Source organism: Rutidosis leptorrhynchoides, chromosome 8 (assembly GCF_046630445.1).
Source record: "Rutidosis leptorrhynchoides isolate AG116_Rl617_1_P2 chromosome 8, CSIRO_AGI_Rlap_v1, whole genome shotgun sequence".
NCBI classification, from domain to species: domain Eukaryota; kingdom Viridiplantae; phylum Streptophyta; class Magnoliopsida; order Asterales; family Asteraceae; genus Rutidosis; species Rutidosis leptorrhynchoides.
The window spans coordinates 37,426,375-37,498,463 of record NC_092340.1 but is presented as its reverse complement, the minus strand read 5'-3'; the positions used below and the strand labels follow the sequence as shown (position 1 = coordinate 37,498,463).

Sequence of the window (72,089 nt, the reverse complement as noted above, 5' to 3'; positions counted from 1 at the left end):
CGATACTGGAGGTTCAGGAGCATCATCATCTAGACGACCAGCACCAGCACCAGAACCAGAACCAGAAATGCAACACGAACAAGAACCACAACAGGAACAACAACAGCCTGATCAGCACATACCTTATTATGATCCGGTACAATTTGTTGATGAATTCATAGTATTCCCAATGAGGCCGCCAGTAGAATTCCCAACGATTCCTGAGCACACTCTACATCCTAATCTGAGATTTGATAGAAGATGGAGAGATTACGAGACATATCAAAGGAACAAATTCAAATTGGTAACAAAAAATGTAGAGGTGCCAAGGGTAATTGATTGGTCCCCTTTAGAAACGGTCCATCTAGCTGACCGTGTTAGACAGCTTTTAGTTCAAAGGTATGACAGTTCTTCTTTTACAGATTGGGAACGTCTTTTCACCATTCGTAGACCTGTATATAAGGAATGGTGTGTTGAGTTGATGAGTACTGTATCACTTGATACAAATATAGTTAGAATATATGATAGAAGATTTCTTAGGTTTATCCTTGGCGGTAGGATGTACAGAATGTCCATGCTGGACATGGCCAGGGCCTTACAGATATATACTCCTGGTGAGTTGCTATTACCCGATTGTACAAACTTGATTCATTATGGTGAACGGGTAGATAGTAACTTTGACGCTGACGCCATTTGGAGGCGTATGTCACATTTTGATGTTTTTACACGAGCAGGAGGACACTCCTATACACATATTGACAGAGCCGAGCTTCGTATTATTCATAGATTTTTGGCTAACTCGATTACACAAAGAGGTCATAATAAAGAAAAAATTACCTTATATGATTTATTCTACCTAAAGTGTATTCGGGATCCTAGAAGCTTTGTCAATATCCCTTACTGTGTTGCTTTTTATTTATCTAAAATGGTAGAGGGATTGCAGGACGGGAGTATAATTGGAGGAGGTATTTTTGTTACTCTCATTGGAGAGTATTTAGGTGTTGATAGGAACCAAGGGGGTCCATTACAGATTTGTAGAGAACAGGTTGAGCCCTTAGGATTGAAAGTTTATGTGGGTGCTAAGGTATTGAAAAGTAGACGTAACCAGGCAGTACCCTATGAGGGATCTCATCCTCAGGTAGAGAGAGGCTCAGACGAGGAAATGGAGGAGGCGGAAGACATTAGGGATGTCTTTCGAGATGCTATTCTTGACGTCCACGTTCGTATAGATGAGGAAGCAATGACGAACGCGGCAAGACATAGTATGTATGAGCAGTGGAACTCCGAGCGAGTATACGAGGATTATAGGCGATGCCAACATGATAGCTGGTTAGTTCATCAGCACCAAATCATGAGCCAGCTATCATATCAGGTACCAAATAACTATGTACCTACTCGACCTGCTCATTTTCCGCCACATAGCCCCGATATCCGACCACCCTTTAACCGGTATGACTATGACCAAGCCTATCAGAATACCTATAACCAACAATGGAACCCACCCGATGAGATGAACTGGAACCCCTATCCAGACTGATTTAGTTCCATTTGGTTATTTTTATAATTTTTATGTTTTTATCTTTTGACTTTTTCATGTTTAAACTTATGTTATTGGATATATTTGTGTAATTTTTATTATTTTTATTACTATTGTGTACTAATATTTCATATTTAGAATTTGAAAGTGGGATATTAAGTCCCATTTCAAATTGCCATGCATGATTATATTTGTATGTATGTATATTGTCGATTGTACAAAACAGGGTAAAACAGCGCATTTTCAAAGACTGGCATTAATTTCAGCAAAAGCTACTAATTTTGACGACAAGATGACAAATAAATGTGATGTAACAACAGACGAAATGAACAAATGATATGCACCGTTTATCATTCAGCAAACAAACGCCAATATGTTTGGAAACTTTGGTAAAATTTAATCATTTCTACGCTAATCACCCTCAATAATTTAAATTGTACTGATTTCTTGCAAATGAGGGCATTGCAAGATCTTAAGTGTGGGAAGGGGTTAAATTCTTTCGGATTTTAAAATTTTTATCATAAACACTTGGTTACCATTAAAAATACTAGTAAAGTAGTAGTTGTATTAGAATCTAATGCTCTCTGATAATAAAGAACAGCCCTAGTCTTATATACTGACTACCCAATTCTAGTAAAATTTTTAAAAAATTTTCAATTAAATGAACTCAAAATCATGTTTATACATATTTATGAACGATAAAACTAGGTTTTAACACCGAAATTATTGTTACCTCAGAAAGGACATAAATTGAGAAACAAACCAAAATGTTAAAATTCATTTAAAATGGAATAGAGGACGATAAAAAGGAAAATAAAAGCCAAGTGTGGGAAAATTTATCAAGTTATCTTAAACATATGTCACATATATCTGTAACAAATAACTGAAAATACTTTTGCTTTGGACTAAACTAAACCATTTTACCCGATGAAAGAAAAGAAGAGATGGATCTACACGATGAATCAATTCCATCATTAAAAGGAAGTAAAGTCTTCTGAAAAAGACACGCGCTTCTTGATTTAGGTCAAGAAGTTGTCGTCTAGACCAGCTGTAGGTTGACGAAAAATCTAGAAAAGTCATCTCTAAAATCAGCAGGAAATCCACGGACCTCAGCATCAAACAGGGTCGCCAAGTGGTCAGATTTATCCTAACCATGAGAAGGATTTATCTCGTACAATGGGGGGGGCACCATGCAAATTAGCTTGATAAGACTAATGAATCAGATCCCCAGAAAGGATAATCTCCTTAAAAGATCAAAAATCAGCTTTTAAGCCTGATATTACTCAATCCTTGAGATTGACCTTAAAGATTGAGAATTACAAACTCATGGAATTCAATGATATCTAAACTCGAGCTTGAACGAGAAAATATTTTGATCAAAATTACAAACCGAATTGTTTTCTGAAAACCCTATTTTCAATGCGTTCATTACCATTGAACGTAAAATCCTAGGAATTCACCTGGAATTCATTAGGTCACCTGAACTAAATCGGGTGTCAACCGTAAGAACGGTGGTTGCATAGTGGTCAAAGACAGGACCTTGTGCCAGACCGAAAAATCATAAGGGTGAGCTTTACTATTGCTCCTACCAAGGATAGTAATTGCGTCCGACACGTTATAGACCATAATTAAAAGCATGTCAGGGGACATTGCCTTAACAGTTGCTTGTTCAACGCTTTCCTTTACAACCGGACGGTAGTTTACCGAAAGGTAATATACGGAGCAAGTAAACTGGACGTGTTGCTTCCCAAATACAAGGTTAGCAAGTGGGTGACACAAAACCGCAAGTTTTGAGCTAAAATTTTTAAATCTGAAACCCACTAAACCCACAAAAATATTTTGCAAACACCGGTAAAGGGTTATTCCGGAAAACTTATCTAGGGTAAAAACTAGATTTAATTTTCAAAAGATCAAATGTTTTCATAAAGATCCAATTTCCTTAATGGATCTAAATTTTTATAAGTCATGTGGGACTGTAAACCATATCGTTACTACCATTGTTTATACCGCCGTATAGAAATCACTGATGTACAAAGTGTGAAGAATAAAGAAGTGATTCTAGTATTTCAAGACGATATTGCTTGAGGACAAGCAACGCTCAAGTGTGGGAATATTTGATAATGCTAAAAACGAACATATATTTCATAGCATTATTCCTCAAGAAAGACAAGCTTTTAGTTGCAATTGTTCTATTTACAAGTGATATTCGTTTAAATAATAAAAGGTGAAGACAAAAGACAGATTCGACGAATTGAAGACGCAAACGACCAAAAAGCTCAAAAGTACAAAATACAATCAAAGAGGTTCCAATTATTGATAAGAAACGTCTCGAAATTACAAGAGTACAAGATTCAAAACGCAAAGTACAAGATATTAAATATACGCAAGGACGTTCGAAAATCCGGAACCGGGACCAGAGTCAACTCTCAACGCTCGACGCAACGGACTAAAAATTACAAGTCAACTATGCACATAAATATAATATAATATTTAAATAATTCTTATAATTATTTAATATATTATATTATTTATAAAACCGTCGGCAGAAGAAAACAACCAAAAATGAGCCTCCCCAGCTGGCCATGCGATCGCATGGCCTGGAAGGCATAAATCCATGCGATCGCATGAGCCCCAGTTCCAGCCCACATGCCTATAAAAATCGAGCTTTGGTGCACCACAAATCAATCTATCTTTCTTTCTCTCCATTCATACGATATATTTATATTTATAATTTATATTTTAATTTTAATTTTAATTATAATTCTAATAATAAGGGTATGTTAGCAAATGTTGTAAGGGTGTAAGTCGAAATTCTGTCCGTGTAACGCTACGCTATTTTTAATCATTGTAAGTTATGTTCAACCTTTTTACATTAATGTCTTGTAGCTAAGTTATTATTATGCTTATTTAAAACGAAGTAATCATGATGTTGGGCTAATTACTAAAATTGGGTAATTGGGCTTTGTACCATAATTGGGGTTTGGACAAAAGAACGACACTTGTGGAAATTAGACTATGAGCTATTAATGGGCTTTATATTTGCTTAACTAAATGATAGTTTGTTAATGTTAATATAAAGATTTACAATTGGGCGTCCCTATAAATTACCATATACACTCAATCGGACACGATGGGCGGGGTATTTATATGTACGAATAATCGTTTATTTAACCGGACACGGGAATGGATTAATAGCCACTAGAATAATTAAAACAGGGGTGAAATTATGTACAAGGACACTTGGTATAATTGATAACAAAATATTAAAACCTTGGGTTACACTCAGTCGACATCCTGGTGTAATTATTAAACAAAGTATTAAAATCTTGTTACAGTTTAAGTCCCCAATTAGTTGGAATATTTAACTTCGGGTATAAGGATAATTTGACGAGGACACTCGCACTTTATATTTATGACTGATGGACTGTTATGGACAAAAACCAGACGGACATATTAAATAATCCAGGACAAAGGACAATTAACCCATGGGCATAAAACTAAAATCAACACGTCAAACATCATGATTACGGAAGTTTAAATAAGCATAATTCTTTTATTTCATATTTAATTTCCTTTATTTTATATTTAATTGCACTTCTAATTATCGCATTTTTATTGTTATTTTATTTAATTGCACTTTTAATTATCGTACTTTTTAATTATCGCAAGTTTATTTTATCGCACTTTTATTATTCGCAATTTCATTATCGTTATTTACTTTATGCTTTAATTTAAGTCTTGTATTTATTTTTAATATTTTACATTTGGTTTTAACTGCGACTAAAGTTTTAAAATCGACAAACCGGTCATTAAACGGTAAAAACCCCCCTTTATAATAATAATATTACTTATATATATATATATATATATATATTTGTATTTTTATAAAAGTAAACTAATATAGCGTTAAGCTTTGTTTAAAGATTTCCCTGTGGAACGAACCGGACTTACTAAAAACTACACTACTTTACGATTAGGTACACTGCCTATAAGTGTTGTAGCAAGGTTTAAGTATATCTATTCTATAAATAAATAAATATCTTGTGTAAAATTGTATCATATTTAATAGCATTTCCTGCAAAAATTAATAACTATTTTATACCACTCCGCTACCACATCAAATATCTTTTAAATACAATACATCTTTTTCGTGTACGAAACCATTTTCATAAATCATAGTAACCGTACACATATCTTATGCACAAAAATATCATACACATAACCTGTGTATAAAATCATTCTCTCGATATATAACATTCACATCAACTGGTGGCAATTATTATGTCCACATAATTCAATGGTGATAATTATCATGTCCACATAATTCAATGGTGGCAATTATCATGTCCACATAATTCAATAATAATCCGCAGAAATTCTGTCTGCATAATAATTCATTCGAGGAATGTTTTGCTTGTGTCTATCTCGTCAAACATTTATAAAAGCATTTCATGTATTCGCAGTTCAAAATATATTTCAAAAGCATTTAATAAAGCAGTTGTAAAAACAGCGCATGTATTCTCAGTCCCAAAAATGTAAAGAGTAAAAGGGAATCAAATGAACTCACACATATAAAAATTGTAAAATAGTTAATAAAGCATTTGCATGTATTCTCAGCCCAAAAATGTAATGAGTAAAAAGGGAGTAAATGAACTCACCTAATATATTTTGTAGTAAAAATACATAGAACGACATTGAACAAGTATATGGTTGGCCTCGGATTCACGAACCTATATCATTTGTATATATATTAACACACATACTTGTAATCGAACAACTTTATATTTATTTTGTTATGTATTAATATCATTATTCATATACATCTTTTATTAATACTTATAATATGTTATAATACTTATTCGATATATAATTCAATTAACGTTATACTATTGTATTAGTTAAAACCAAAATTTATGTAATATTAGTATAATTACGTACTAAATATATTTAGTGCGTAAAATATTTATTTGTTAGAATGATAGTTTTGAAAATATTAATTTACTAATATTAACAATATTGATGATAATATTAATTGTAATAATAATAATAATAATAATAATAATAATAATAATAAAAATAATAATAATAATAATAATAATAATAATAATAATAATAATAATAATAATAATAATATAATTTTATTAACGATAATTTTGTAAAAATGATAATAATAATATTAATGATAAAACTAATATTAATAATGATAAAATAATAATAATGATAATATTAGTAATAAAAAAAAATAAATATTGTATGTTAATAAAAATAATAATATTTGTGATAATAATAATGTTAATGATATTAATAATAATAACAATACTTTTACTTAATAACAATAATTAATGATAATACTATTAATTATACTAATAATCATATTACTAATATTAGTGATAATAATAATAATAATTAACTTAATAACAACAACAATTAATAATAATAATAACAATAAAAAATAATATTACTAGAAACTACCTTTAAAAGCTTTTTCCTTAAAAAGAATGCCTTAGACGAGGTTAGAACCCGAGACCTCTCGCTTGACCATAAACACTCTATACCACTTCTCCAATCCAGTTTTTCTGATTTATGCCCATAACTAAACTATATAACTCGGTTCATATAAACAACAAATCTATAGCCCAACTATGTCACGGCCCAACTGCACACTCTTGGCCTAACCAACACGGAATAGAAGCCCAATGTAAACAGCCCGTTACAAGCCCAAACGTTTAAAAAGAAAAGCCCAGCTCGATGATACGGATGAGTTTAGGGTGCGTTCGATTGTTGACTTAAACAGAAAAAAAAACAAAGCAGAAAGCAGCAGTCTTCGTATCACCATTAATATCATAACATCATCATCAATGAACATCATCATCATCGTTCCACCATAGAACAGGAAACGAGTATTACCCAAAACAAACATCACCATTTGTTCGTGTAACATCATAATCATCACCTCCTAATCACGATTTCATTTTGTTTCTAAACCATCAATATCTTTTCCAAATCATCAACTCTAAGGTACCTAATCCAATATCATTATTAATATTACGGATAGTGATATCCCACTATGATTTAATTGGATTTATGTATTGATCCACCTAGTTGGTTTAATCAATAATTTGAAAAAGGGTTTTGATTCCTTTTTCTTTTCCCCAACCGACAAGTTAAAAGAAAATGTCCACTTGTATCCTTTCACTTTTAAAACAATAGAATAGAAGTATAAGTCGACCAGTTTTTGCAAGTGGGTTTCAATTCTAAACTTCTTTCTTTGTTTATTATCCACTTTCATATTCTCGTCATCGTTTGTATTATAACAGAAAATGGATGTGTTTTGGGTATTGACAGGAACAAAATAAGTGCATCATGTTTACAATGGTGGTGGTCGTTCGATATTTAAACAGAAAAATAGAAAAATATGTAGCAGCGGTTATAAACAGGAATTAGGAGTGAGAGAGAGATGATGAGAGAGAGGTTAGAGGAAGAGAAGGGTGATGATGGTTTGATTCGAGCACCAATTGAAATTCGTAGAAGTGATGATTGTATGGGTTGTTCGAAAAATGGAAACAGGAGTATTAGTAGCAGTAGCAACAAATGTAGTAAATAGTTTTGGTAGGTTGGGGTGATAGTTACTAGGAAAATAAGGATAGAAATATAGTAGCAGTTCGTAGCAACAACATTTGTATAGCAGATTAATAGTTCGAGTGTGTTTGGTTTTGTGATTGTCGAATAGAAGTAGGAACCTATTTGTTGCGGTAGCAGGCTATATGGGTTCGATGATTTGGTGATTTCATGGTGGTTGTCGTTGGTTAGGCTAGGGTGATAACCGGTGGTTTTAGTATGAAACGGGAAATATAAAAGGGGTGTCGTGAGGTGGGGTGATTATGGTTTTGAGATGGGTTTAAGATGGGTGTGTGGTGGTTCTCCGGCGATGATCATTAAACAACAAAATGCAAGGGTAGTGATAGTTATGATTACATGTAATGTATTCTCATGTGTGTGTGTATATATATATATATATATATATATATATATATATATATATATATATATATATATATATATATATATATATATATATATATATATATATATATATATAACAATTCATATATGAATAAAGGAATTAGTCAAAAAGGGACACAGTATCAAGTTCCGAATTTCTTTGTAACTTTGTATACTTCATATTCGAAAGATCATTGAAAGTGACCGGATGGATTCCATAAGTTATAACTTTAAACTGTTCCAGAAATTTAAGTTATAGAAATGAGATGCCAACTTGTAAAAGTTAAAATATATAATAATAATTATAATTCGTAAGTGGATAGAATTGGATCGACAGACTTCAATCAAGGAGAAAAAGAGAATCCAGAAAATAATTAAATAAAGCCTTAAATTGAATTCGTACAATTAATTTGATGTGGATAGCTAACCAAAATCGGACAAGAACAAATATGTAAACATAAATGAGAGGAACGTGAAACTGAATCTGATTTCCAAATCTAAATGTACGATTTATATATACATGATATTAATGAATAATGAATTAATGATTAATAATTATAAATATATTAGTTATAATCAAAAATACTAATAATAATAAATACAGAAATAATAACAATATAAATGATAAAAATAATTAATAATATCAATAAAAATAATACTAATACTTATAATGATAATTTAATAATAATAATAATAGAACTATTAATGATACTAATGATAATATTGAAAATGTTATAAAGATACTAATAATAATAATAGTGTTAATAATAATAACATCAAAATAATACTTAATGATTATAAGTATTATGATAAGTGTAATAATAATAAATCGTAATAATAATAATTTTAGTGAAATTTTTAATAATAAAATTATTAATGATATTTATAATAATAATACTAGTTATTGGTAATAGTATTAGTAATAATAATATTTATATGTATATATATACACACATATCTAGTTACCATTAATTGTTCGTGAATCGTCGAGCATAGTCAAAGGGTAATTGATTACATGAATATAGATTTCAAAACTTTTCGAGACTCAACATTACAGATTTTACTTATCGTGTCGGAAACATATAAAGATTAAAGTTTAAATTTGATCGGAAATTTTCGGGTCATCACAGTACCTACCCGTTAAAGAAATTTCTTCCCGAAATTTGAGTGAGGTCGTCAGGGCTAGCAATAAGAATGTTTTCATGACGAATATGAGTTGATAATTAAAGTTTTATCATCATTGAATGATATAGATAAAACAATTTGATTACGCGAAGAGTATAAGTGAAGCTATCGCAATAGAGTGAAATGAATAAGTATAGATTCGTCATATCTTTTGACGTAGATAGGATTGATTTCCGGAATTCATGGGATTTAAAGAAAATCTTCGTAATAAGATTTGGTTCTTCGGTGATTAAGGAAATTAGGATTTTCTTTGATTAAATGCAATAATCTGTTTCGATTGATCTGTCGGATATTTTACTATAAATCCACCCCCTTCTTTTCCTTATTTTCCATATCTCACATCTTCTATTCTTCCTCCTTAATTCATACTTTAAAACATTCGTCAATATGCTCTATCCCGTTCTGATTCTTGATATACTCTTAACTTTCATATCTTTCATTCTTCTCTTTCATCTACCACCGGAGGATTTAATTCACTTCTACTATTACCTTGGGGTTATAGTGTTTTTAATTTTCCCGTGCCTTTACGTGGCAATACGTATTGATATGCACGGTTTGTAGTTTATGTATTGTTGTCGAACTTTATATTTTCTTTTATATTCAAGAGTTCCATACTTTTATCTCCTCTTCTCGACTTCAAGTCAAGCGAATAATAGTCCGGAATTCGTAGGTATGGATTTTGAAATGAACATAGTTAATGTTCTAAGAAGGAAATTGTAATGGCACGATCTTGATTTGTCAAATTACCAGAATATCCGACAAGATAGAACTATCAAGAAGATATGTTCTTAATATGTTTAGAGATTGAGTAGAATGCAAGAGTCGTGTAAATGGCACATGATGACGGTATGTTCTGTGAATCATCACGTTCCATTAGAAACTCAGCATGAATTACTGTAATATAATCACGTTGATCAAGTGTCATTATGTTATACTAACTCATGCATCAGTTTCCAACACTACAAAAACATTCATATTTTAAATTCGAAGGTTCGCAGAATATAGAAACTAAAACAGTTTCCTTTTTATGATATAATATGGATAGTGCAGAGAGATAATTAATATCGAAGGAGAATATTTATGAAGATAACTTCAGAAATATTGAGGATTTTTACAATGAAAGATACGATATTATCTTGGAAAGTAGAACCAAATTGTGATGAAGAAATTCATTCACGATGATTTAGAGCGGTTAAGGAGTAAGGTATTCGCTAAAGATTTCATCAAAAACAGAATCATCAGGATTCTTTAAATACAGGGTTTGGTCTTTGTATTTGTCCTTGGTCTCCTTCATGTTTGCTCGATTCATTTTTCAGAACTCAGAGATCTGATTTGTAAGCTAGAGTGCTTTTCAGAATTTCAGAATGAAAGTTCATAATTCTATGAGATAAATGTTATATGTATACATATAACTGTTGATGTAGAAATGCTACGAGATTCCAAATACTGATTGCTGATTTCATGTAATTGGTATGGCAATTCTCGTTATAAGATATGGATGAGTATATGGTACGGTTTTAATGAACAACCATAATGGTTCTTCGAAGAGACTTAAGTCAATGAGTAATTAAGTTGCTGCTAAATTTTCTGATAATGTGATGGGGTGTAAACGGTTCCCCGGTAACGATGACGAAAGGCAACCTTATAAATCAAGGTTATAATAAGGCTAATCCGTCTGAAAAATTGAATTTGACTTGCTGGAGCTGTGAAAAAATTGGCTACTCGAACAGGAGTTGCAAAGTTATTTTCGGTAATAACAATGCCAATGGAGCTAGCACAGATACGTGTTAAACGTTTACTCGGGTTCTGAGTGTTTTCAGGTGTATAACTATATGCATCAATCTTTTCTTTCGTAGATGGAGTGCGGTTGGTTTATCGTCTCGATTGAGGTGTTTTCAAGAATCATAAAAGGTTTGAACGCAGATTGTAATCGTCAATATACAAATGAGGTTTAAGATGAAATTGTAACGACCCGGAAATTTCCGACCAAATTTAAACCTTAAACTCTATATATTTCCGACACGATAAGCAAAAACCTTAATGTTGAGTCTAGAAAGTCTGAAATCTATATTTGAATGATTAGTTACCCATTGACCAAGCCTAACCATTTACGAACTTTTATGTGTATATATGATATATATTTATTAATTGATAACGTTAACAAGGTATTAGATATGTAATATTTGGTTTCGATATAAGAATACTATATTTATCGGCGAGAGTAAAAGATAATATATTTTTACTACATGTCAAGGTGTAATTATTAAGTTTAATATAGTTATCTGTTATTATTTTAGAAATTATAAAATATGATTTATATGTCACGTCTTCTTTAAAAAGGATTATAATTTTTATAAATATCTGAAACCACTTTCGTCAAATTATTATCAAACCATTTTGATAAGAATAAAGATTTTTAACGTTATCTTAAAAGTTGGAATTTTTCTTGAAACCTTTTGACAAATTGTAAATGATAACGGTCCGTGATTTTAATAAAAATGAATATTTAAATAAAGCGTGTTTATTAAATATATATTTATGTATTTTTATAAAATGATTAAATATAGTCTTTAGCTAAATATAAAACGTTTTGTATTTAAAAATACTTAGTTAAACAACGAACATTTTTTTTTTTGATATAATATAATTTGATTATAAAATATTTTTAGGGATTTTCAATGATATAAAAATAAAAATAAAGATAATATAAAGATTTTTAATGAGCACCAAAAGACTACAACATTTCATCACAAGATTTCAAGTTAAAATGTTGGAAATCACTAAACCTGCGCACTTGCACGAGAAAAATCATAACTAATTCATTCGGACTCGAAAAAGGGTGATCTTGGTGTCCAAACGACCGTAACTCAAAAATCTACAACTTTCGTGACTATACCTTACACGAATCGTGTACCCATTTACACGAATCGTGTAATGTTTTGCCGACATAAAGTAGTTAGGTGACGAAAATTTTCTTTAAAAGGCCTTCTATTATTTTTCATTTCATCAAACATCGCACACACACATATATACACATAATAATACTCTGTAAACTTATAAAATTTATATTATTATTATTATTATTATTATTATTATTATTATTATTAAAATTATTATTAAGATTAAAGATTAAGATTAGTATTAATTTTAAGATCAAGAGTATTTATTGTACCAAAATTTATACAAAGATTCTATGACGGGGTTCTATCCAAGTGTTCCAAAACTGGTTTTATGAATGGGATAATATTAAGGAGATTATGGGTCAAATCTATGAAAGTTATGGGTACGGATCGGGGGTTTTGCTCATGAGACAAACTAGTGTTTGTCATCTCTGTTGCGTCTAAATAATATCCTGCAATATTGAATCTCAATATTGATACGTAAGCACTCTAAACTTAACTTTTATTTACTTTTAGTGTGTCCCTGACTGGTGCTCGAGAAATTAGGATCGTGTATATTTTTATATCTATTTTTGTTAAAATATATTTTTAGGATAGAATCTGAATTAGTTACTCTTGCAGTTGAAATAAGGTATATGAATAATATGTTTTTGGAAAGGTGGCGAAAAACTATAAACTTTTCATTCAGATGTCGAAAGAATTCGACGGATGGATTTGAAGTTATAGTCAATCGAACTTTTGTACAGATTGTTTAAAAATGAACATTTTTACATTTTATTTACGATATCGTTAAAATCATTATTATTATTAGATTGTTATTATAAGTATTATTATTATCAAAATAGTACTATCATTGTTATTATATCTAAATACAATTGATATTTTTATCAAAAACTATTAAACTAATATTTTTGATCATTATTATTAATAAAACTATTAATTTATTTTCATTAACACTAAAATTATTATTTCTATTAAAAATATTATTTTTAATGAAAATATTGCTAACTTATCATTTTGTATATATTTTTTTTTTAATAAAGTTTTAATTATAAAAATTATATAATTTTATGAAATATTTGACAACAATATTTAATTATATTTAAACATGAATGAATTTTTGGAAATCATTTTTGAGTCAAATGAATTTTTGTTAACTTTTACATATTAGTCTCGAGCATTAGGATTGGTACACTATAATTTGACTTTAATTGTTATTTAGATATTAATCAATATATATAATTATATAATTAATTAGGTTCGTGAATCGAAGGCCAAACCTTATAAGTTATCAATGATGTTATATGTATTTTTACTACAAAATACAATTGGTGAGTTTCATTTGCTCCCTTTTTAATTGCTTTTGCAATATATATTTTTGGGACTGAGAATACATGCGATGCTTTTATAAATGTTTACGAAATAGACACAAGTACTTAAAATACATTCTACGTTGAGTTGTACCACTTGCATACTTCCCTGTAGCTTGGTAACTAATATTTACAGCTGTATTGTAAACGCGAATCCTGTTGATAGATCTATCGGGCCTGACAACCCCAACCGGACTGGACGACCAGTATTCAACGGTTGCACAGTACTTCGTTTTGCGACTACACCTTGGTACGGTGTAGTAAGATTTCATATTAAAGGGAATATGCGACGTGATTAAATGTTAAGTATGGTTACCAAGTGCTCAACCACTTAGAATGCTTTTATACACTTGCGAGTGTACAGATATTTATAACTATGAAATCTTGTGGTCTATTGAAACTTTTGATAACTGTTGTTGCGATAAACTTATGAACTCACCAACCTTTTGGTTGACACTTTTAAGCATGTTTATTCTCAGGTACGAATTAAGTCTTCCACTGTGCATTAGCTCATATAAAGGATACTAGTTGGGACCATTTAAGTCATGATACAAGAACGTTGCATTCGAGTCATTGAAGATCATTAAGAGCTAAAATTTAGTTATTTGAATTTTGGGAAATGTTAGACGAACATGTCAATTTTGATGTAATGGTAGATTGTCTTTTTAAGAATAAATGCAACGTTTGTAAAATGTATCATATAGAGGTCAAATACCTCGCGATGTTATCAACTATTATAATTCGTTTGTAATCGATATGGACGTTGTCCGAATGGATTAGGAACGGATCGTTATAGGTGGTATCAGAGCGTTGGTCTTAGCGAACCAGGTCACCCACTAGTGTGTCTAACTAGTAGTTGTTAGGATGCATTAGTGAGACTGGACTTCGACCGTGTCTGCCTGTCAAAAAGCTTTGCTTATCACTTTAGTCGGAAATCATCTGCTTATCATCTTTAGGGAAATTGCCTGCTTAGCATTCTTAAGCCTAGACACGTCTTACTGCATTTAGTGCATCGATAGTGTATAGACGAAATTCATATTTTAGCGCATCCTAGATTTGCCTGACATATGCCGTAAATTCCTTTGAAGACTATGAAATCTTTGGATATATATATAGATATTCTATATAGTTAGAATATCATATGACATCCGAAAATCATTTCACATCGAGGAACCTTTCTATCCACTAAATTACTCTTTTGACGATAAACCTGAAACACTTACCGACGAACCTGTTCGAGAAACCATTTCTTTTCTCCTTTTTACGGATATCTCATCATAATTATATACCATCTCATATTCCGAATTTTATACATCCGCTCGCTTCAATCGCCAATCAATCCGGTGTACAAGTATAAGTTAATAAACTTCGCGTTTGTGTGACAGCAATGGAAAATATGGTGTGACGGTTACAAACACCAGCAGCAGCCACAGTCACGTCATAAACCTCAACGTCATAAACTATACCATGAGTATAGTCACCGTTCTACGTATCGTTCCATCTACTAAATTTTCGTTCGACATCGATTACCTTCGCCTTACGTCCTACCTCATTTACTTCCGTTTAACATGACAACTACGTAATCTCTAATGTTCAGAGATCATGAAATCAAGTGCCAACAGTAAATCAAATGAGTATAATATTTTCTTTACTCATTAAATCCATAATTACATCCGATGAAAATATATATGCAAGTATATTTTCATAAAGATTGTAATTAAAAATTTCTTTCGTACAAACTGTTAATGATGAAAATATTTTAACGGGTGGGTAGCACCCGAGGAATATTTAGAATTCACATTAATAAGTACACTGTACATTCTTTGAATCTGATTCAACGGTCATCTATTATTTTACTCGCAATCACCGGTATTCGTATCCGCTCATCCCAGAATAACCATTCTCATTTCATATTCGGATTTTGACTTATCAGAATCCAACAAGTGGCATAATGAAGAAAACATTGGATATATTAAAATTGTTAGAAACACACGATTTAACTAATTGAAAATTTATTAAGAATTTCACGCTAACTGTTCCGGCTAACTGTTCCCAGCTAACTGATTAACATTTAATTTATCGCAATTTACATTTCCGCAATTTACATTCTCGCAATTTTAATTTTCGCACTGTACTACTGTCGGGACACATGTACGCAACACGTCGGATTAATTCTGAGACAACACCGGTGCATGGGTCATGATATACATTTATTTATTTTACGCACTTTATATAACGGGACACGTATACAAGGTTCGATTTATCATATTGACCCATCTATATATATATTTTGGAACAACCGTAGACACTCTATATGTGAAGGTGGGATATGGCTATACGGGGTCGGAGTTGATTCCAAAATATATATATACTTTGAGTTGTGATCGACACCGAGACCGGTACACGGGTCACGATATGTATTATTTAATTCGAATATTATATACATATATATATATATATATTATTTAATTATTGTACTATTGGACAATCGAACTAACAGACTGCTAACTTTGGACAAGTAAAAATTAATTAAAATATTGATTATAACATATATGAAACTAAACTAATCTTCAAGTTTGCCACTTGATTTTATTCTAAACCTCATTTGAACCTCGACAATTACAATTCGCATTCAAATCCTTTCATGATTCTTAAAAACATCTCGATCGAGAAGTCGAACCTGCCGCATCTTGTCTACCGAAGAAAAGATTTATACACCGGAAAACCCTCGAATCCAAATTCATAGTTTAACACATACCGTGTTGAATCCTATGCTATTTATTAGCGAAAACAGCCCTACAATTCCTTTTCAAGAAGCTAATTTTGTCACAGCTCCACTTCGACTTCTCAGTGAGACTACTCCTATTATAACCTTGATATTTAAACATTGTCCTTCCGCCGTTGTTACCAGAGAACCTTTTATATCCCACGACATTATCAGCCGATATACCAGCAGCTCGTTATCTCTTCGGTGAAATCCGCAATCAGTATTTTGAAAATCTTATAGAAATTCCCCAGTTATACCAAACGTGTCTATCCCTAAGAATTACATGTTTCGAATGCGAAGTTTCTGAAAAACATCTTGGACTATGAAGTAGTTCTTGAAATGCTGATGAAGCAGCAAAAACCGTAAACAACCTTAATAGTCAAAAGTTTACGATGAAGTACAGTATGTTGAAAAAGCTCAGAAAAAGGAGGAAGTGTTAGGAACGCTCGATAGAAAATTTGGTACTGAAAACCGGATTGAGCAAATCGTGAAGGAGACTCTGAACAAATTACAAGGACTAAACTTGTACATAAAGAATCATGACGATTCTGTAGTAAACACCTTGCTTCCGAATCTAAACCCTTACGGGTCAATCTTCATCATCATCCTTCGACATTAGAAATTCTAAAACATTATCATATCATTCATTATAAATATCCTCAATATTTCTGAAGATGTTTTCGAAGCTATCCTTATTTGAAATCATTGATTTCTCCATAACATCTGTGTTACAAAATAAAAGAAACTGTGTTAGTTTCTAAATTCTGAAATCTTCAAATTTAAAATATGAATGTTTTGAAGAAGTGTTGGGAATTAATGCGTGAATTAATATAATATAATGGAACTTGATCAACTTCATTATATTACAGTAACTCATGTTAAGTTTCGTGATGATTCACAGTACCATCATCATGTGCCATGTTACACGGCTCTTACATTCTGTTCAATCTCCAAATATATTAGAACGCATCACCCTAATAGTTCTAATTTCCCGAAATATTCTGGTAATTTTTACGAATCAAGATCGTGCCATTACAATTTCATTCTAAAACCAATAGCTAGGTTCATTCCAAATTTCCTACCTACGAATTTCGGACCATTGTTCGCTTGGCTCAAGGACGGGAAGAAGAAACGAAGGGACAAAGCCTCAAAATAGAAATTGAGGTATAAATCGCAGCAAACAGGAGAAAGTATTAACTATGGATGACAATGATTATAGAAAACAGAAGCAGGAACATTGAAGTGTAAGGAAAGATATCAAACTCAATAACGACCCAGAAACTACAAACCGTGTATATCAATACGTATAGCGACGTAAAGACACGGGAGAATTAGAAACATTATAATTCCAAGAAAATCATAAAAGTGAATAGATTCTTCTGGCGGTAGATGAAAGAGAAGAATGAAAGATATGAAAGTTAGAAGTATAACAAAAATCAGAACAGGATGAAGCATTTTAAAGAATACCTTAAAGTATGAATTAAAAGATGAAGAAAAGAAGATGTGAGGTATGGAAATAGGGAAACGATGGCGGTAGTTTTATAAGTGAAAGATCCGACAAAGAAATCACAGCTGATTTGCCGTATTTAATCAAAGGAGATCCTGTTTCTAAATCGCCGAAGAACCAAATCTTATTACAAAAGATTTTTTTAAAATCAATCATAACTACGTCATCAGTTAAAATGATACCATATTACTCATTTCACTCTCTTTTGTGATAGCTTCGCTCGTACGCTTCACATGATCGAAATTTTTTTATCTATATCTATCAATAATGATAAAACTCTATTATTATCTCATATTCGTCATGAAAACATTCCTATATGTTATTATGACAACCTCTACCAAATTTCGGGGACGAAATTTCTTTAACGGGTGGGTACTGTAACGACCCGGAAATTTCCGACCAAATTTAAACCTTAAACTCTATATATTTCCGACACGATAAGCAAAAACCTTAATGTTGAGTCTAGAAAGTCTGAAATCTATATTTGAATGATTAGTTACCCATTGACCAAGCCTAACCATTTACGAACTTTTATGTGTATATATGATATATATTTATTAATTGATAACGTTAACAAGGTATTAGATATGTAATATTTGGTTTCGATATAAGAATACTATATTTATCGGCGAGAGTAAAAGATAATATATTTTTACTACATGTCAAGGTGTAATTATTAAGTTTAATATAGTTATCTGTTATTATTTTAGAAATTATAAAATATGATTTATATGTCACGTCTTCTTTAAAAAGGATTATAATTTTTATAAATATCTGAAACCACTTTCGTCAAATTATTATCAAACCATTTTGATAAGAATAAAGATTTTTAACGTTATCTTAAAAGTTGGAATTTTTCTTGAAACCTTTTGACAAATTGTAAATGATAACGGTCCGTGATTTTAATAAAAATGAATATTTAAATAAAGCGTGTTTATTGAATATATATTTATGTATTTTTACAAAATGATTAAATATAGTCTTTAGCTAAATATAAAACGTTTTGTATTTAAAAATACTTAGTTAAACAACGAACATTTTTTTTTTGATATAATATAATTTGATTATAAAATATTTTTAGGGATTTTCAATGATATAAAAATAAAAATAAAGATAATATAAAGATTTTTAATGAGCACCAAAAGACTACAACATTTCATCACAAGATTTCAAGTTAAAATGTTGGAAATCACTAAACCTGCGCACTTGCACGAGAAAAATCATAACTAATTCATTCGGACTCGAAAAAGGGTGATCTTGGTGTCCAAACGACCGTAACTCAAAAATCTACAACTTTCGTGACTATACCTTACACGAATCGTGTACCCATTTACACGAATCGTGTAATGTTTTGCCGACATAAAGTAGTTAGGTGACGAAAATTTTCTTTAAAAGGCCTTCTATTATTTTTCATTTCATCAAACATCGCACACACACATATATACACATAATAATACTCTGTAAACTTATAAAATTTATATTATTATTATTATTATTATTATTATTATTATTATTATTAAAATTATTATTAAGATTAAAGATTAAGATTAGTATTAATTTTAAGATCAAGAGTATTTATTGTACCAAAATTTATACAAAGATTCTATGACGGGGTTCTATCCAAGTGTTCCAAAACTGGTTTTATGAATGGGATAATATTAAGGAGATTATGGGTCAAATCTATGAAAGTTATGGGTACGGATCGGGGGTTTTGCTCATGAGACAAACTAGTGTTTGTCATCTCTGTTGCGTCTAAATAATATCCTGCAATATTGAATCTCAATATTGATACGTAAGCACTCTAAACTTAACTTTTATTTACTTTTAGTGTGTCCCTGACTGGTGCTCGAGAAATTAGGATCGTGTATATTTTTATATCTATTTTTGTTAAAATATATTTTTAGGATAGAATCTGAATTAGTTACTCTTGCAGTTGAAATAAGGTATATGAATAATATGTTTTTGGAAAGGTGGCGAAAAACTATAAACTTTTCATTCAGATGTCGAAAGAATTCGACGGATGGATTTGAAGTTATAGTCAATCGAACTTTTGTACAAATTGTTTAAAAATGAACATTTTTACATTTTATTTACGATATCGTTAAAATCATTATTATTATTAGATTGTTATTATAAGTATTATTATTATCAAAATAGTACTATCATTGTTATTATATCTAAATACAATTGATATTTTTATCAAAAACTATTAAACTAATATTTTTGATCATTATTATTAATAAAACTATTAATTTATTTTCATTAACACTAAAATTATTATTTCTATTAAAAATATTATTTTTAATGAAAATATTGCTAACTTATCATTTTGTATATATATTTTTTTTAATAAAGTTTTAATTATAAAAATTATATAATTTTATGAAATATTTGACAACAATATTTAATTATATTTAAACATGAATGAATTTTTGGAAATCATTTTTGAGTCAAATGAATTTTTGTTAACTTTTACATATTAGTCTCGAGCATTAGGATTGGTACACTATAATTTGACTTTAATTGTTATTTAGATATTAATCAATATATATAATTATATAATTAATTAGGTTCGTGAATCGAAGGCCAAACCTTATAAGTTATCAATGATGTTATATGTATTTTTACTACAAAATACAATTGGTGAGTTTCATTTGCTCCCTTTTTAATTGCTTTTGCAATATATATTTTTGGGACTGAGAATACATGCGATGCTTTTATAAATGTTTACGAAATAGACACAAGTACTTAAAATACATTCTACGTTGAGTTGTACCACTTGCATACTTCCCTGTAGCTTGGTAACTAATATTTACAACTGTATTGTAAACGCGAATCCTGTTGATAGATCTATCGGGCCTGACAACCCCAACCGGACTGGACGACCAGTATTCAACGGTTGCACAGTACTTCGTTTTGCGACTACACCTTGGTACGGTGTAGTAAGATTTCATATTAAAGGGAATATGCGACGTGATTAAATGTTAAGTATGGTTACCAAGTGCTCAACCACTTAGAATGCTTTTATACACTTGCGAGTGTACAGATATTTATAACTATGAAATCTTGTGGTCTATTGAAACTTTTGATAACTGTTGTTGCGATAAACTTATGAACTCACCAACCTTTTGGTTGACACTTTTAAGCATGTTTATTCTCAGGTACGAATTAAGTCTTCCGCTGTGCATTAGCTCATATAAAGGATACTAGTTGGGACCATTTAAGTCATGATACAAGAACGTTGCATTCGAGTCATTGAAGATCATTAAGAGCTAAAATTTAGTTATTTGAATTTTGGGAAATGTTAGACGAACATGTCAATTTTGATGTAATGGTAGATTGTCTTTTTAAGAATAAATGCAACGTTTGTAAAATGTATCATATAGAGGTCAAATACCTCGCGATGTTATCAACTATTATAATTCGTTTGTAATCGATATGGACGTTGTCCGAATGGATTAGGAACGGATCGTTATAGAAATCAAGTGGCAAACTTGAAGAATTGTTTAGTTTCATATGTTATAATCAATATTTTAATTCATTTTAATTGTCCACTGTTGGTAGTCCTCAGTTGATTAGTCCACAGTTAGCTAGGAACAGTTAGCTAGGATTTTGTTAGCGTGGATTCTTAACAAAATTTCTCATAGTTAATTTGTTTGTTTCTAACAAATTTTATTCCATCAAATGTTTTCTTCATTATGCCACTTGTTGGATTCTGATAGGTCAAAATCCAAATATGAAATTGAACTTGGATGAAAATAGTTGTTCTTTGGTGAACGGATACGTATATGTGTGAATTTGAGCAGTGTTGTTAATGACTGCTGAATCTGAATTGAAGAATGTACAGTGTAACTTATTAATGTGAAATTTAATATTCCTCGGGTATTACCTACCCTTTAAAATATTTTCACCATTAACAGTTTGTACAAAAGAATTTTTAATCACAATCTTTATGAAAATATATATACATATATATATTTTCTTCAGATGTAATCATGGATTTAATGAGTTAATATGATATTAATCTCATTTGCTTTTCGGTTTGAGCTAGAATAAGTAATCTCTAAAACTGTTAGGATCCACATATTCTTCGCAGAATATTAATGAAGTTATGGTTCAATACTTCATTGTTGATTACTGTTGGTACTCCTTGGTATCCATGGTGCGTAGGATGTTAATGTTCGTGGGATAGATTATGATGTTGAGGTGTGGGATGCGGATGTTGCTGTTGGTGGTACTGTTGGTGCCGGTAATGTTGCTGAAGCTGGTACATTTTGCACCATATTTTTCAAGGCTACAACTCGGGTGCGAAGCTCGTTGACTTCTTCTATTATTCCGGGATGATTGTCGGTCGGAACGAGCGGATGAATAAGGTTTAGAATTTTAGATAGAATATAATCATGGCGAGATATTCGGGTAATGAGAGTGAAAATGGTGTTTCGGATTGGTTCGACGGTGAGTGCTTCAGGTTCATCGCTAAGAGGGAAATTTGGTTGATGAAAAGGATCGCCTTCTCCTTGTCTCCAATGATTGAGTAGACTATGAATTCATCAGATGAATTGGGGATGGCTGATTGATTCATTCATTCTGGTGACACTGCTTTCGGAGCTGGAGTGGGACTCCATGTCGGAATCCGAGGGACTTGAACTAGTTGTGAGTTCCATTGCGTACGATTGAATAAATGATTTTTCGATATGAAATGATTTTCGGATATCGGATGATATTCTAATTACATAGAATACCTATACATAGTACAAAAGATCCCGTAGATTACGAAGGGAATTAAGGAAACGTGTCAGATAAAGTCTACAGTAACATATACGCTAATATATGATTTAGCAGATACGCTAAGATATGAATTTTGTCTATACACTATTCATGCAATCAATGCAGTAAGACGCGTTTAGACTTAAGATGATAAGCAGGAATTTTCGACAAGAATTGATAAGCAAAAACTTTTGACATGCGGACCAGGTTGAAGTCCAGACTCATTAATATAACCTAACAACTACTAGGTCGAAGTCCAGACTTCACTAATGCATCCTAACAACTCCTAGTTAGACACACTTATGTCGACCTGGTTCGCTACGACCACCGCTCTGATACCACCTGTGATGCCCCGACCAAATCCATATGGACGAGAACATTACATTTGATTACATCGCGAGGTATTGACCTCTATATGTTACATTTTTACAAACATTGCATTCGTTTTTAAAATGCAATCTTTCATTTCTTCGAAAGTTGACAGGTATGCATACCATTTCATAATATCCAATCTATAAATGACCTAATCTGTCATTTACTTAATAATAATCTCTAATGAACTTCAACGACTCGAATGCAACGTCTTTTGAAATATGTAATGAATGACTCCAAGTAAAATCCTTAAAATGAGCTAATGCACAGCGAAAGATTTCTTTCAAACCTGAGAATAAACATGCTTTAAAGTGTCAACCAAAAGGTTGGTGAGTTCATTGGTTTATCATAAAACAATAAAATTCATCATTTTGATAGACCACAAAATTTAAATGCTGCATGGTACAAATGGACCCGAATCCTATACCCACCTGTAATGTACATGCTATATCTTTTAAATACAGTACATCTTTCTCGTGTACGAAACCATTTTCATAAATCATAGTAACCATACACATATCTTGTGCACAAAAATATCATACACATAACCTGTGTATAAAATCATTCTTTCGATATATAACATTCACATCAACTGGTGGCAATTATCATGTCCACATAATTCAATGGTGGCAATTATCATGTCCACATAATTCAATGGTGGCAATTATCATGTCCACATAATTCAATAATAATCCGCAGAACATCTGTCTGCATAATAATTCATTCGAGGAATGTTTTGCTTGTGTCTATCTAGTCAAACATTTATAAAAGCATTTCATGTATTTGCAATTCAAAATATATTTCAAAAGCATTTAATAAAGCAGTTGTAAAAACAGCGCATGTATTCTCAGTCCCAAAAATGTAAAGAGTAAAAGGGAATCAAATGAACTCACACATATAAAAATTATAAAATAGTTAATAAAGCATTTGCATGTATTCTCAGCCCAAAAATGTAATGAGTAAAAAGGGAGTAAATGAACTCACCTAATGTATTTTGTAGTAAAAATTCACAGAATGACATTGAACAAGTATAGGGTTGGCCTCGGATTCACGAACCTATATCATTTGTATATATATTAACACACATACTTGTAATCGAACAACTTTATATTTATTTTGTTATGTATTAATATCATTATTCATATATATCTTTTATTAATACTTATAATATGTTATAATACTTATTCGATATATAATTCAAATAACGTTATACTATTGTATTAGTTAAAACCAAAATTTATGTAATATTAGTATAATTACGTACTAAATATATTTAGTGTGTAAAATATTTATTTGTTAGAATGATAGTTTTGAAAATATTAATTTACTAATATTAACAATATTGATGATAATATTAATTGTAATAATAATAATAATAATAATAATAATAATAATAATAATAATAATAATATAATTTTATTAACGATAATTTTGTAAAAATGATAATAATAATAATAATAATATTAATGATAAAACTAATATTAATAATGATAAAATAATAATAATGATAATATTAGTAATAAAAATAAATAAATATTGTATGTTAATAAAAATAATAATATTTGTGATAATAATAATGTTAATGATATTAATAATAATAATAACAATACTTTTACTTAATAACAATAATTAATGATAATACTATTAATTATACTAATAATCATATTACTAATAATAGTGATAAAAAATAATAATTAACTTAATAACAACAATAATTAATAATAATAATAACAATAAAAATAATATTACTAAAAACTACCTTTAAAAGCTTTTTCCTTAAAAAGAATGCCTTAGACGAGGTTAGAGCCCGAGACCTCTCGCTTGACCATAAACACTCTATACCACTTCTCCAATCCAGTTTTTCTGATTTATGCCCATAACTAAACTATATAACTCGGTTCATATAAACAACAAATCTATAGCCCAACTATGTCACGGCCCAACTGCTCACTCTTGGCCCAACCAACACGGAATAGAAGCCCAATGTAAACAGCCTGTTACAAGCCCAAACATTTAAAAAGAAAAGCCCAGCTCGATGATACGGATGAGTTTGGGGTGCGTTCGATTGTTGACTTAAACAGAAAAAAAATAACAAAGCAGAAAGCAGCAGTCTTCGTATCACCATTAATATCATAACATCATCATCAATGAACATCATCGTCATCGTTCCACCATAGAACATGAAACGAGTATTACCCAAAACAAACATCACCATTTGTTCGTGTAACATCATAATCATCACCTCCTAATCACCATTTCATTTTGTTTCTAAACCATCAATATCTTTTCCAACTCATCAACTCTAAGGTACCTAATCCAATATCATTATTAATATTACGGATAGTGATATCCCACTATGATTTAATTGGCTTTATGTATTGATCCACCTAGTTGGTTTAATCAATAATTTGAAAAAGGGTTTTGATTCCTTTTTCTTTTCCCCAACCGACAAGTTAAAAGCAAATGTCCACTTGTATCCTTTCACTTTTAAAATAATAGAATAGAAGTATAAGTCGACCAGTTTTTGCAAGTGGGTTTCAATTCTAAACTTCTTTCTTTGTTTATTATCCACTTTCATATTCTCATCATCGTTTGTATTATAACAGAAAATGGATGTGTTTTGGGAATTGACAGGAACGAAATAAGTGCATCATGTTTACAATGGTGGTGGTCGTTCGATATTTAAACAGAAAAACAGAAAGATATGTAGCAACGGTTATAAACAGGAATTAGGAGTGGGAGAGAGATGATGAGAGAGAGGTTAGAGGACGAGAAGGGTGATGATGGTTTGATTCGAGCACCAATTGAAATTCGTAGAAGTGATGATTGTATGGGTTGTTCGAAAAATGGAAACAGGAGTATTAGTAGCAGTAGCAACAAATGTAGTAATTAGTTTTGGTAGGTTGGGGTGATAGTTACTAGGAAAATAGGGATAGAAATATAGTAGCAGTTCGTAGCAACAACATTTGTATAGCAGATTATTAGTTCGAGTGTGTTTGGTTTTGTGATTGTCGAATAGAAGTAGGAACCTATTTGTTGCGGTAGCAGGCTATATGGGTTCGATGATTTGGTGATTTCATGGTGGTTGTCGTTGGTTAGGCTAGGGTGATAACCGGTGGTTTTAGTATGAAACAGGAAATATAAAAGGGGTGTCGTGAGGTGGGGTGATTATGGTTTTGAGATGGGTTTAAGATGGGTGTGTGGTGGTTCTCCGGCGATGATCATTAAACAACAAATCGCAAGGGTGGTGATAGTTATGATTACATGTAATGTATTCTCATGTGTGTGTGTGTGTGTGTATATATATATATATATAACAATTCATATATGAATGAAGGAATTAGTCAAAAAGGGACACAATATCAAGTTCCGAATTTCTTTGTAACTTTGTATACTTCATATTCGAAAGATCATTGAAAGTGACCGGATGGATTCCATAAGTTATAACTTTAAACTGTTCCAGAAATTTAAGTTATAGAAATGAGATGCCAACTTGTAAAAGTTAAAATATATAATAATAATTATAATTCTTAAGTGGATAGAATTGGATCGACAAACTTCAATCAAGGAGAAAAAGAGAATCCAGAAAATAATTAAATAAAGCCTTAAATTGAATTCGTACAATTAATTTGATGTGGATAGCTAACCAAAATCAGACAAGAACAAATATGTAAACATAAATGAGAGGAACGTGAAACTGAATCTGATTTCCAAATCTAAATGTACGATTTATATATACATGATATTAATGAATAATGAATTAATGATTAATAATTATAAATATATTAGTTATAATCAAAAATACTAATAATAATAAATACAGAAATAATAACAATATAAATGATAAAAATAATTAATAATATCAATAAAAATAATACTAATACTTATAATGATAATTTAATAATAATAATAGAACTATTAATGATACTAATGATAATATTGAAAATGTTATAAAGATACTAATAATAATAATAGTGTTAATAATAATAACATCAAAATAATACTTAATGATTATAAGTATTATGATAAGTGTAATAATAATAAATCGTAATAATAATAATTTTAGTGAAATTTTTAATAATAAAATTATTAATGATATTTATAATAATAATACTAGTTATTGGTAATAGTATTAGTAATAATAATATTTATATGTATATATATACACACATATCTAGTTACCATTAATTGTTCGTGAATCGTCGAGCATAGTCAAAAGGTAATTGATTACATGAATATAGATTTCAAAACTTTTCGAGACTCAACATTACAGATTTTGCTTATCGTGTCGGAAACATATAAAGATTAAAGTTTAAATTTGATCGGAAATTTCCGGGTCATCACAGGTTAAACTTATAACTCACCAACATTTTTGTTGACGTTTTAAGCATGTTTATACTCAGGTGATTATTAAGAGCTTCCGCTGTTGCATACTAAAATAAGGACAAGATTTGGAGTTCATGCTTGTATGATATTATGTAAAAACTGCATTCAAGAAACTTATTTTTGATGTAATATATTCTTATTGTAAACCATTATGTAATCGTCGTATGTAAACGGTATATTTTAGATTATCATTATTTGATAATCTACGTAATGCTTTTTAAACCTTTATAGATAAAATAAAGGTTATGGTTGTTTTAAAAATGAATGCAGTCTTTGAAAAACGTCTCATATAGAGGTCAAAACCTCGCGACTAAATCAATTAATATGGAACGTTTATAATCAACATGAACGGGAGATTTCAGAAGTATATAAAAATGATGGGAATGAGAGAAATAATATGAAATTTGTGTGTGTAAAATGAAGTAAATGGGTTGTGTTTAAATACAGTAAAAAAAGAAAGGAAAAAAAAAATGGCATATAGCCGTTTGATGTAGTAGTTAGGCTGTTTTTAATTTTGCAACGGTCACAAAATTGTCCAAAACTCGTCCACAAATCTGCTCAAAATGGACGAAAATGAAGACGTGTGAGCTGGGCGGGCCCTGGAAGGCCTCCGTGCCATCGGCGCCCAGGCTGGGCGGCTCACCTGGACGCACCATTGGTACCGCTCTTATTACAATACTTGAATGCGCAAGAACCAAACCTCTGAAATTTAATGGTAATAAAGTCGCAAAGAAATAAATATACGCACTGATAAAACATACTCCGTATTTGACTAATGCATATAATGGTTTGTACATGGTCTTGATGAAGTTATATTTTACTTTCAAAGAAAATAATCAGGAAGATGAATGTTTGGTAGTAGTAATAAAGGCATCATGTAAACTGGACACATCATGTCTTCCCACCGCCTCGCCAAGGGGTTCTGTTTTAATAATAGTTCAGTTGTCAAAGAAAAGAAAAAAAACTAGCACTTTATCATATTGGACGATGATGAGGGTACAGCAAAAGTGGCACTAATTAAGTCGTAAAAATTCTAGGAAACATGAAAACTTGATCAATAGTTATAACGTTGTGTCGTTCTCACTACTTCAGTTGTTTTTAAGAAGGTGTCAGACATCTTAAGAAATACCTCCGATGTGGCGAAAATGAAACCGATCCCACTGTGGCAACATTTGCAAATTCTTGGCACAAATAGAGCTCGAACCGCTCCCACGTTTGCAAAGAGCTTCACATGGCGGGCACCAACTTCTAAGGCAACAATTACAATTCGTGCCAAAGTGTGTTGGTAACAATAGCACACATAACACACTAGACTATGGTTAAGACCTAAAATGGTGTTCATAACTTGATTACAGGGCAGATTATCAGTGACTTATTATATCCGTAATTGATAAATTCGTACTACATTAATGCTGTTTCCAGACGTTTTTCAGATGAACTATCTAACAAGAGATTAGCTATTTGACAATAAACACTCTGATGTATATAACATATAATATATAATATATGCACCTATGGTGTGCCCTTTAAACAGCTAGAAGATTAGCTTCTCTTAACTAGATTGTCACTAAAAACCTTAAAACAAATTGAAGATTTTGAACAAAGGAACAACAAATCATTATAACACAAATTATTAAAATAACAAAAAGCCTGGAAAACAAACACCTAAAATACATGAATCATCAATCCTACATAAAACTGGAAAAAGATTTACTCTTTTCCATAATAAATCTCACTTTAAGCGTTGATAGCATACTTCCTCAACGGGAAGTACTTCTCCTCCTTCTTTTCCCTTTCGGTCTTCAACAAAGCCTACAATAAAACATAACATTCTGATAAATCTGTGTAAAGAAACAAAAACATTACAACTACCAAATGGTTGGGTTGTAAAGAAATGATGTTCAGATCATTCTGTTATGAAAAGTTTAAAGAACTTCCTAACAAAGTAAGTGTTAGCGTACATTAGTTCATATAAAAGACCACGTGATTGAATGATTCGTACCTGATGCTTGGTAAGACGTCTTCGAATTGCTCTAGTTTTCTTTGGGCGCAAATCAAGAGGCGAATACTTCTTGTTCTTGTATGCTTCCCTAAGAACAGACTTTTAAGTTTGTGAAATCACAGTTAGTACCTGAGCAATTGATGTCCTCACCACTTTACTGCAACCACAAAACAAATAAAAAATAATGTCAATAGACATGAAACCACAAGCATGACCTGGTCTATTGGTTATATTGTGATGTGATTATCATACCCAACAATACACCAAATTGCATTCAATGTATCATCAAACTAGGCTCAAGGATACTAATATATAAAGTTAGCTGAAAATCATACGAGTAGACAGTGAAAACATCATATATGCATTAAAACCCAGCTCACATTGAAAAACAATCTTTACTAGTACTCATCCATAAATAAAAATTAAAAACAAACAAAAAATATGACAAACAAATTATCAAATGCGCATATACATAAGCACATAGAACAGTAACATAATGTGGTATAATTCATTAAATATATTGATAAATTCAGTGACAATAATATGCTGGAGTGACAATAATATGCAGGCTTGTGTAATCGTTTTAATCATCTCTTAAACATGGCATATACAAATAACGTAAGAATTACTTAATTAACACTTTTTACATAATATAGTAAAAAAACACTCAAACGGTTTTTATATATAAAATTAAGAATAAAAACGAAAATCATTAAAGAAATGCCTCTTATTGCGAAATTGGCCAGTTAATTTATTTCTGCTGCTTTTTCCTTCCATTGTGTGAAATTAGAAGATTTTTTTGCGATATTTTTTGCGAAACTATAAGTGCGAAATTGTGCTAATTTGAGATATTTTATTACTTGCGCAATTTTCCCAAATGATAATAATAATACTGTATATAGGCAGAGATATAATTACATCTTGGAGAGTTTGTTTGGGGCACCACCGGTAACCTTAGCGACACGAAGAAGAGCAAGTTCAGCCTTTAAATCCTTCAATTGAGCAAACAAATCGACCTTCGATTTGTTCCTTAGCTCATGTACTTTGATTCGCGCTGTGTTTTACATTCAAATTTGGAGTAAACAAATCAGGCAAACTTATTTATAAAATTCAAGAAGTATAAACCAAATTATCGGAAGTTCAAATGTAATGATTTCGTACCCATAGATTCAAACTGTGGGATGAACTGGAATGAAGTCTGGCTGCTTGCCGGAAAATTGAAACCCTACCAACAAGAAAAAATGAACAAACGATTAGGGTTGTTATGTACAAAAGGCCGGCCCAAACTGGTCAACTTTTATTTATGGATTAAAAGCCCCTATAAGATCAGGTAAGCCCAATTAGTTTTTTTCTGCATTTAAATTTGAAAAATAAAAATGATAAATATGTACTTAGAAATTAGAATTGCAACAAGTAAAAATATTTTTAGTTACTCCAAAGTAACTATATGGTCACATGTTTTACGTATCACTTTTAGCTTTGATACCTATGTGTCGTGTCATCATTAAGAAACAAACATTCTAATTGTTACTCAACTTTACGTTGTTTTTTCCGTAAATTTTTAACGTTTAATACTGTTCATATATAGGGCGACTTCATAATTTCATATTTTACCTAAACTATTCAACTTTTTTACTTTCCTTTATCAATTTAATAATATTTTTAAATATCGCTTTTCCTTAAACCAATTTTATATATTTATTAAACTTTGAATGTAATAAAAAGTTTGTATCACTTGTCGATTTACTATTGTAAAAACATATATTGCTACAAACGATCAACGTAACGAGCTTAAACAGTTAAACTTTGTAAAATATTTTATTTTTCAAGTAATATATTTCAAATTATATATACCAGCAGTGAATCAAATGTTATTTTTTTTCTCTTAGGTTCACTACTAGTATAATAATCCAAACGAAACATATAACTTCACGACAATCATTGTATACATATCGTAAATGTAGATTATTAAAATAATGTTTAACTTATATACAAAAATCATTATTGATGCAAGCGATTTTTCGCACCAACACACGATATTCTTTTTCCTCATCAGGTAACAAAAGAGTAAATTATTGACCTTATTAGATATTTTTATTTATGATTTTATGTTAAACGAATTGTATTATTATGGCTTTAGAAAAATGGAGTTGATATTCACACACTAGTTTTTGATCCATACACACTTTATGTCTTGAAACTTACAATCATATCCTTATGTTTATCTAGGGAGTCAATCATATCCTTATGTTTATCTAGGGAGTTTAACTTCCATTATTGTAAATAGAGGTATAATAGTAATTTAGGTGTGTATGGATCAAAAACTGGTGTGTGAGTATCACCTCCCTTTAGAAAATCTATATTTTTTTTCAAGAAGTGCAGATCAACAAAAACAATCTAATCGTGTGTTTTCCGTTAAACCTGTCAAACTCATCCCGTAAGAATCGATGTAACACCCCGTTAAACCTGTCAAACTCATCCTGTAAGAATCGTGTGTTTAACTTTAGCCACGTTTGTTTAATCTAGTCATAAAACAAAAAAGGGCCTGAAAACCAAAAATTACGGCCGCAATTTATGGCCTTATGGCCGCAACTTTTGAGCAGGGTGACATGTTTCTGAAAACATCCAAGTTACGGCCGCACTATTGGGGATTAAGGCCGCAATATTGGGGATTACGGCCGCAATTTTGGGGATTACGGCCGTAATATTGGTGCTGGCAAGTTACGAATTTAACCTTAAATTTGGGGTTTTTAAGGGGCTAAATGGTCTTTTCACTTAGGGAACGGTTTGTAGGTCACAAATGCAGATCCAACCTTATCTCTATCTCATTTTACACCCACACAAACACTCTCTTCAAACCCTAGTGAGAGAAACCCATTTTAGAGAGAGAGAGCTGGATTTGGGGTAGAAGAAGGTCGATTCGGGTGAAAGCTCAAGTGTTAAAGTCGTTCATTTCGTTCTTGGCTGCGTTTTGGTAGTGTTGGTAAGTCTCAACTCCGAATTTCATCTTTATAATTTGATATTCAAGTTAGGGTTTTGAGCTTGTAAATTGTGAAACCCATTTAGATGATGAAGTGGGTTTATGGTGACTAGTTATTTTGATACTTGGCGGGTTCTGGGTTGGTTGACGTTTTGGCCATGTTTAGGCTTTGATTTTGGTATAATCACTTAGTTTAGTGATTTTGGAAGTGTTGGAACCCATTTGGTTGACTAATTTTGAAATGGGTCAAAATTAGAGTTTATGTGTCAATTTGGGCAAGATAGGTGTTTAACACTTATGATTGGGTTTGATTGGCGTTATTAGAACCATTATCACTCTAGTTAGTGATTATTGGCGAGATTGGACATGAGTTGTGCTTGAAAGTGCATTTGGGTCATTATAGCACTAGGTGTCAATATGGGTTGGTTTGTAATCCACCATAATTGTGTTGTTTGTTATGTGATAAATGGAATAGGTTCATTCCATTGACGATTGCGGATTTTGGTTTTGCATCCATCAAGATTTCAAGGTGAGTGTCAATATACTATGTGCATATGTATGTATAGGATGGGTGCGGGTTGGGTGAAGTGATCCTCGGTTATAGAGCTCACTTCACATATAGGTGGATTTGATGGACTTGTGTAATAGGTCCAATTAGCACGGTTGTGCATTTTGGTTGACCACCTTTGGCGAAGTGCACACTTTGTGTGTATGTTATCACATGGGCTTGTGATGTGGATTTATATAACCCCGATAGGTACATTCCATTGGCGATTGCGGATTTTGTAGTGACCCGAACTTTTCCATGTTTATATATATATTAAATGAAATTGTTATTTACATGATTAAGTGTTTCTAACATGTTAAGCAATCAAACTTGTTAAGACTTGATTAATTGAAATAGGTTTCATATAGACAATTGACCACCCAAGTTGACCGGTGATTCACGAACGTTAAAACTTGTAAAAACTATACGATGACATATATATGGTTATATATATAGTTAACATGATTTTATTATAAGTATGTATCTCATTAGGTATTTTAACAATGAGTTATATACATAAAAATGAGACTATTAATTTAAGAAACTCGAAAACGATATATATAACGATTATCGTTATAACAACGTCTTACTAGGTACATATGAATCATATTAAGATATTGATACACTTGGTTAATTATGGTAAATGATAAGTAAATATATTATTAAGTGTATTAACAATGAAATACATATGTAAAAATAAGACTACTAACTTAATGATTTCGAAACGAGACATATATGTAACGATTATCGTTGTAACGACATTTAACTGTATATATATCATACTAAGATATATTATATATCATAATATCATGATAATATAACAATTTAACATCTCATTTGTTATAATAAATAATGGGTTAATAATATTCAACAAGATCGTTAACCTAAAGGTTTCAAAACAACATTTACATGTAACGACTAACGATGACTTAACGACTCAGTTAAAATGTATATACATGTAGTGTTTTAATATGTATTCATACACTTTTGAAAGACTTCAAGACACTTATCAAAATACTTCTACTTAACAAAAATGCTTACAATTACATCCTCGTTCAGTTTCATCAACAATTCTACTCGTATGCACCCGTATTCGTACTCGTACAATACACAACTTTTAGATGTATGTACTATTGGTATATACACTCCAATGATCAGCTCTTAACAGCCCATGTGAGTCACCTAACACATGTGGGAACCATCATTTGGCAACTAGCATGAAATATCTCATAAAATTACAAAAATATGAGTAATCATTCATGACTTATTTACATGAAAACAAAATTACATATCCTTTATATCTAATCCATACACCAACGACCAAAAATACCTACAAACACTTTCATTCTTCAATTTTCTTCATCTAATTGATCTCTCTCAAGTTCTATCTTCAAGTTCTAAGTGTTCTTCATAAATTCCAAAAGTTCTAGTTTCATAAAATCAAGAATACTTCCAAGATTGCAAGTTTACTTCCAAGTTTTCTAAATCCATTCCAAGTAATCATCCAAGATCAAGAAACCTTTGTTACTTACAGTAGGTTATCTTTCTAATACAAGGTAATAATCATATTCAAACTTTAATTCAATTTCTATAACTATAACAATCTTATTTCGAGTGGAAATCTTACTTGTAATTGTTTTCATGTCATAATTCTGCTTCAAGAACTTTCAAGCCATCCAAGGATCCTTTGAAGCTAGATCTATTTTTCTCATTTCCAGTAGGTTTATCCAAGGAACTTGAGGTAGTAATGATGTTCATAACATCATTCGATTCATACATAAAAAGCTATCATATTCGAAGTGGTAAACTAGTAATCACTAGAACATAGTTTAGTTAATTCTAAACTTGTTCGCAAATAAAGTTAATCCTTCTAACTACACTTTTAAAATCAACTAAACACATGTTATATATATATATGATATGCTAACTTAATGATTTAAGACCTGGAAACACGAAAAACACCCTAAAACAGGATTTACGCCGTCGTAGTAACACCGCGGGCTGTTTTGGGTTAGTTAATTAAAAACTATGATAAACTTTGATTTAAAAGTTGTTATTCTGGAAAAATGATTTTTATTATGAACATGAAACTATATCCAAAAATTATGGTTAAACTCAAAGTGGAAGTATGTTTTCTAAAATGGTCATCTAGACGTCGTTCTTTCGACTGAAATGACTACCTTTATAAAAACGACTTGTAACTTATTTTTTCGACTATAAACCTATACTTTTTCTGTTTAGATTCATAAAATATAGTTAAATATGAAACCATAGCAATTTGATTCACTCAAAACGGATTTAAAATGAAGAAGTTATGGGTAAAACAAGATTGGATAATTTTTCTCATTTTAGCTACGTGAAAATTGGTAACAAATCTATTCCAACCATAACTTAATCAACTTGTATTGTATATTATGTAATCTTGAGATACCATAGACACGTATACAATGTTTCGACCTATCATGTCGACACATCTATATATATTTCGGAACAACCATAGACACTCTATATGTGAATGTTGGAGTTAGCTATACAGGGTTGAGGTTGATTCCAAAATAGATATAGTTTGAGTTGTGATCAATACTGAGATACGTATACACTGGGTCATGGATTGATTCAAGATAATATTTATCAATTTATTTCTGTACATCTAACTGCGGACAACTAGTTGTAGGTTACTAACGAGGACAGCTGACTTAATAAACTTAAAACATCAAAATATATTAAAAGTGTTGTAAATATATTTTGAACATACTTTGATATATATGTATATATTGTTATAGGTTCGTGAATCAACCAGTGGCCAAGTCTTACTTCCCGACGAAGTAAAAATCTGTGAAAGTGAGTTATAGTCCCACTTTTAAAATCTAATATTTTTGGGATGAGAATACATGCAGGTTTTATAAATGATTTACAAAATAGACACAAGTACGTGAAACTACATTCTATGGTTGAATTATCGAAATCGAATATGCCCCTTTTTATTAAGTCTGGTAATCTAAGAATTAGGGAACAGACACCCTAATTGACGCGAATCCTAAAGATAGATCTATTGGGCCTAACAAACCCCATCCAAAGTACCGGATGCTTTAGTACTTCGAAATTTATATCATATCCGAAGGGTGTCCCGGAATGATGGGAATATTCTTATATATGCATCTTGTTAATGTCGGTTATCAGGTGTTCACCATATGAATGATTTTTATCTCTATGTATGCGATGTGTATTGAAATATGAAATCTTGTGGTCTATTGTTACGATTTGATATATATAGGTTAAACCTATAACTCACCAACATTTTTGTTGACGTTTAAAGCATGTTTATTCTCAGGTGAATACTAAGAGCTTCCGCTGTTGCATACTAAAATAAGGACAAGATTTGGAGTCCATGTTTGTATGATATTGTGTAAAAACTGCATTTAAGAAACTGATTTCGATGTAACATATTTGTATTGTAAACCATTATGTAATGGTCGTGTGTAAACAGGATATTTTAGATTATCATTATTTGATAATCTACGTAAAGCTTTTTAAACCTTTATTTATGAAATAAAGGTTATGGTTTGTTTTAAAAATGAATGCAGTCTTTGAAAAACGTCTCATATAGAGGTCAAAACCTCGCAACGAAATCAATTAATATGGAACGTTTTTAATCAATAAGAACGGGACATTTCAGTTGGTATCCGAGCGTTGGTCTTAGAGAACTAGAAAATTTGCATTAGTGTGTCTTATCGAGTTTGTTAGGATGCATTAGTGAGTCTGGACTTCGACTGTGTTTTCTTTAAAAATGATTGCTTAACATTTTTGTTGGAAACTATATATTATTAACATGTATATATTATGTGATATATTAATCTCTTAACATGTTTGATATTGTGTGATAGATGTCTACCTCTAGCACAAATCCCATTGACTCACCTAATAATAATGAAGAGTCGAATATATATTGGACTGATTTACAAGTTCCGAAGAGGAACCGGAAGAAGAATCAGAACCGGAAGAAGAATCAGAACCGGAAGAGGAGGAACCGGAGGAGGAAATAGAACCGGTGGGGGAAATAATAAAACGGTTAAGTAAAAGAAAATCCTCAACCAACCAACCAAGGTTAATCATGGTCAATGGTGTTTCCGCCAAGGAAGCAAAATATTGGGAGGATTACCAATTCTCCGATGAATCGGATTCCGACGAGAATTCCGATGATGTTATAGAAATTACCCCAACTGAATTTAAAAAAAAGCAAAAGAAAATAATAAGGGAAATGGCATAAAAATAGAGAAATCTAATTCCAACCCCGATGAAATTTATATGTATCGTTAACCCCCGAAGTCCTTAAGTTGTAACAATGACCCGGGAACCTCTAAACCACCAGGTTTTTCTAAACCGTTGTGGAAAACAACAGCTAGTATTAGGGGAACATCATATATCCCTAGAAACTTGGCAAAACGAACCAAAACCGAAGAAGAAGAAACGAGCGAGTCAGAATAAGATAGTTGTATTCGTGTGGTGTAATATATGTAATATAGTGTGCTTATGCTTTATGATATATGTAAAAATTGCTTGTATTAATAAGTATTTTTTTATGAATCTAACTCTTGTCTATTTTACAGTTTAAAAACACAAAATGGATAGACAACCCAATATTTTAAGAGACCTACCCGGAGACATGATTGATGAAATCTTGTCTAGAGTCGGTCAGAATTCCTCGGCACAACTATTTAAGGCGAGATCAGTTTGTAAGACATTCGAAGAACGTTCCAAGAATGTCTTGGTTTATAAGAGACTTTCGTTTGAAAGATGGGGGATATCACATTGGGAAACCCATAAGTTACGATGTGTTTACTTTGACGCATATATTGCGGAGAACCCAAATGCTATTTTACGCAACGGGTGATGTCGAACGAGGTGTATATAAAATAGTTATTATTTTACTAGGAAAACACTATTAAATACGATACAATTTTACACAAGATATTTATTTATTTATAGAATGGATATACTTAAACCTTGCTACAACACTTATAGGCAGTGTACCTAATCGTACAGTAGTGTAGTTTTTAGTAAGTCCGGTTCGTTCCACAGGGAAATCTTTGAACAAAGCTCAACGCTATATTAGTTTAATTTTATAAAAATACAAATATATATATAAGTAATATTATTATTATAAAGGGGGGTTTTTACCGTTTAATGACCGGTTTGTCGATTTTAAAACTTTAGTCGCAGTTAAAACCTAATGTAAAATATAAAATACAAGACTTAAATTAAAGCGTAAAGTAAATAACGATAATGAAATTGCGAATAATAAAAGTGCGATAAAATAAACTTGCGATAATTAAAAGTACGATAATTAAAAGTGCGATTAAATAAAATAACAATAAATAAAAGTGCGATAATTAGAAGTGCAATTAAATATAAAATAAAGGAAATTAAATATGAAATAAAAGAATTATGCTTATTTAAACTTCCGTAATCATGATGTTTGACGTGTTGATTTTAGTTTTATGCCCATGGGTTAATTGTCCTTTGTCCTGAATTATTCAATATGTCCGTCTGGTTTTTGTCCATAACAGTCCATCAGTCATAAATATAAATTGCAAGTGTCCTTGTCAAATTATTATTATACCCGAAGATAAATATTCCAACTAATTGGGGATTCGAATTGTAACAAGGTTTTAATACTTTGTTTAATGAATACACCAGGTTATCGACTGCGTGTAAACCAAGGTTTTACTACTTTGTTAACAATTACACCAATTACCCTTGAATGTAATTTCACCCCTGTTTTAATTATTCTAGTGGCTATTAATCCATTCCCGTGTCCGGTTAAATGAACGATTATTCGTACATATAAATACCCCGCCCATCGTGTCCGATCGAGTGTATATGGTAGTTTATAGGGACACCCAATTGTAAATCTTTATATTAACATTAACAAACTTTCATTTAGTTAAACAAATATAAAGCCCATTAATAGCCCATAGTCTAGTTTCCACAAGTGTCGTTCTTTTGTCCAAACCCCAATTATGGTACAAAGCCCAATTACCCAATTTTAGTAATTAGCCCAACATCATGATTACTTCGTTTTAAATAAGCATAATAATAACTTAGCTACGAGACATTAATATAAAAAGGTTGAACATAACTTACAATGATTAAAAATAGCGTAGCGTTACACGGACAGAATTTCGACTTACACCTTTACAACATTCGCTAACATACCCTTATTATTCGAATTATAATTAAAATTAAAATATAAATTATAAATATAATTATATTTACGTATGAAGAGGAAGAGAAAAAAGATGTTAAAAACTCGGCAGAAAACTGGCTTTATATAGGACCTGACCAGCAATCTCACTCCATGCGACTCGCATGGATTTGTGCTTCTGGCCATGCGAGTCGCATGGCCACCCTGGATCCAGCCAAATGGATTTGTTTTCTTCTTGCCGACGTAATATAATAATAATAATATATATAATATATAATTATATATAATTATATATATATTATATTATATTCTTGTGCATAGTAGACTAGATATTTTTGGTCCGTTGCGTCGGGCGTTTCTTCTTGGCTCAGGTCCCGGTTCCGGATTTTCGGACGTCCTCGCGTATTATTTTAAATCGCGTACTTTGCGTCTTGTAACTTGTACTCTTGTCATTTTGAGACGTTCCTCATCAATATTTTGAACCTTTTTAATTGTATCTTGTACTTTTTAGCTCTTTGGACCTTTTTGTCTTCAATTTGTCGAATCTGCCTTTTGTCTTCACCTTTTATTATTTAAACGAATATCTCTTGTAAATAGAACAATTGCAACTAAAAGCTTGTCTTTCTTGAGGAATAATGCTATGAAATATATGTTCGTTTTTAGCATTATCAACGGGTTAAGAAATTATTTTGACTCAATGTATCCGAATATAGGACTTCATGATTTAGAAAAAGCGGCTAACATGCAACATAAAGAAGCATGCTATGCTTACGGGTTAGTAATGTTCGCTTCTCACCAAAGTGAGAAAAAGAACATCGGGCTACAGCTATTAAACAAAACGTTCCCACAAGTGACGGAGTCGGTAATTGGGGTAAGAAATGAGGTTTTTAGGTTATTACGAGACTGTTGGTCATTACGTAACCCTCGTCCCTTTGACGACGTTACAACACGCTGTCTTATCAACGGCCATAACGGTTAGGTTCCACAAGACCAAGGATGGGAAGTAGTCCTAGTAAAACCAGAATGCATGACTTGTTTCTGGACGTATGAATTATGTGTCTTTATTGCCTTTGCTGAACGACTTGTGTACTAGCTAGAATTATCTTCACAACTATCTTGTATCAAAGTTATTGTGTGCTATATTTCATGCTTTATGTAAAACAAGCGGTATTGTAAGTTTGTAAAATATTGTATAAAAGTTTGAATGCGAAATATTATTATAATCAGTTTTTCATATAGAATTGTAGTAGTTGAATTGTATATTAGCTACTAAGTATGAACTTAACGGGTAGGTACTACCCGAATTTAAACTTATAAAACGCTAATATGAAGAAAAAGCTTTTATAAATGAGTTCATATTATGCTACGAAATACTATTAACTACTCTTAATATTCTATATGATTAACTTGTTCCATTTGACTATTTTGAAGGAAATGGCACCGACTACTCGACACACCGTGAATATGAATGAAGAGGAATTCCGTACTTTTCTAGCTTCAAACATAGCCGCAGTACAGGCTGCGCTGCATACCAACAATAACCTTGGATCTAGCAGTACAGGAAATCGTGTAGGATGCACCTACAAAGAATTCACTACCTACAAACCTTTGGAATTTGATGGAACCGAAGGACCTATCGGATTGAAACAATGGACCGAGAAGGTCGAATCGGTGTTTGCCATAAGTAAGTGTACTGAAGAGGACAAAGTGAAGTATGCTACGCATACCTTCACAGGTTCTGCGTTAACATGGTGGAATACCTATCTAGAGCAAGTGGGATAAGATGATGCGTACGCACTACCGTGGTCAGCATTCAAGCACTTGATGAACGAGAAGTACCGTCCCAGAACCGAGGTCAATAAGCTCAAGACAGAACTTAGAGGGTTACGAACCCAAGGATTTGATATTACCACGTACGAAAGACGATTCACAGAATTGTGCCTATTGTGTCCGGGAGCGTTCGAAGATGAGGAAGAGAAGATCGACTCGTTTGTGAAAGGATTACCGGAAAGAATCCAAGAAGATATAAGTTCACACGAGCCCGCCTCCATACAACAGGCATGTAGAATGGCTCACAAACTAGTGAACCAGATTGAGGAAAGAATTAAAGAACAGTCGGCTGAAGAGGCCAATGTGAAGCAAGTCAAAAGAAAGTGGGAGGAAAACGGCGATAAGAATCACCAATACAACAACAACAGCAATTACAATAATAATCGCAACAATTATCCCAACAATCGCAACATCAATCGCAACTACAACAAATGGCCCAACAATAACAACAACAACAACAACAACAACAACAACTACAACAATCATCCCAACAACAATAACAACCGCAACAACAACAACAATCAGAAGCAGCTATGCCAAAGGTGTGAAAAGTATCACTCGGGGTTCTGCACCAAATTTTGCAACAAGTGTAAAAGAAATGGTCATAGCGCGGCGAAGTGTGAGGTCTACGGACCAGGGGTTAACAGAACGAAAAGAACAAATGGTGTCGGAACGAGTAATGGCGGAGCAAGTAGTGTCGGAGCAAGTTATGCCAATGTAGTTTGTTATAAATGTGGAAAACCGGGCCACATTATTAGAAATTGCCCGAACCAGGAGAACACGAATGGACAATTCCGCGGAAGAGTTTTCAATATTAATGCGGCAGAGGCACAGGAAGACCCGGAGCTTGTTACGGGTACGTTTCTTATTGACAATAAATCTGCTTACGTTTTATTTGATTCGGGTGCGGATAGAAGCTATATGAGTAGAGATTTTTGTGCTAAATTAAGTTGTCCATTGACGCCGTTGGATAGTAAATTTTTACTCGAATTAGCAAACGGTAAATTAATTTCAGCAGATAATATATGCCGGAATCGAGAAATTAAACTGGGTACCGAAATATTTAAGATTGATTTGATACCAGTAGAGTTAGGGAGTTTTGATGTAATAGTTGGCATGGACTGGCTGAAGAAGGTGAAAGCAGAGATCGTATGTTATAAAAATGCAATTCGCATTGTACGAGAAGAAGGAGAACCCTTAATGGTGTACGGAGAAAAGGGCAACACGAAGCTACATCTTATTAGTAATTTGAAGGCACAAAAACTAATAAGAAAAGGTTGCTATGCTGTTCTAGCACACGTCGAGAAAGTACAAACTGAAGAAAAGAGCATCAATGATGTTCCTGTCGCAAAAGAATTTCCCGATATATTTCCGAAAGAATTACCAGGATTACCCCCACATCGATCCGTTGAATTTTAAATAGATCTTGTACCAGGAGCTGCACCAATAGCTCGTGCTCCTTACAGACTCGCACCCAGCGAGATGAAAGAACTGCAAAGCCAATTACAAGAACTTTTAGAGCGTAGTTTCATTCGACCAAGCACATCACCGTGGGGAGCTCCTGTTTTGTTTGTCAAGAAGAAAGATGGTACATTCAGGTTGTGTATCGACTACCGAGAGTTGAACAAACTTACCATCAAGAACCGCTACCCACTACCGAGAATCAACGACTTATTTGATCAACTACAAGGCTCGTCTGTTTATTCAAAGATTGACTTACATTCCGTGTATCATCAAATGCGGGTGAAAGAAGATGATATTCCAAAGACTGCTTTCAGAACACGTTACTGTCATTACGAGTTTATGGTCATGCCGTTTGGTTTAACTAATGCACCAGCTGTGTTCATGGACCTTATGAACCGAGTGTGTGGACCATACCTTGACAAGTTTGTCATTGTTTTCATTCATGACATACTTATTTACTCAAAGAATGACCAAGAACACGGTGAACATTTGAGAAAGGTGTTAGAAGTATTGAGGAATGAAGTATTGTACGCTAAATTTTCAAAGTGTGCATTTTGGTTGGAAGAAGTTCAATTCCTTGGTCACATAGTGAACAAAAAAGGTATTAAGGTGGATCCAGCAAAGATAGAAACTGTTGAAAAGTGGGAAACCCCGAAAACTTCGAAAAACATACGCCAGTTTTTAGGACTAGCTGGTTACTACAGAAGGTTCATCCAAGACTTTTTCAGAATAGCAAAACCCTTGAATGCATTAACGTATAAAGGGAAGAAATTTGAATGGAAGGATGAACAAGAGAAAGCGTTTCAGTTATTGAAGAAAAAGCTAACTACGGCACCTATATTGTCATTGCCTTAAGGGAATGATGATTTTGTGATTTATTGTGACGCATCAAAGTAAGGTCTCGGTTGTGTATTAATGCAACGAACGAAGGTGATTGCTTATGCGTCTAGACAATTGAAGATTCACGAGCAAAATTATACGACGCATGATTTGGAATTAGGCGCGGTTGTTTTTGCATTAAAGACTTGGAGGCACTACTTATATGGGTCAAAAGTATTATATATACCGACCACAAAAGTCTTCAACACATATTTAATCAGAAACAACTGAATATGAGGCAGCGTAGGTGGATTGAATTATTGAATGATTACGACTTTGAGATTTGTTACCTCCCGGGAAAGACAAATGTGGTAGCCGACGCCTTGAGCAGGAAGGACAGAGAACCCATTCGAGTAAAATCTATGAATATAATGATTCACAATAACCTTACTACTCAAATAAAGGAGGCGCAACAAGGAGTTTTAAAAGAGGGAAATTTAAAGGATGAAATACCCAAAGGATCGGAGAAGCATCTTAGTATTTGGGAAGATGAAACCCGGTATAGGCCTGAAAGGATTTGGGTACCAAAATTTGGAGATATGAGAGAAATGGTACTTAGAGAAGCTCATAAAACCAGATACTCAATACATCCTGGAACGGGGAAGATGTACAAGGATCTCAAGAAACATTTTTGGTGGCCAGGTATGAAAGCCGATGTTGCTAAATACGTAGGAGAATGTTTGACGTGTTCTAAGGTCAAAGCTGAGCATCAGAAACCATCAGGTCTACTTCAACAACCCGAAATCCCGGAATGAAAATGGGAAAACATTACCATGGATTTCATCACTAAATTGCCAAGGACTGCAAGTGGTTTTGATACTATTTGGGTAATAGTTGATCATCTCACCAAATCAGCACACTTCCTGCCAATAAGAGAAGATGACAAGATGGAGAAGTTAGCATGACTGTATTTGAAGGAAGTCGTCTCCAGACATGGAATACCAATCTCTATTATCTCTGATAGGGATGGCAGATTTATTTCAAGATTCTGGCAGACATTACAGCAAGCATTAGGAACTCGTCTAGACATGAGTACTGCCTATCATCTACAAACTGATGGGTAGAGCGAAAGGATGATACAAACGCTTGAAGACATGCTACGAGCATGTGTTATTGATTTCGGAAATAGTTGGGATCGACATCTACCGCTAGCAGAATTTTCCTACAACAACAGCTACCACTCAAGCATTGAGATGGCGCCGTTTGAAGCACTTTATGGTAGAAAGTGCAGGTCTCCGATTTGTTGGAGTGAAGTGGGGGATAGACAGATTACGGGTCCGGAGATAATACAAGAAACTACCGAGAAAATCATCCAAATTCAACAAAGATTGAAAACCGTCCAGAGTCGACAAAAGAGCTACGCGGACAGTAAAAGAAAAGATATAGAGTTTGAAATTGGAAAAATGGTCATGCTTAAGGTTTCACCTTGGAAAGGCGTTGTTCGATTTGGTAAACGGGGGAAACTAAATCCAAGGTACATTGGACCATTCAAGATTATAGATCGTGCCGGACCAGTAGCTTACCAACTGGAGCTACCTCAACAACTCGCGGCTGTACATAACACTTTCCACGTCTCAAATTTGAAGAAATATTTTGCTAAAGAAGATCTCACTATTCCGTTGGACGAAATCCAAATCAATGAAAAACTTTAATTCATTGAAGAACCCGTCGAAATAATGGATCGTGAGGTTAAGAGACTTAAACAAAACAAGATACCGATTGTTAAGGTTCGATGGAATGCTCGTAGAGGACTCGAGTTCACCTGGGAGCGTGAAGATCAGATGAAGAAGAAATAACCGCATTTATTTCCAGAAGATACGTCAACACCTCCAACTGCTTAAAATTTCGGGACGAAATTTATTTAACGGGTAGGTACTGTAGTGACCCGAACTTTTCCATGTTTATATATATATATTAAATGAAATTGTTATTTACATGATTAAGTGTTTCCAACATGTTAAGCAATCAAACTTGTTAAGACTTGATTAATTGAAATAGGTTTCATATAGACAATTGACCACCCAAGTTGACCGGTGATTCACGAACGTTAAAACTTGTAAAAACTATACGATGACATATATATGGTTATATATATATAGTTAACATGATTTTATTATAAGTATGTATCTCATTAGGTATTTTAACAATGAGTCATATACATAAAAATGAGACTATTAATTTAAGAAACTCGAAAACGATATATATAACGATTATCGTTATAACAACGTCTTACTAGGTACATATGAATAATATTAAGATATTGATACACTTGGTTAATTATGTTAAATGATAAGTAAATATATTATTAAGTGTATTAACAATGAAATACATATGTAAAAATAAGACTACTAACTTAATGATTTCGAAACGAGACATATATGTAACGATTATCGTTGTAACGACATTTAACTGTATATATATCATACTAAGATATATTATATATCATAATATCATGATAATATAACAATTTAACATCTCATTTGTTATAATAAATAATGGGTTAACAACATTCAACAAGATCGTTTACCTAAAGGTTTCAAAACAACATTTACATGTAACGACTAACGATGACTTAACGACTCAGTTAAAATGTATATACATGTAGTGTTTTAATATGTATTCATACACTTTTGAAAGACTTCAAGACACTTATCAAAATACTTCTACTTAAAAAAAATGCTTACAATTACATCCTCATTCAGTTTCATCAACAATTCTACTCGTATGCACCCGTATTCGTACTCGTACAATACACAGCTTTTAGATGTATGTACTATTGGTATATACACTCCAATGATCAGCTCTTAGCAGCCCATGTGAGTCACCTAACATATGTAGGAACCATTATTTGGCAACTAGCATGAAATATCTCATAAAATTACAAAAATATGAGTAATCATTCATGACTTATTTACATGAAAACAAAATTACATATCCTTTATATCTAATCCATACACCAACGACCAAAAACACCTACAAACACTTTCATTCTTCAATTTTCTTCATCTAATTGATCTCTCTCAAGTTCTATCTTCAAGTTCTAAGTGTTCTTCATAAATTCCAAAAGTTCTAGTTTCATAAAATCAAGAATACTTCCAAGATTTCAAGTTTACTTCCACGTTTTCTAAATCCATTCCAAGTAATCATCCAAGATCAATAAACCTTTGTTACTTACAGTAGGTTATCTTTCTAATACAAGGTAATAATCATATTCAAACTTTAATTCAATTTCTATAACTATAACAATCTTATTTAAAGTGGAATTCTTACTTGAAATTGTTTTCGTGTCATAATTCTGCTTCAAGAACTTTCAAGCCATCCAAGGATCCTTTGAAGCTAGATCTATTTTTTTCATTTCCAGTAGGTTTATCCAAGGAACTTGAGGTAGTAATGATGTTCATAACATCATTCGATTCATACATAAAAAGCTATCATATTCGAAGTGGTAAACTAGTAATCACTAGAACATAGTTTAGTTAATTCTAAACTTGTTCGCTAATAAAGTTAATCCTTCTAACTACACTTTTAAAATCAACTAAACACATGTTATATATCTATATGATATGCTAACTTAATGATTTAAAACCTGGAAACACGAAAAACACCCTAAAACCGGATTTACGCCGTCGTAGTAACACCGCGGGCTGTTTTGGGTTAGTTAATTAAAAACTATGATAAACTTTGATTTAAAACTTGTTATTCTGTAAAAATGATTTTTATTATGAACATGAAAATATATCCAAAAATTATGGTTAAACTCAAAGTGGAAGTATGTTTTCTAAAATGGTCATCTAGACGTCGTTCTTTCGACTGAAATGACTACCTTTATAAAAATGACTTGTAACTTATTTTTCCGACTATAAACCTATACTTTTTCTGTTTAGATTCATAATATATAGTTAAATATGAAACCATAGCAATTTGATTCACTCAAAACAGATTTAAAATGAAGAAGTTATGGGTAAAACAAGATTGGATAATTTTTCTCATTTTAGCTACGTGAAAATTGGTAACAAATCTATTCCAACCATAACTTAATCAACTTGTATTGTATATTATGTAATCTTGAGATACCATAGACACGTATACAATGTTTCGACCTATCATGTCGACACATCTATATATATTTCGGAACAACCATAGACACTCTATATGTGAATGTTGGAGTTAGCTATACAGGGTTGAGGTTGATTCCAAAGTATATATAGTTTGAGTTGTGATCAATACTGAGATACGTATACACTGGGTCGTGGATTGATCAAGATAATATTTATCAATTTATTTCTGTACATCTAACTGCGGACAACTAGTTGTAGGTTACTAACGAGGACAGCTGACTTAATAAACTTAAAACATCAAAATATATTAAAAGTGTTGTAAATATATTTTGAACATACTTTGATATATATGTATATATTGTTATAGGTTCGTGAATCAACCAGTGGCCAAGTCTTACTTCCCGACGAAGTAAAAATCTGTGAAAGTGAGTTATAGTCCCACTTTTAAAATCTAATATTTTTGGGATGAGAATACATGCAGGTTTTATAAATGATTTACAAAATAGACACAAGTACGTGAAACTACATTCTATGGTTGAATTATCGAAATCGAATATGCCCCTTTTTATTAAGTCTGGTAATCTAAGAATTAGGGAACAGACACCCTAATTGACGCGAATCCTAAAGATAGATCTATTGGGCCTAACAAACCCCATCCAAAGTACCGGATGCTTTAGTACTTCAAAATTTATATCATATCCGAAGGGTGTCCCGGAATGATGGGGATATTATTATATATGCATCTTGTTAATGTCGGTTACCAGGTGTTCACCATATGAATGATTTTTATCTCTATGTATGGGATGTGTATTGAAATATGAAATCTTGTGGTCTATTGTTACGATTTGATATATATAGGTTAAACCTATAACTCACCAACATTTTTGTTGACGTTTAAAGCATGTTTATTCTCAGGTGAATACTAAGAGCTTCCGCTGTTGCATACTAAAATAAGGACAAGATTTGGAGTCCATGTTTGTATGATATTGTGTAAAAACTGCATTCAAGAAACTGATTTCGATGTAACATATTTGTATTGTAAACCATTATGTAATGGTCGTGTGTAAACAGGATATTTTAGATTATCATTATTTGATAATCTACGTAAAGCTTTTTAAACCTTTATTTATGAAATAAAGGTTATGGTTTGTTTTAAAAATGAATGCAGTCTTTGAAAAACATCTCATATAGAGGTCAAAACCTAGCAATGAAATCAATTAATATGGAACGTTTTTAATCAATAAGAACGGGACATTTCAGATTTTGGTTTTGCATCCATCAAGATTTCAAGGTGAGTAATATACTATGTGCATATGTATGTATAGGATGGGTGCGGGTCGGGTGAAGTGATTCTCGGCCATAGAGCTCACTTCACATATAGGTGGATTTGATGAACTTGTGTAATACGTCCAATTGGCACGGTTGTGCGTTTTGGTTGACCACCTTTGGCGAGGTACACACTTTATGTGTACGTTATCACATGGGCTTGTGATGTGGATTTATATAACCCCGATGGCGAAGGGTTGGTATTTGAGTTTTGGTTGAGTAACCCCGATGGCGAAGGGTTGGTATTTGAGTTGCGGTTGAGTAACCCCAATGGCGAAGGGTTGGTATTGAGTTGCGTTTGAGTAACCCCGATGATGTGGATTTATATAATCATGGAACCGTGGGTTTTGATTTGGGAGGTGAATCACGTGTGGTGGGGATTCACGATGATGCGTGTAGATTCGGTCATCTTATTGAGGTAGTGGTTACGTGTGGTGCAGATTCACCAAGGCTCGTGTAGTTTCGGCCAACCTCGATGTTGTGATGGTATTGAAGATAGTAGTCGCGTGTGGTGCAGATTTACTAAGGCTCGTGTAGTTTCTGCCAATCTTCATTTAGTATTGGGTTAAGGGGCTAACCTTGGGCGGTTTACGCATTATTATAATTATATATTGTCGTCTTGTTGTGATGTAGCTAACCCTCCTGGTGTAGCTTGATGGCGTTGCTCATATCGTTGTTGGTGTACTTACATTGTTGATATATTATTAGCTTGTTGTATAGCGAACGTACGGTATGCTTAGATTAGCTTGCCTTTATGCTCGGACTCCGGTATGTGCTATTTGATTATTATTGTGTGGCGTGTTCATTTTATGCATATATATGTATGTAGTATATTCTCACTCACTAAGCATTAGCTTACCCTCTTGTTGACTTTATTTTTATAGGTTCGCATGATGGCGGCAAGGGTAAGTACCGGGACTAGTGAGCTAGCGTGTGATGCTTAGAAGACTTGGCTTTTGGATTACATAGGATTGGGTAGATCATTCCCAATCACCATGCTCGGTCTTTTGTCGGAAAACTTATTAGTGTCTTGGTTATGTAATCGGATTTGATAAATATGGTTTTAAATTAGGTAGCGTGTGTTATTAAAGTCATTTGTACTAGTAAGTGTTTAAAAGATAATTGGAAAACATAATCAGGGCGTCGTTTTAAATGGTTTTATTGTTATAAAAGAGAAAAAAAAATTATGGGACAGTTTAAAGGCGGGTTGGGTCGTTTCAAGTGGTATCAGAGCATGGTCTAAGGGATTTAGGTGACTTGAGATAGGTGCCTAGACTTAGACTTTTGTGTATGCTTGTTTGTTGCAGGACTTGTAGGAGTACGGGTCGGAACGGGTTGTTGTTAGTGCCTTAGTTTGTAGGTGGACTAACGTATATATTAATATGCGAATATTATTAATATATTATTGTGTTTGTTGGTTTATATCATCGAGCGAGGCGGTCGTTGTACTAACAAGTTCATACGGCGTGTGCGCGTAATAATGACTATCTACCATTGTTACGGGTGCAAATCGTGTTTATCAAGTGAAGTACGATGAGTGTTGAGCAAGATGGGGCGGTGTTGTGCGTGTTGTTTTATACGTTCGTGGTCTAATCATTTTGCATTCATTAGAATGACGACGAGAAACGGGATCGAGGCTAGCGACGATGAGTTTAGCGCTAGAGTTGCGGCCACCGTTGCGGAGCAATTGGGAGCGTTACGAGAAGAAATGGATGGGAAGTATTCCGAATTTCGAAATGGTGGTGAAATAGAGCGTTGTCATAAGAGCTTCATGAGGACTAAACCTCCGATGTATGATGGGAAACCGGACCCTTTGATAAGCACAACATGAATCTCGGATGTCGAAGGGTGTTTTCGCACTATTGAATGCCCTCCCGAGAAGAGGACAAGACTCGCTACTAGCTTGTTGCAGGGTAGGGCGAAGGATTGGTTGGATGGTAAAATTGATATTGTTGGTGGTGAATCATTTATGGGGTTATCATGGGACAATTTTAAGAAGGAATTCTTCGAGGAGTTCCGGACACAAGCCGATTTGTCGGATTTGTGTGATGAGTTACGAAATTTGCAACAAGATGCTATGAATTTGAATACTCTCAAGACGACCTTTATGGCGAAGGCTCGTTTTTGCCCGGAGTATAACGGAAGTGATAGTATGTTGATGGGAGATTTCTATCGAACTTTGAATGATGACTTGCGGAACAAAATTAGCCTTGGTTAAGTGAACTCGTTCGCGGAGTTATTCACCGTGGCTAGGGGTTTCGAGTCACATACGCGATCGATAGTTGGTGAACCTTCAAGTAAGAGAAGGGTTGTCTAGTATGGTGCTCCAAGTAAGAGAACTAAGGATGCAAGTGTGAGCACGGGTGGTATACAGACGGGTATATCAGATTCTAGTGCGTCTAGATGTTACAATTGTGGCGTGAGAGATCACAAGTTTTGGGAATCTTCGGTGCCAAAGGGTGATGGCACGGTGTGCTTCAATTGCCAAGGAGAAGGACATCGCAAGTCGGAGTGTCCCAAGTTAGCAGAGATGGGTGTGGCGAGAAGACGTTAAGGTACTTTTCGTTTTAATAAATATGTCCTTTGATTATTATTTTTATGTGCCGATGAGTTCGGGTTTGTTAAATGCATTGTGTTGTGCATAATATTGTTATGTGTGACATTCCTAATGGAATTACCCTATGGTGACATTTTGGATTGACGGATGAAGGGCGTAAGACTTGGTGCAACCAAGCATTCCTTAGTGTTTGGGAAATATTTCTACCATGCCAAGGGAATGAGCTTTGGTATTCGGTTGTTAAGCGCGTGTTCGCTTTTGTGTTGAGGATGGGGAACCATGAGGTTCATCAGGTGGATGGAACCCTAGAGATCGAGTGTTTGATCTCGATGTATGTATATAATGGAGTCTACGTGATGCGATGTCAGGTGCCTTTTATACCTGCTGGCGTGATATGCGATTTCGATGGTTGTGGTTACATTGTACTTAGGGTACCCTATAGAAACCCTTAGGTACATGAGTGACTAAGCGGAATTTGACAAGCCATAGCAATCGGACGATTGCAGGAGTGATGTTTTGTGTTCATGTTAATGAACGATTTGAATGAAGTGGATAAGGACGATCCAAAGTCCTTCGTGTGCTCAAGGTTGGAGCAAGATATCGTGATGGGAATAATTATACGCGAAACAGACACTTTTTAAAAAAAAAATGCTAAACACAATGACAACCCGTATCTTCTCGCTCGCCGCGAGTTAAAATTTTCCGACAGCACCGTTACACTCGAAAAAATTTATTGTACAGAACAAAACTAACTACGTTCGAAACGGATACTTTTTAAAAAAAAACGCTTAACACAACGACATCTAAAACGGCTCATAACACATGGGTCGTGTTCCCCTGTAAATACACAACGCTACGTTAAATATGAATATGCAGCCCGAAAGTGTCATGACCCGAAAATTTCGGTCAAATTTAAACTCTGATAACTCCGACAAGATAAGCAAATTGATGTGTTGCATTAAAATATTTTTTCATACATTTAATTAACCATTGGACTTTACCCTACGATTCACGAACAACCTATAATTTAAAACTCGAACCCGTCATGATTTATATATGATTTTACTTTCTTAAACGAAGACGTTTTATGATATAATAATTTCTATTATTATAACCTTTTAATAAAATGATTTTGAATATAATTAATTCTAGAAAACTAAATTTTATAATATTTATGTATGAAATGATAAAAATTTACTATTAAACGATGCTATTTCAAATTAAAAATTTTACGTATTAAGTCGTTTTATTTTTATGATATAATTTTTGTAATTTTTTTAAGAAACGAAGTTAAATTAAAATTGTACAATTTGTAAAGTACAACGTACAACAACGTGTAGCTTAAATAGTTGAATTTAAATTAATTCATTTACTATTCATTAAATAGTAAATGAAACGAAATTAATTAATTACTATTTACATGAAAGCGACATGATAGAAATTATTAATTATAAGTTACATAATATACCCCTGAAGTATTTAATAAATACGACTTTTTAAAAATTTACGATTCTAAATTTATTATTATATTATTAAATTTTATTTCAATATTATTTTATTTATTATATTATTATATTAAAATTTATATTATATATCTTTGTCCAATCAAAAACTAGAAAAACACATATTACGCTTATAAACTTTATAAATGAACCTTTTTACAATTAATTTTATAAATCTTAAGACCAAAACATATATATATATATATATATATATATATATATATATATATACAAATATAAAAAGTGGAATTTTTATCCATATTTTTACCCGTCAATTATTAGCAACAGAGTACGAAATACCAGTCCGTGAAAACTGTCGGTAGAATGAGACAAAGGCGGCTACTTTTTAAATTCACACGTTTTCAAATTTTAATTTTTTTATTATTATATTGAATTATTGATTATTATTATATTATTATATTTTACTTCGAAATTATTATATTATTATTTTATTAATCTATATATATGCATGATCGACACCAATAATTTTACACAACTTCAGTTTCTCGTTCAATTCATTTTCACATAGAAATAGATATTTACTCCGTATCATATTCATCATCACAATTTTATTATTATTATTAATATTATTATTGTTATTATTATTATTATTATTATTATTATTATTATTATTATTATTATTATTATTATTATTATTATTATTAAGATTAATATTATTATTATTAATCTTATTATTATCATTAGTAGTATTATTATTATTAGTATACACATAAAATACTATGACGGGGTTATGTTCAAGTGATTTCAAACGGGTTTTCAAATGGGTTATAGCTAAGGAGGTTATGGGTAATGTTCGGGGATATTGTTCGTGAATCAAAGGCCAACCTTGCATTTATCATTTCCGTTGCGTCTACATACTTTTCCTACAATATTGAACCACAATATTGATACGTGAGTTTTCATAGCTCCCTTTTTAAATGCTTTTGCATTATATATTTTTAGGCTGAGAATACATGCATATTTTATAACTATTTTACGAAATAGGCACAAGTACTAAAACTAATTCTACGTGGGTTTAAACCAGAAATATCCCCTTAGCTTGGTAACTATAACTACTGGTGTATGACTGGTAGGCACGAATCCTAAAGATAGATCTATTGGGTCTGACAAACCCCATCCTGACTATGGGATGCTTTAGTACTTCGAGATTATTTTAAACACACCTGATCTGGTGTACTTCAGAGGGTAAAACATGAACGTTAAGGCTTGTTACCGGGTGCCTACAACTTATAGAATGCTTTTTATACACTTGCGAGTTTATGGTTATTTGTAAAACTGAAATCTTGTGGTCTATTAAAACTATTGAAACTCATCGTTTATGATAAAACTATGAACTCACCAACCTTTTTGGTTGACACTTTTAAGCATGTTTATTCTCAGGTATTAAAGAAGCTTCCGCTATTTAACTACTATGTGCATGGAGTCTTACATGGCATTATTTTAAGGAAACTTTGCATTCAAACATTAATATGTATTATATTTTGACTGTTTAGTTAACTGATGTATTATTATGAACTATCATTTATTGGGATTGTCTATATGTAGAAATCACCACAGGTCGAAAACATTTATGTACATGCTTTAAAAATGTATACAGATTTAAAAACTTTCTTATATAGAAAGCGCGTCTTTTGAAATGAATGCAATGTTTGTAAAACATATCATATAGAGGGCAAACCTCGCAATGGGACCGATGAATGATGTGTTGCGTTAATAGGAATTTTAGCGGGCCATCACAGTTGGCATCAGAGCGTTGGTCTTAGCGAACCAGAATTTGCATTAGTGTGTCTAACCAGTAGTTGTTAGGATGCATTAGTGAGTCTGGACTTTGACCGTATCTGTTTAGTTATAAGTTTTTCTTGTCATTCCTTGTCGGAAATTACCTGCTTATCATTCTAGTCTTGACACGCCTCACTGCAGTTATTGCATAGATAGTGTATAGATAAATTCATATCTTATCGTATCTATTATAGTAAATCTGCCTGACATATTCCGTAATTTCCTCCATACTTTGTGGGATTTTGATATTATATATACATATGTAAAATATGTATTTAGAATATCAATTTAAGTTCTATAATCTTTTTCATATCAAAAATTATTTTCTCTAATCGTACAAAGATGGATTCTGCAACTAGTTCAAATTTCTCGGATTCCAACAGCTATTTCGATATGGAATTTCATTTGAGTTCCGAGAGCAGTTTAACCGGAATGAACCAACCAATTAGTCATCACCTTTTCTGGATGAATTGGGGGTGGGTTTGTAGACGAATCAATCAATTTAGACAAGAAAAAGGCGATCCCTTTCATGAATCTAATTCGCCTCTCGGTGGAGAACATGAGGCACTTACCGACGAACCCGTTCGCAACACCATTTTCTCTCTCCTTTCCAGGATATGCCGCAACGAGTATAATATTACTAATATTATTAAGGTTATCTGACCTTTACTCCGTATCTTGCATGGTGAATTATTTAGTAAAAAAAAAATTACTGTTATGAAAAGCAAAACTTCATTAGCAAGCGCATCCTACATCATTTCATTCCCTTTATAAAGCTCTTGACCTCTCTTTTTATTCAAGAAACTTTAAACATCTTCTTTCACAATACAAAAAAAAAAACAAATTCTCATCATCTATACTCACATCAAACCACCACCAGCACCAGCAGTAGCAGTACCAACAACATCACAAGCCTCAACATCGTAAGCCGCATTATGAGCATCAACATCATACGCACCGCAGGCACTGAAGGATAGCAACAATAATGAGTGATGAAGTATTAATTCATTATTTCATTTACGTTGAAGAAATATTCCGCGACGATTATGTAATCTCTAAAGTTTTAGGGATTATTCATTTCTAGTTCCAACCGTAAACCAAATGAGATTAATATAATATTAACTCATTAAATCCATATTACATCTGAAGAAAATATACATACATATATTTTCATAAAGACTGTAATAAAAATTCTTTTGTACAAAATATTACTTGTAAAATTTTATTTTAACGGGTAGGTAATACCAGAGAAATACTTAAGTTCACATTAATATGTTACAATGTACATTTTCAATGATGTTTCGACAATCGTTAATTATACTCTCCCCTTTCATAGCAATATACATCATTTCACAAAAAAAATCAAGACAACCATTTTCTATACCAATTCAATTACATATTCTGATTTTGACAGATCAGAATCCAAGTCAAGATTTAAGAAGTGTCATCAACCTTAAATTCCTACATCCTTCGAAACCATACTTTGAATTCAAAATGTTATTCATAAAACCCAGGAGAATATTATTCGTATCTTTCATAATTCGCGATGATTTCACCTCCACCATCATGTACTAACGGATATAACCTGCGTTCAAACACTCCAATTCAAAATTCTTGAAAGCACCTCAGATTGAAAATCAACGAATCGGACTCGTTATATATGAGAATGTGGATGAAGCAGCCAAAGCTGTTGATGGTATTAATAGTCAAAAGTTGATAATAAAGAAAAGTATGTTAGAAAAGAAATTTGGAACTGAAAAACGGATTGAGCAAACTATGAAGGAGGCCGTTGACAAATTACAAGGACTAAACCCGTACCTAAAAAATTTAGATAATTCAGTTTCTGATGGAAATCTCAGAAGATATGCAATCTCTTTACGTATTCTAAATCCTTGCAGAAGAATTTTCTTCATCATCCTTTGATTTTAACTTTTTTTTTAAATTCTAAGATATCATCGTATCTTCCATTATAAATATCCTCAATATTTCTGAAAAATACCTCTATAACTATACTTGTCTGAAATTAATTATCTCTTCACGTTATCTGTATCACATCATAACGGAAACTGTTTTAGTTTCAAAAATTTTGTAACATTCGAATTTAAATTCTTGATATTTGGAGTAGTGTTGGAATGAAAGCATGAGTTAGTATAATATAATGATGCCCGATCAACGTGATTATATTACAGTAAGTCATGCGAAAGTTCTAATGGCACATGATGAACTTGATCAACATTACCCTCACCATGTACCATGTTACGCGACTCTTTTATTTTACTTAACATCTGAATATACCAAGAATGTATTTTCTTGATAGTTCTATACTTTTCGTGATTCCAGCAGTTTGCTAATATAATCGTGCCATTACATTTTTCTTTCTGCTTATAACACTAGTTATGCTCATTTGAAATCCTACCTATCGTATTTCCGGAGAAATCTTTATCATTTCATTTGTATTTCTCAATAGTGAGAAATTATCTTTTTATTGAACTTGTGCTTATCATAAAACGGAACCCTACCCATTTAGGGTACTCGAAATACTCCATTCATCGATCTTATCATTTTCTTTGATAATGATTATACTAACAATCGAATTCTTTTAAAGAATTCAAGTTATATCATATTTCGTGATACGAAAATATCCTCGTTTTCGTTATCAACTTTCCTTAGTCAAATTTCGGGACGAAATTTCTTTTAACGGGTAGGTACTGTCATGACCCGGAAATTTTGGTCAAATTTAAACACTGATAACTCCGACAAGATAAGCAAATTGATGTGTTGCATTAAAATATTTTTTCATACATTTAATTAACCATTGGACTTTACCCTACGATTCACGAACAACCTATAATTTAAAACTCGAACCCGTCATGATTTATATATGATTTTACTTTCTTAAACGAAGACGTTTTATGATATAATAATTTCTATTATTATAACCTCATAATAAAACGATTTTGAATATAATTAATTCTAGAAAACTAAATTTTATAATATTTATATATGAAATGATAAAAATTTACTATTAAATGATGCTATTTCAAATTAAAATTTTTACGTATTAAGTCATTTTATTTTTATGATATCATTTTTGTACTTTTTTTAAGAAACGAAGTTAAATTAAAAATGTACAATTTGTAAAGCACAACGTACAATAAAGTGTAGCTTAAATAGTTGAATTTAAATTAATTCATTTACTATTCATTGAATAGTAAATGAAACGAAATTAATTAATTTACTATTCACATGAAAGCGACATGATTGAAATTATTAATTATAAGTTACATAATATACCCTGAAGTATTTAATAAATACGACTTTTTACAAATTTACGATTCAAATTTGATTCTAAATTTATTATTATATTATTATATTTTATTTCAATATTATCATATTTATTATATTATTATATTAAAATTTATATTATATATCTTTGTCCAGTCAAAAACTAGGAAAACACATATTACGCTTATAAACTTTATAAACGAACCTTTTTACAACTAATTTTATAAATCTTAAGACCAAAACATATATATATATATATATATATATATATATATATAAAATATATATATATATATATATATACATATATACACAAATATAAAAAGTGGAATTTTTATCCATATTTTTACCCGTCAATTATTACCAACAGAGTACGAAATACTGGTCCGTGAAAACTGTCTGGAGAATGAGACAAAGGCGACTACTTTTTAAATTCACACATTTTCAAATTTTAATTTTTTTATTATTATATTATTATATTTTATTTCAAAATTATTATATTATTATTTTATTAATCTATATATATGAATGATCGACACCAATAATTTCACACAACTTCAGTTTCTCGTTCAATTCATTTTCACATAGAAATAGATATTTACTCCGTATCATATTCATCATTACAATTTTATTATTATTATTAATATTATTATTATTAGTATTATTATTATTATTATTATTATTATTATTATTATTATTATTATTATTATTATTATTATTATTATTATTATTACTATTATTAATATTATTAATATTATTATTATTAATATTATTATTATTATTATTATTATTATTATTATTATTATTATTATTATTATTATTATTATTATTATTAAGATTAAGATTAAGATTAATATTATTAATCTTATTATTAATCTTATTATTATCATTAGTAGTATTATTATTATTAGTATACAAATAAAATACTACGATGGAGTTATGTTCAAGTGATTTCAAACGGGTTTTCAAATGGGTTATAGCTAAGGAGGTTATGGGTAATGTTCAGGGGTATTGTTCGTGAATCAAAGGCCAACCTTGCATATATCATTTCCGTTGTGTCTACATACTTTTCCTACAATATTGAACCACAATATTGATACGTGAGTTTTCATAGCTCCCTTTTTAAATGCTTTTGCATTATATATTTTTAGGCTGAGAATACATACATATTTTATAACTGTTTTACGAAATAGGCACAAGTACTAAAACTAATTCTACGTGGGTTTAAACCAGAAATATCCCCTTAGCTTGGTAACTATAACTACTGGTGTATGACTGGTAGGCGCGAATCCTAAAGATAGATCTATTGGGCCTGACAAACCCCATCCTGACTATGGGATGTGTAACGACCCGGATTTTTCCGACTACTTGATTATACTATTTACATGATTTAATAATTCCAACTTGATAAGCAATGAATTTTAATAAGTCTTGAACCTCTGGAAAGAGTTTTACACAAGCTTTTAGTCACCCTTTTATTCTTACGATTCACGAACGTCATAACTTTTATTAATTATATATATATATATATATATATATATATATATATATATATATATATATATATATATATATATATATATATATATATATATGTGTGTGTGTGTGTGTATAGTTTTTGAACAATATATATGTTACTATTTAAATGACGTAATTAACTTATGTTAAAATGTATTTACATATAATGTATTACGAGTATAAATACATCCTTACACGTATTAAATACACTCTATAATATACCAATACATATAAAGGATAGCTATACTCGTACTTTCGTTCAATTTCCTCAAGAATTCTACTCGCATTCATACGACATTTTTACCCGTATTATACACAGCTTCTAGAAGTATTTACTATTGATATATACTGAAACGACCCGACCCAATCCATAGGGACGAATACAATAACATATGATTACATCGCGAGACATTTGACCTCTATATGATACGTTTTATAAACATTGCATTCTTTTGAAAAGATATACCATAAATGAATATTTAAAATTCAATGTTTTCGACATCTGATGATTTCTACATATAGACAATCACCGTAAATAACAGTTTACAAGAATACTTCCGTTGACAATGCAGTCAAAATAAATACACGGTGATGATTTTGTGAATGCAATGCTTCCTCGAATAAAATATGTATGACTCCATGCACATGGTTTCTCTAACATATATTCAAACAGCGGAAGACTTCTAGGAACCTGAGAATAAACATGCTTTAAACGTCAACATAAAGTTGGTGAGATATAGGTTTAATGCTAGCAGCGTTATAAATATAGACCACAAGATTTCATATACATAAACGTTTTAATAAAAAATATTCTAAGTTGTTGAGCACCTGATAACCATACTTAACATTTAATCAACGTCGCATATTCCCTTTATTATGAAATCTTACTACACCGTACCAAGTGTAGTCACCAAAACGAAGTACTGTGCAACCGTTGAATACTGGTCGTCCAGTCCGGTTGGGGTTTTTAGGCCCGATAGATCTATCAACAGGATTCGCGTTTACAATACCTCATGTAAATAGTAGTTACCAAGTTACAGGAAAGTATGCCAGTGGTACAACTCAACGTAGTATATATATTTTTAATCACTTGTGTCCATAATGTAAATCATAAAATGCATGTATTCTCATCCCGAAATATTTAGAGTTTAAAAGTGGGACTATATACTCACTTTTGCCTTGAAGGTATTTAACTCGACTTGGTCTCCGATAGATATCACGAACCTAACCATATATATATATAATATATCAACACATTTTCTTTTCAAGTAATCGTTACATATATATATATATATATATATATATATATATATATATATATATATATATATATGTATATATATATATGTATATATATATATATATATATATATATATATATATATATATATATATATATATACTTATAATACTTTTAATATTTTCTTAGTCCGTAGTTAGCAGTCCGATGTTAGGGGTCCACAATTAGTTGCTCAACAAAATAAATAAAGACCCCATCGTATTCGTATTGATCAGAATTAATCTCGACCCATGGTACCATGTTGTCAAATGACGTGTTGCGTACATAAAGTACCGTGTTGTCAAATGACGTGTTGCGTACAATCATGAGGTCTTATGATTAATCTTCTCGTGTTGTTTACGGGTGGTCCTGAAATATATAAAATCAAATCATAAGTAATTATATATAAAATATCATATTAATTAGAAAAGATATGATTAATTTACTTTATCTCCAAATATTTTCGTAGCTAAACTAGTTTCGGATACTCAATCTTGTTTTAGTCGTAGTTTCTTCATTACAACTCCGTTTTTGTTGGTTCAACTTGCCACTTCCTTGGATCGAGTCAAATTTTAAGAATATGAACTAAAAATACCTTAGTTTGTATTCGAAATCACAGGTTATAGGTCAAACTTTGGTAAAACTTATGAAAGTGATCATTTTCCATCATAGAAACAACATTTAATGATCATTTTTCTAAAAATACTTACACCTTGAGTTAAAACATGAAATTTTTATGTGTTAACATATTCATAAGAAATATCATTTTTCCAGAACATGAACTTCCAATTCAAAGTTCAAGATGGTTTTTAATTATCCAACCCAAAACAGCCCCCGGTTGCACTCCGACGACGTAGATTCAGTTTTAAGGTGTTCTTTGTAAAACCTAGTTATATCTTGTTAAGTTAGCATATCATTATAATATATTACAGGTCTTGAAGTGTTTTAAAAGTTAAGTTAGAAGGATCTATTTAGTTTTCAAACAAGTTTGAAATCATTCAAACTATGTTCTTGTTGTTAAAATTTTACAACATAAAATAAGATAGCTATATAATTATGAATCGAACAAGATTATGAACAAGGTTACTACCTCAAGTTACTTGGACAAAGTTACTGTAAGAGATAAGAAAAAATTTTGGAATCAAAGAGTGGTGGAGTTAGATCAAAAGGTTGGAAGTATACTTCTTTCAAATGGGTGGTTATTTTGATATGTTCTTGAAAGAGTTTTCTTATGGTGTTTAAGGCTTGTAATTGAAGCTAAATGATGGGGAAAATTCTTGGAGATGATCAAGTATGAAGTTAAGAGTATTTTGAGAGAGAAATGAGGGTGTAGGTATGAGAAAATGGAGTGAAGAAATGGTGTTCATTCATAAAAACGTTTTTAGTTTATAAAGAAAGAAAAGGATTCCTAATTTTGTTTTCTTACTAATAATTCATGCTACTTGACAAATCCTAGTTACCTCATATCTAGGGCAGTAATAATGTTGATTAGGATGTTGATTTGATGTGTATATACCAATAGTAAATACATGTAGAAGCTGGGTATGATACGGGTACATATACCCTAGATATACGTATAGAAATCTTGAGGAAACGGAATGAGAATTCAAATATAGCTATCTTTTGTGAATATACTTATATTGTTTTATGTATTTAAGTCCTTAAAAAGTGATTAGATACATTATATATACGATACATGTATAAGCATTATAGGTTATAAGTATATATATCAAAGAATGTTACGTATAGTTATCGTTTTGAAAACTTAAGTTAGTAGTTTCAAAATATACTTATAACTCATTGTCATTAGTATACAATGAGATGTTAAACCATCCTTAGATCATGTTAAATATATATAAATACATATATATACACAAACGTATAATTATCGTATGTTATATAGTTCGTGATATCATCGGTCAAATTGGACGGTCAAACGTTGTGTAAAACTCTTTTCAAAAACACAAGTCTCAACAATTTGGATTGCTTATCATGTTGGTAAGGTTTAATTTATGTAAATATTAATCTCATAAGTATAAAACGATTGGAAAAATCCGGGTCATTACAGTACCTACCCGTTAAATAAATTTTGTCCCGAAATTTGAATGGGATGGTCATGGCTGACAATAAGTATGTTTTCATGATGTATACGAGTTGGAAATTAGAGTTTTATTATCATCAAGTAATATTGATAAGACAATTTGATTTTTGTGAAGAGTACGAGTGAGGCTATCACCAAAGGGTGAAATGAATAGGTATAGATTCGTCATATCTTTTGACGTAGATAGGATTGATTTCCAAGTTCAAGAGATTTGGAGTAAAATATTCATAATGAGATTTGATTCTTCGATAATCAAGGAAATTAGAATCCGCTTTAAATGCGATCATCTATTTTAATTGCTCTGTCGGATCTTTTACTATAAATCCACCTCCTTTCATTTCCTTACAACTCATACCTTCTATTCTTCCTCCCTTAATTCATACTTTAAAACATTTATCAGTATGCTTCATCCAGTACTGATCCTGGATATACTCTTAACTTTCATCTCTGTCATTCTTATTTTTTTATCTACCTCCGGAGGATTTTATTTATTTCTACTATTACCTTGGGGTTATAGTATTGTTAATTCTCCCGTGCCTTTACGTTGCAATACGTATTGATATACACAGTTTGTAATTTATTTGTTGTTGTCGAGCTTTATATTTTCTTTTATATTCAACAGTTCCATACTTCTGTTTCCTCTTCCCGACTTCGAGTCAAGCGAATAATGGTCCGAAATTCGTAGGTATGAATTTTGAAATAAACATAGTTAATGTTCTAAGAAGGAAATAGTAATTGCACGATCTTGATTTGGTAAGTTACCAGAATGTCTGAAAAGATAGAATTATCAAGGAGATATGTTCTTAATATGTTTGGAGATTGGGTAGAATGTAAGAGTTGTGTAACATGGCACATGATGACGTTATGATATGTGAATCATTATGTTCCATTTAGAAACTCAGCATGAATTACTGTAATATAATCACGTTGATCAAGTGTCATTATATTATACTAATTCATGCTTCAGTTTCCAACACTACTTCAAAATATTCATATTTTAAACTCGAATTTTTCAGAATTTAGAAACTAACACAGTTTCTTTTATGTTGTAACGCAAATATTGTGAAGAGATAAATGATTTTTGATGAGGATAGTTGGGAATATATCTTCAGGAATATCGGAGATACTTATAATGAAAAATACGACGATATCTTAGAATATCTAAGATCAGGGAATGACGCGGAAAATCTGTCTGTGAAGGTTTAGAATAAGGAGTAAGGTTCTTACTAACGGTTTCAGCAGACACTGAATCATTTGAATCCTTTGAAGGTAGATTTCGTCATTGTGATTTGTCCACGACCTCCTTTATACTTTGCTCAATCCGTTTTCCAGTACCAAATATTTCGTTCGAGCTTTTCCAATCTATTATTCTTTATTGTCAAACTTCTGACCGTAATTGTTGTCTACTGTCTTTACCACTTTATCAGTCTTTTCCAAAACTAAATAGCACTAATTCGTAGACTGGAGCATTTTTCAGAAACTTCACATTTGAAATATGTAATTCTTGTGGATAGACGTTGTGTATATATATATATATATATATATATATATATATATATATATATATATATATATATATATATATATATATATATATATATATAACTGCCGAAATAGAAATGCTGCGAGATTTCAAAATACCAATTGTTGATTCCGCCAAAGGGGTAACGAGTTGCTGGTACATCTGCTGATAATGTCGTGGAATATAAAAGGTTCCCTGGTAACAAAAGGGTAATCGTATGTATTACAGGTTATAATAAGGCTACTTCGAATGGAAAGTCAAAGTTGACTTGCTAAAACTGTGACAAAATTTGCTATTTTGAAAAGGAATCGCAAAGTTATTTTTGCTAATAAATGTTAAAATATTTAACGCGGATATGTGTTAAATTATGTCCTTGGTTTCGAGAGCTTTTCAGGTGCAAGACTGCGGGTAATGTGTGGTTGGATCATCATCTCGATTGTCCATTATTTGAAGTGTCTTCAGGAATTTCGAAGGGTTTGATCATAGATTGTAATTGTTAATATACATATGATGTTTTAGGACTTTGAATGATACAAATATTTTTCTGGGTTCCAAGAATCGAATGATGTTCTAGCATAATTTTGAAGTCAAAGTATAGTTTTGAAAGATGTAAGAGTCCTAAGAGTGATGTCTTCTGTTAAGTCTTGACTTGGATTTCATTTTGTCGTAATCAAATTTGGATGAGAATGGTTGTTTTGATTTCTATGAAAGAATGTATATTATTGTGAAGGTAGTGAGTATAGTTGATGATTGTTGAATCAGAGTCGAAGAATATAATCATATTAATTGTGAATTTATATATCTCTCGGGTATTACCTACCCGTTAAAAACAAAATTCACAAGTAATGTTTTGTACCAGAAAATTTTATTACAATCTTTATGAAAATATATGTACATATATATCTTCTTCAGATGTAATCATGAATTTAATAAGTCAATATAATATTAGACTCATTTGATTTTCGGTTTGAGCTAGAATAAGTAATCTCTAAAACGATTAGGAACCACATATTCTTCACAGAATATTAATGAAGTTATGGATCAATACTTCATTATTTATTCTTATATATATTTCCTTAGTGAATCATGCTGATACTCATTGAACTCTTGCTAACTTCGCAAGATATGAATGTTGTTTCCCAGTAAGCTTCGAGTACATTGAAGATGAAAGTGTAAAATCAAACATATTATTGAATAATACACTTGGTTTATTATAAAACGAAATTCATTGAATTGAAACAGGGATTGTAGTTAACGATGATTAAGTTGCTGACGAAGGACGTACATCATTGCATATTTGTAGTATGAATTTAAACGAGTAGTATCTACCCTTTTTCAATTCATACTTAATAGCTTAGTACGAAAAGATTTATTTTGGTTTCCGAATTCATATATATAAAATATTTATATAAATTCTTCAGAAGAATGAGTTAATACTTCATAACTCGTTGATGCAATATACGCGTTATTGATGATGTCCACGATGATTCTTGAACTGGTGGAGCTTGTGATGTTAAAGTTGTTGACGATTCTAACGATGTTGACAACACTGACTGTGTTGGTGAGGCTAAGGGTACTGCTGATGCTGTTGGTAAAACAAGTCTAGCTTGTACCTTACGCATCATTCTTGTCGGGGTTTCTACTCTTCCTTTTATCATTTCTGTCCACTCATCTGATTTATGGTTAAGGCAGAAATAGGTAATCTCTATGTCTTTAGAGATTACATAATCACCATAGAATGTTTCTCCGATGAAGTTATGAATCAATACTTCATCGTTTGTTGTTGTTGGTACTTCTTGGTATCTATGGTGCGTGTGACGTTGATATCCGAGGTACGAATGGTGATATTGAGGCGTGTGATGCGGATGTGATTGTTGGTGGTGGTAATGATCCTGTTGATGTTGATGATGGTGATAACGTTGATGCTGGTGATGCTGCTGGTGCTTAGGGTATTGAGGCTTGCGATGTTGATGACGGTACTGGTTATACTGCTGATGCTGGTGATGGTGTTTGTAACCTTCGTACCGTATTCTCCAAAGCCACTACCCGAGTGCGAAGCTCGTTGACTTCTTCTATTACACCGGGGTGATTGTCGGTTCGGACGAGCGGATAAATAAAATCCAGAATTTGATGTAGTATATAATCGTGACGAGATACTCTGGAAATGAGAGAGAAAATGGTTTCTCGAACAGGTTCACCGGTAAGTGCTTCAGGTTCATTCAAGAGGGCAATTTGGTGGATGGAAGGGATCACCTTCTTCTTGTCTCCAATGATTAAGGAGGCTACGAACCCATTGTAGTGACCCGAACTTTTCCATGTTTATATATATTAATTGAGATTGATATTTACATGATTAAATATTTCCAACATGTTAAGCAATCAAACTTGTTAAGACTTGATTAATTGAAATAGGTTTCATATAGACAATTGACCACCCAAGTTGACCGGTGATTCACGAACGTTAAAACTTGTAAAAACTATATGATGACATATATATGGATATAAATATAGTTAACATGATACTATGATAAGTAAACATATCATTAAGTATATTAACAATGAACTACATATGTAAAAACAAGACTACTAACTTAATGATTTTTAAACGAGACATATATGTAACGATTATCGTTGTAAAGACATTTAATGTATATATATCATATTAAGAGATATTCATACATGATAATATCATGATAATATAATAATTTAAAATCTCATTTGATATTATAAACATTGGGTTAACAACATTTAACAAGATCGTTAACCTAAAGGTTTCAAAATAACACTTACATGTAACGACTAACGATGACTTAACGACTCAGTTAAAATGTATATACATGTAGTGTTTTAATATGTATTTATACATTTTTGAAAGACTTCAATACACTTATCAAAATACTTCTACTTAACAAAAATGCTTACAATTACATCCTCGTTCAGTTTCATCAACAATTCTACTCGTATGCACCCGTATTCGTACTCGTACAATACACAGCTTTTAGATGTATGTACTATTGGTATATACACTCCAATGATCAGCTCTTAGCAGCCCATGTGAGTCACCTAACACATGTGGGAACCATCATTTGGCAACTAGCATGAAATATCTCATAAAATTACAAAAATATGAGTAATCATTCATGACTTATTTACATGAAAACAAAATTACATATCCTTTATATCTAATCCATACACCAACGACCAAAAACACATACAAACACTTTCATTCTTCAATTTTCTTCATCTAATTGATCTCTCTCAAGTTCTATCTTCAAGTTCTAAGTGTTCTTCATATATTCTACAAGTTCTAGTTACATAAAATCAAGAATACTTTCAAGTTTGCTAGCTCACTTCCAATCTTGTAAGGTGATCATCCAACCTCAAGAAATCTTTGTTTCTTATAGTAGGTTATCATTCTAATACAAGGTAATAATCATATTCAAACTTTGGTTCAATTTCTATAACTATAACAATCTTATTTCAAGTGATGATCTTACTTGAACTTGTTTTCGTGTCATGACTCTGCTTCAAGAACTTCGAGCCATCCAAGGATCCATTGAAGCTAGATCCATTTTTCTCTTTTCCAGTAGGTTTATCCAAGGAAATTAAGGTAGTAATGATGTTCATAACATCATTCGATTCATACATATAAAGCTATCTTATTCGAAGGTTTAAACTTGTAATCACTAGAACATAGTTTAGTTAATTCTAAACTTGTTCGCAAACAAAAGTTAATCCTTCTAACTTGACTTTTAAAATCAACTAAACACATGTTCTATATCTATATGATATGCTAACTTAATGATTTAAAACCTGGAAACACGAAAAACACCGTAAAACCGGATTTACGCCGTCGTAGTAACACCGCGGGCTGTTTTGGGTTAGTTAATTAAAAACTATGATAAACTTTGATTTAAAAGTTGTTATTCTGAGAAAATGATTTTTATTATGAACATGAAACTATATCCAAAAATTATGGTTAAACTCAAAGTGGAAGTATGTTTTCTAAAATGGTCATCTAGACGTCGTTCTTTCGACTGAAATGACTACCTTTACAAAAACGACTTGTAACTTATTTTTCCGACTATAAACCTATACTTTTTCTGTTTAGATTCATAAAATAGAGTTCAATATGAAACCATAGCAATTTGATTCACTCAAAACGGATTTAAAATGAAGAAGTTATGGGTAAAACAAGATTGAATAATTTTTCTCATTTTAGCTACGTGAAAATTGGTAACAAATCTATTCCAACCATAACTTAATCAACTTGTATTGTATATTATGTAATCTTGAGATACCATAGACACGTATACAATGTTTCGACCTATCATGTCGACACATCTATATATATTTCGGAACAACCATAGACACTCTATATGTGAATGTTGGAGTTAGCTATACAGGGTTGAGGTTGATTCCAAAATATATATAGTTTGAGTTGTGATCAATACTGAGATACGTATACACTGGGTCGTGGATTGATTCAAGATAATATTTATCGATTTATTTCTGTACATCTAACTGTGGACAACTAGTTGTAGGTTACTAACGAGGACAGCTGACTTAATAAACTTAAAACATCAAAATATATTAAAAGTGTTGTAAATATATTTTGAACATACTTTGATATATATGTATATATTGTTATAGGTTCGTGAATCAACCAGTAGCCAAGTCTTACTTTCCGACGAAGTAAAAATCTGTGAAAGTGAGTTATAGTGCCACTTTTAAAATCTAATATTTTTGGGATGAGAATACATGCAGGTTTTATAAATGATTTACAAAATAGACACAAGTACGTGAAACTACATTCTATGGTTGAATTATCGAAATCGAATATGCCCCTTTTTATTAAGTCTGGTAATCTAAGAATTAGGGAACAGACACCTTAATTGACGCGAATCCTAAAGATAGATCTATTGGTCCTAACAAACCCCATCCAAAGTACCGGATGCTTTAGTACTTCGAAATTTATATCATATCCGAAGGGTGTCCCGGAATGATGGGGATATTCTTATATATGCATCTTGTTAATGTCGGTTACCAGGTGTTCACCATATGAATGATTTTTATCTCTATGTATGGGATGTGTATTGAAATATGAAATCTTGTGGTCTATTATTATGATTTGATATATATAGGTTAAACCTATAACTCACCAACATTTTTGTTGACGTTTTAAGCATGTTTATTCTCAGATGATTATTAAGAGCTTCCGCTGTCGCATACTTAAATAAGGACGAGATTTGGAGTCCATGCTTGTATGATATTGTGTAAAAACTGCATTCAAGAAACTTATTTTGTTGTAACATATTTGTATTGTAAACCATTATGTAATGGTCGTGTGTAAACAGGATATTTTAGATTATCATTATTTGATAATCTACGTAAAGCTTTTTAAAACCTTTATCTATGAACTAAAGGTTATGGTTTGTTTTAAAAATGAATGCAGTCTTTGAAAAACGTCTCATATAGAGGTCAAAACCTCGCAACGAAATCAATTAATATGGAACGTTTTTAATCAATAAGAACGGGACATTTCAGTTGGTATCCGAGCGTTGGTCTTAGAGAACCAGAATTTTGCATTAGTGTGTCTTATCGAGTTTGTTAGGATGCATTAGTGAGTCTGGACTTCGACCGTGTTTACTTGAAAAATGATTGCTTAACAAATTTTGTTGGAAACTATATATTTTTAACATGTGAATATTATGTGATATATTAATCTCTTAACGCGTTTGATATTATGTGATAGATGTCTACCTCTAAAACAAGTCCCATTGACTCACCTAATAATAATAAAGAGTCAAATGTAAATTGGAATGATTCGTGGACTGATTCACAAGTTCCCGAAGAGGAACCGGAAGAAGAGTCGGAACCGGAAGAAGAATCGGAACCGGAAGAAGAATCGGAACCGGATGAAGAAATAGAACCGGTGGGGGAAATAATAAAACGGTTAAGTAAAAGAAAATCCTCAACCAACCGACCAAGGTTAATTATGGTCAATGGTGTTTTCGCCAAGGAAGCAAAATATTGGGAGGATTACCAATTCTCCGATGAATCGGATTCCGACGAGAATTTCGATGATGTTATAGAAATTACCCCAACTGAATTTAAAAACGCAAAAGAAAATAATAAGGGAAAGGGCATAAAAATAGAGAAATCTAATTCCAACCCCGATGAACTTTATATGTATCGTCAACCCCCGAAGTCCTTAAGTTGTAACAATGACCCGGGAAGCTCTAAACCACCAGGTTTTTCTAAACCAATGTGGAAAATGACAGCTCGTATTAGGGGAATATCATATATCCCTAGAAACTTGGCAAAACGAACCAAAACCGAAGAAGAAGAAACAAGCGAGTCGGAATAAGATAGTTGTATTCGTGTGGTGTAATATATGTAATATAGTGTGCTTATGCTTTATGATATATGTAAAAATTGCTTGTATTAATAAGTATTTTTTTTATGAATCTAACTCTTGTCTATTTTACAGTATAAAAACACAAAATGGATAGACAACCCAATATTTTAAGAGACCTACCCGAAGACATGATTGATGAAATCTTGTCTAGAGTCGGTCAGAATTCTTCGGCACAACTATTTAAGGCGAGATCAGTTTGTAAGACATTCGAAGAACGTTCCAAGAATGCCTTGGTTTATAAAAGGCTTTCGTTCGAAAGATGGGGGATATCACATTGGGAAATCCATAAGTTACGATGTGTTTACTTTGACGCATATATTGCGGGGAACCCAAATGCTATTTTACGCAATGGGTTAAGAAATTATTTTGACTCAATATATCCGAATATTGGACTTCGTGATTTAGAAAAAGCGGCTAAAATGCAACATAAAGAAGCATGTTATGCTTATGGATTAGTAATGTTCGCTTCTCACCAAAGTGAGAACAAGAACATCGGGCTACAACTATTAAACAAAACGTTTCCACAAGTGACGGAGTCGGTAATTGGGGTAAGAAATGAGGTTTTTAGATTGTTACGGGACTGTTGGACATTACATAACCCTCGTCCCTTTGACGACGTTACAACACGCTGTCTTATCAACGGCCATAACGGTTATGTTCCACAAGACCAAGGATGGGAAGTAGTCCTAGTAAAACCAGAATGCATGACTTGTTTCTGGACGTATGAATTACGTGTCTTTATTGCCTTTGCTGAACGACTTGTGTACTAGCTAGAATTATCTTCACAACTATCTTGTATCAAAGTTATTGTGTGCTATATTTCATGCTTTATGTAAAATAAGCAGTATTGTAAGTTGTAAAATATTGTATAGAAGTTTGAACGTGAAATATTATTACAATCAGTTTTTCATATAGAATTGTAGTAGTTGAATTGTATAATAGCTACTAAGTATGAACTTAACGGGTAGGTACTACCCGAATTTAAACTTATAAAACGCTAATATGAAGAAAAAGCTTTTATAAATGAGTTCAAATTATGCT

At 31.9% G+C, this 72,089-nt stretch overlaps 1 pseudogene; it reads right to left on the bottom strand.

Annotated features, from left to right (window-relative positions):
* Positions 1 to 28,811: 28,811 nt before the first annotated feature.
* On the bottom strand, positions 28,812 to 31,032 carry LOC139862036 (large ribosomal subunit protein uL29y-like; annotated as a pseudogene).
* Between the last annotated feature and the right edge of the window lie 41,057 nt (positions 31,033 to 72,089).